At 42.9% G+C, this 71244-nt stretch overlaps 5 protein-coding genes and 1 long non-coding RNA gene across 7 annotated transcripts in view; 3 read left to right on the top strand and 3 right to left on the bottom strand.

Annotated features, from left to right (window-relative positions):
• The first annotated feature begins 2587 nt into the window (after positions 1–2587).
• LOC117462149 (profilin-2-like) lies at positions 2588–9025 on the top strand. 2 transcript variants are annotated; one of them, XM_034104238.2, is made up of 3 exons: positions 2588–2929; positions 4463–4655; positions 6540–6916. In XM_034104238.2, the coding sequence occupies exons 1-3, from the start codon at positions 2801–2803 to the stop codon at positions 6635–6637; spliced, it is 420 nt and encodes a 139-aa protein (XP_033960129.1). In that variant the 5' UTR covers positions 2588–2800; the 3' UTR covers positions 6638–6916. The 2 variants fall into 2 exon arrangements, with proteins under 2 accessions (XP_033960129.1, XP_033960128.1); XM_034104237.2 differs by having other exon boundaries at positions 2592–2929; positions 6881–9025.
• Positions 9026–11113: 2088 nt separating this feature from the next.
• LOC117462168 (uncharacterized) lies at positions 11114–16759 on the top strand. Its single transcript, XM_034104256.1, has 6 exons — positions 11114–11398; positions 11544–11693; positions 11943–12064; positions 12140–12305; positions 13402–13517; positions 13592–16759. Exons 1-6 carry the CDS (start codon positions 11143–11145, stop codon positions 16757–16759), a joined length of 3978 nt encoding a protein of 1325 aa, XP_033960147.1. The 5' UTR covers positions 11114–11142.
• Positions 16760–25308: 8549 nt separating this feature from the next.
• On the bottom strand, positions 25309–28196 carry ahsg2 (alpha-2-HS-glycoprotein 2). The gene is made up of 7 exons (XM_034105058.2): positions 27840–28196; positions 27046–27156; positions 26699–26780; positions 26443–26597; positions 26249–26344; positions 26071–26142; positions 25309–25958 (listed from the first exon to the last, which is right to left on the bottom strand). Exons 1-7 carry the CDS (start codon positions 28035–28037, stop codon positions 25515–25517), a joined length of 1158 nt encoding a protein of 385 aa, XP_033960949.1. The 5' UTR covers positions 28038–28196; the 3' UTR covers positions 25309–25514.
• A 3672-nt stretch (positions 28197–31868) lies between these two features.
• Positions 31869–41959, top strand: LOC117461703 (sentrin-specific protease 5-like). Its single transcript, XM_034103573.2, has 10 exons — positions 31869–32060; positions 33587–34562; positions 34671–34776; positions 35368–35515; positions 35616–35663; positions 39373–39450; positions 39543–39680; positions 39792–39875; positions 39977–40027; positions 41382–41959. The coding sequence occupies exons 2-10, from the start codon at positions 33755–33757 to the stop codon at positions 41496–41498; spliced, it is 1578 nt and encodes a 525-aa protein (XP_033959464.1). The 5' UTR covers positions 31869–32060; positions 33587–33754; the 3' UTR covers positions 41499–41959.
• A 23779-nt stretch (positions 41960–65738) lies between these two features.
• Positions 65739–68985, bottom strand: LOC139435643 (uncharacterized). The gene is made up of 3 exons (XM_071206376.1): positions 68464–68985; positions 67141–67309; positions 65739–66097 (listed from the first exon to the last, which is right to left on the bottom strand). The coding sequence occupies exons 1-3, from the start codon at positions 68906–68908 to the stop codon at positions 65968–65970; spliced, it is 744 nt and encodes a 247-aa protein (XP_071062477.1). The 5' UTR covers positions 68909–68985; the 3' UTR covers positions 65739–65967.
• Positions 68986–70891: 1906 nt separating this feature from the next.
• Positions 70892–71244, bottom strand: part of LOC117461885 (uncharacterized) — a 9437-nt gene continuing 9084 nt past the window's right edge. Inside the window, exon 3 of the long non-coding RNA XR_004553764.1 lies at positions 70892–70977. This is a non-coding gene — a long non-coding RNA (uncharacterized lncRNA). The remainder of the gene's footprint in view (positions 70978–71244) is intronic.

Raw genomic sequence — 71244 nt, forward strand, 5'->3', positions numbered from 1 at the left:
GGTCGGACTCGGACCCTTTCCAAGTTACCCTGTAGGTACGGTCTTTGAGGTATGAGGTGAGGAGGGAAAGTGCAGAGCCTGAAACTCCAAGTTCTTAGAGAGTGCGAAGGAGGATCTGATGGTTCACCGTGTCGAATGCAGCAGACAGGTCCAACAGGATGAGGACAGAGGAGAGGGAGGCTGCTTTAGCAGTGTGCAATTCCTCAGTGACAGCAAGGAGGGCAGTTTCTGTGGCGTGACCTGCCTTGAAACCAGACTGGTGCGGATCCAGAAGGTTGTTCTGATGGAGATAACAGGAGAGTTGTTTAAAGACAGCACGTTCAAGTGTTTTAGACAGGAACGGGAGGAGAGAGACAGGCCTGTAGTTTATAACATCAGACGGGTTGAGAGTGGGTTTCTTTAGGAAAGGGTTTACTCTCGCCTCCTTGAGACTGTTTGGAAAGTGACCAGAAGTTAGAGAAGTGTTGATTAAATGAGAGAGGAACTAGAATATCAGGAGCGATAGTCTGAAGGAGGTTTGAAGGGATAGGGTCCAGAGGACAGGTGGTAGGGCGGGCAGAGGTAATGAGGGTAAGAACCTCACTTGGAGAGAGAGGGGAAAAGGAGGTTAGTGTGCGGGTGGAAGGAGGGTCTGGTGACCCAGCGGTGAGTAAAGGTGAGTCAGAAAAAGAGCGAATATCATCAACCTTTTTTTCAAAGTGGTTAACAAAGTCGCTTGACAGAAGGAAGGAGGGGGAAGGGGCATTGGGAGGGTCCAAGAGGGTGGAGAAGATGGAAAATAGTTTTTACAGAGTTTCCTTAAACTTGCCATAACAAATCAAATACAGGCTTCTTATACTCTTACCAGTAAACAGGAGAAAAAGGTTCAAACTCAAAGAGGGTTTCTCACTCCTAAACAAATCAAAGCGTGTCTACAAAGACAGGTAAATGTAGTTTCTCTTTCTAAGGTTTCACAACAAGCAAAAGGACCGGTATATGTATAAATACAGGACAGCTATCTCAATACGCAAGTGTGTTGGGAGTAGGAGAAGTCTAGTCAGAGAGAGGGTAGAGGAACTGCACGGCTGCAGCTTAAATGCTCCTGTCTCCTCAGGTGGACAAATCAGCAGGTTGAAGGTAGCTAATCAGCTAACAGGCACCACCTGCTTGCTTGCTCGCACACACACACACACACACACACACACACACACACACACACACACACACACACACTCACACACACACACACACACACACACACACACACACACACACACACACACACACACACACACACACACACACACACACACACTCACACTCACACTCACAGACATAGGAGGAGGGAAATATATCTACACACAAATGACATAACGACCCAGGGTCGTAACACTCAGTAAAAGTACAAAAGTATTGGCATCAAAATATACTTAAAGTACCAAAAGTAAAAGTACTGCACAGTGTGCCATTTCAGAATAATATATGATATGTTTTGATTATAGTTATTGATGCATTCAAGTGTTCAAAGCTGGTAAAGGTGCAGCTAGTTTTAATGACTTTGTATACTGAAGGGTAGATTGTGACTTTACTCCAGGTGGAACTAAAGTCTGATTTAACACTTGATATTTTATATTATGAATCCATATCTGTAAATTAACTAAAGGTACAAAATAAATGTAGTGGAGAAGTACATAGTGGAAATACTCAAGTAAAGTACAAGTATCTCAAAACGTACAGTATTGTATTGAGTTAATGTACTTAGTTGCTTCCCACCTCTTCTCTTATATGCATTAACAAATGAACACCAGACCCAGGGACAGTCTTATCCTACAGGCCATAATACTGCTAAACTCCTGAGCTTGCAGTATTTTTATTATTTAAAAAAAATAATTCGTTTAAGGTCTCAAGTGTAGATATGTTCCATTGTTGGAAGAACCTGTGACACAATATTTTCATTGTGCAACTACAATGTAGCTGTGTATTTGACATCCAAACCTTTGAACCTTTGAAATACATGTTCTCTTTGTTTGAGGGCCACATGTTAAACTAAATAGATTATATTATATTAGAAGCATGTATTGTCATGTATACAAGTACAATAAGAAGAGTAAAGTTACTCACATTTTAGGACACTTTTTCTGAAGCACTTTTGAAATATGCAATCAGTTCTAACACAATTAGGGGGGAAATAGTATTAGATATATAAGAAAATGTTGAGTAAGGCTTGTGCAGATAACATTTTGAGTGACATATATCTCCAATAATCATGCTAAACTCAGATTTAGCAGTCAGTTTAATAAAACTCAGTGCATAACTCACAAGCAAGTCAAAAATACATATAAAGCATGCAAATGAGAGGATCATTTTGAATCCATCTGGCAGATGTACCTGAGGCTCATGGCACATGTTTCCTCCTCTACTATACAAACTGTCTGATGTGAGTGTGACAGTCTTTTACATTATTCCCACAACACGAACATACATGTAATGAATGAAATAACTACTGTCTAATGATTCAATCTGTAAATCTTCATGTGCCTCTTGGCTGAGCTCATAAATCCCTCTTTATTCCGCCGCCTGCTGCCATAAAAGCGCCGGGAGCTCATTGTGCGGAGGGATCTGATACAGACTACACCCAGCCGCTGCTTCACTCCCTGGCTTTCTTTGCTGCCCCAGCCTTGACGTTGTTAACGTCGTAGTGCGGGTTAGATTAGAGACTGTCCACTCGTCTCTAGGTTTCCTTCTGCTTTGTCTCTCTCCTGTGTGGCAACCGTACTTCCGAAGCAGCAGGGATATTCACATAGCATCAATTTTCTTGAACATGTCTTGGCAAAGCTACGTGGAGAACCTGATGGCCGATGGCAGCTGTCAGGATAGCGCCATTGTTGGTTATACGGACGCCAAATATGTTTGGGCAGCACATGCCGGTGGTACATTCAACAATATCACGGTAAGGGGTGAACATCGGGTAATATGAGTTAAAGTGTGGCTTCGTTTAACAGTGTTTTTGCACGTTATGCTCACACAGACGCTCGACAGACTGTGAACTGTTACCTTGCGGGGGTCTGAATGAAGCTAACGGTACCGTGCTAGCAGCTAGCTCGTTTATCGGTGGCCTGTCCGTTATTTCCTGCTAAGGAAACGCTGCAGGATTAGACCTCGTGTTGATCAGATAAGACTCCTTGTGGTTTTCATGTACCACTAAAGCGTACAACGACAAGTTGCGGTTAGAAGCTCTAACAGAATTGTCGAATCAGTGCTATATTAACCAAAGGCTTATTTTGAACCAGCAAGTAGACGGTGTCTGACTGAAGAAAACGGGCATGCTTTTGTGTGGCCGCTTTGATTAGCTAACGTTAAGCTTCACCGGCTACCTGTGGTTAAAAGGCTAACACTGGGGGAGGATTGGTTAGCATACGAATAGGCTTCCTCGTCAGTAAAATAAGAAACTCATCTGATAATTCATACATGTATGTTTTTGGTTAGCAATGACAATGTGTTTTTTCCCTTATTCATTGAGAGGGATGGGATGAGAGCTAGTCCGGCTGCGAAGACGTCACTTAACTTCCGCTGCTGCAGGGATTGGATGTGTTCATCCCCAGAAATTCTAGTTGTAATCAATATATTGGAAAGTTTTCAAATTATGTTCATAAACATTCTCTCTTAATATGCTGGAAATTTTAATGTTTTTATATATAGGGCTGATGCCAGGATAGTCGTTATATTTCGAATAGGGCTAAAAATAACAAGCAACTCTCATTATCGATTACTCTGCAGATTAATCGATTAATCACTCGTTCCAGAACATTTCTAGTCAATACGGTAACTATAATTGATAAGAAAACAGATGTGTATATAAGTGTTTTGAACCTATTCGGTTTACTATCATAATTGAATAAATAAATACCTGAAACTATTAATTGAAATTCAAAATGGTTGCTGGTAAATTGACAAGCTGCAACGATTAGTCAACTAAACGATTACTTTGACAAAGTCATCTCCAACAAACTTTATAATGGGTAAACTGTTTAGTACCTTTTTTTCAATGCACCAGATTCATCCTCTATAAACTAGAATTAACATTTTTCTAACACTAAAAACAAAGACTAAACTAGAGACAATCAAATCAGCTGATCATTTATATTAGTTGAGTGTTTAACTCTAGTTTTCATTTTAGAACTAAAACAGGCATTTTTGAGATTTGTATCAAACTAAAGTTTTTGCATGTTGTTTGTCAAACAAAACGATGGCAGAGAGTGTCCACGTATTTTTTTAAAAATCATAACTGCTTAATCTTTTTTTTTATGGGAGTTACTACTATTTATTTATCTTTAAACCCTAACGGAGTAGTTAATTTATTTTTATGTTATACTCCTGAGGAAGTATGCCAGTCATGTACCTGAAAGCGTATAAAGTAAATAATAGTATTTGTAACATGAATAAACTGACATTTCCCAATCCTGTGTTTTTGTGTATTTTTCAGTCCCAAGAAATTGATGTCCTCATCGGTAAGGACAGGGAGAGCTTTTACACCAGCGGTATGACTCTGGGTGGAAAGAAGTGTTCAGTCCTCAGAGACAGCCTCCATGATGACGGGGACTGGACAATGGACATCAGGACGAAGAGCGGGGTAGGAGAACCCACTTACAACGTCACAGTGGGAAGAGCCGGAAAAGGTAACATTGTCGTTTCAGAATTGTTAACTTTATCATCCTAACCATTTGTTGTGTTGTGTATGAGGGCTACCTCACATGAGTTTTGTGACTCACGGTTGGACATCCAGGGGTCTGTTTGATTAAATCTACAGCAACATGATCAAACCTTTGTTAATTTGAGCTTTTTAATATTTAAAGATGTCACCTCTGGAGTTTGCATTCTTATCATATTCAGAAAATGATTCTTATTTGTAAATGATCTATCCTGTAGTCGTGTTGCTATTTAATCTCCTTTTGAGCAAAGACACTTCAGTTATTTCAGATCTAACTGCTCACAACTAGCTAAAGTGAAACATAACCCAAGAGTCACAATAACATATGTCTGCTCGTCATCAAACCGTATCCAGGGTTTGCCTCATGGACTGTATATATCAATGGATGAGCATCACAAATAGTAGGAGTAGTGTTTGGGGGGGGGCAAAACTGCGGTATCAAGCCCCACACACCAGCTAGCTGCTAAGCTGACACAATGGTAGTGGTTTGGCCAGGAAGACTAAGTCTATCTCTTGTATTGTAAATGTATGATCAAATTGACACCTTTTTGTATCTCACAGACTGTTCTAGAACATTTAACTCGGAGCAGATGTCAATCACAGCTGTCAATCCTCACCTCTCACACTATTTTTATAGTGAAATATAACTAATTAAAACCAAACTTATCAAAACTTTTACAACCATTAGCTTGACAATTAATGCCTAGCGTGACAGAAATCACCTTTGTGAAAAATGTAGTTAAAGTTTTTAGTTTATCGTCCGCCTTTTTATATATACAGTCTATGGTTTGCCTACTCCAGTCCATTTGCCTTTGTGGTCCTCAGTGTCTGATATCCCTTCAGTGTTTCTCACATGATACTTTCAGTAGTCTGACTATGTTTTGGTCAGTTATCACTTTTTATGTGGGGAAACACTGATTGCAATCACAACCAAACTCTGTTTTCCTTTCTTTTTCCCATCACTGTTGCTCCTTTCTGTTGAGTGTCCATCTGTCATCCTCCTGCCTTGCATGTTATACTCAAAGAATGGTTATCAAAAGAGCACTAACATTGCCCGTATTTAAGCACACCCTCGGGAAAGATTAAGTTCCCATTGAGTCCCTGGCATGTATATTAATTAAGTCTTAATTTAGAGAAATTAGCCGATCACTTATGGGCTGTTTTCTGTGTGATACTCTCTGGTTCGTCAGTCTGAAGTTCCATCTGATTTGCTGTTAAAAGCAGACGTCAGCAAAAGCTCTCCCAACCAATTATTGCATAAAAGTGTTTTGATGGTGATATTCAACCATGTGTTATGGATGGCCAGTTCTGGCCGAGACATTTATCACTGAATATTCCATTAAAAAAAAAAAAAGTAATTATTTGGTATGTTAATTTAATTATCATAATTTGGCAGTCCAAAATGTACGAACAAGTGCTGCACAATTCATCTACATTTTATCGTCGTGCAAAATCTGAATTTGTGTTTAAATGAGTACCATTTTGAAATGAAGTATTTTGAGCCTACAATTTGGTATTGTTCGGACTTAACAAAAGACTTTTTTGAATACAGATCCTCTACAATTAATTATTATTTATTGATAATGATGCGAAAATAATCCAAATGGCAATATCGGTGAAATTATTTTCAATCATTTATTTCCAACCAAGTTGTACAGCGCTAGTATGGACAATGCATGATTACATTTGTAAAACTAGCATCTATGCTAGCAAATGGCCGTGAGCCCTGAGTGGCACACCATTAAATATCTATCTTCACGCTGCTGGTGATTATTTCTTTCTTGGAATGCCTTTCCTTTTTATCCTTTTTTCACTTTTCTTAACTGTCCCTTTTCTATCTCTTCTCTTCCAGTTTTGGTTCTTGTAATGGGCAAAGAAGGGGTCCATGGAGGCGGATTGAATAAGAAGGCTTTCTCAATGGCAAAATACTTGAGGGATTCAGGGTTTTAATGTTTTACAAGCTCACTTAGATCAAAATTTGAGGGACAAAAAAAAGAAGAGAGAAGAAATAACGCTGTTAAGATTTCTCCTGCAAGCAGTCAAATGTCATGGAAACCTTTTAATAGCAAATGAAGAGTGGTAAGATACTGTGTCACCTTTTTGTTACCCCCCCTCTTCATCCTGTAAGGGGGTGGGGGGAGGGGGAGACTCTTCAATTTTGTTCATTTCTCTTTTCTTCCTTATGTGCTCCAGTATTGGTTTTTGTCATGGGAAAGGAGGCGGTCCATGGTGGAATACTAAACAAGAAAGCACATTCAATGGCTGACTACCTGAGGAAGGCTGGATATTAAGCAACCTCTCCACCCATCCATCAGCCCACCCCCCACCCAACCAACCACCCACCGCATTGTGTTGACACTCCTTCCAGGATTAGACGGCATACAATGTAACATCCTACCCAGTGTACCCTTTTTAAAAACGGCCTTTTGTTTGCTAACTTCCCCTCTTTTTTTTATTTTATATAAACCCCCCCCAACCCCACTTAAACATTGTACCTTTTTTTTTTTTGGCACTGCAGTAATGGCATGTACATTGAAATGTTTATTAACAAAATAAAAGTGTAAAACAAATTGGGATTGGCTTTGTATAACATCACTTACGATTCCAAGCAGAAGTACACATGTAACGGCGGTTTTGCTTAACCCTTATGTTGTGTTCGGGTCTCCCATGACCCGTTTAAATTGTATAATAACTACGCGCTAGTTTTTTTTTTTTAACGGAACAAGGCTTCATAATATCCTCCACAACGGCTATATAAACACTAAAAAACTGATTTTGACAATTTTAAGCTAAGTCTGATCGTCTCAACAAAAAAAAAGGTGTATAATTGGGCGTCGGGTCTGGGAAGAACCAGCAGCATTGTTGGGGGTGACTCGGGCAAATTTGGCCCAATCAACATTCATCTTTGACTTTAGACACCCCACCCCCTTCATCCGCTGTAACAATAATTTCAAACTTTTTGGGGGAGATTGTATTCTAATATTAGTGGGATAAAGTAACGATCCACTGTCTTCTCTATAGGAAATCTGAGTGCATTGAGGTTTTACTTAAATATGTGGTGTAATGTTTTTTGGGGCCATAACATTACAACATGATTGTATGGTTATGAATGCATTATAAGTGAGTTATGATGTAGTTAAAACAATATTGGATGCTAGTGTTTTGGACTGAGATAAATCATGGGTCAAAATTGACCCGCGAACATCATGAACGGTAACAGCTTTTGAACACAACACGAGGGTTAGCAAAACAAAAAATGGCTTTTTTTTTTTTTGTTATCTAAAGTTGCATGCATACCCTCTTTAGCAAATCTCTGTTCCTGAGTAATATTCCAGCCAAAACCCATCTTCTCTTCTGCCTCCATCTTGAAAGAAATGTCCTCTGAGAAAGTCCTGTATGTGTGTACCAATTTGCTACCTGTTCCCCTCCATCACATGCTTTTGCTGTTGTACCTGAACGTGGTCTTAATGATGTGGGCTGTTTTGAGTGTAGTGTAAGAAGAAGACATATTCACCACATCCTGCAGTCTATGCGGACACCTCCATGGCGGCTCGGACATTTGTCAGCTTCTGCTATTTGTAAATTGTTCTGTGCATCACTTCCACCATGTGAAGTTCTTTTGTACCCTGCCCCCTTTGGACACATTGTCAAAAGTAAGAGGATTAACAAAGTGTTTCTGATGGAGGATTGTTGGCATCACCTGTTGACTGTAAACCATAAAGGCGACTTCAGATGTTAAACCGCTTCCTTAGACATCGACGCAACTTTCATCACCAATTGATTAGTAGCTCATGTCCATTAACCAATGAAACGGCATTTTACTACAGTATGAAGGACTACATCGAGGGTTGTTGGGCTCCTTGGAATTATTTGCCTTGTGCTTTAGTCATCAAAGGTGTATTCACAATTGTCATAGTACGGTACTTAGAAGTATATTTAAAAGAAGAAAAAGATGAAGCTGTGTTCACTAAAACCTCTTGAAAATGGTGTTGGAATAAGAACATTTGTAAGTTGTCTTGTGAACATTTTCTGAGAATAACTGTATTCTGTGCCATAAAAATGTATCTGATCTGTTGCTACGAGTTGGATTATTAACTGCTGCCCCGGAAAAAGAAGTAACTTTTAGTGGCACTTTCCTAAGGGGGATGTTTTGGCATCAGTAATCTCCAGACTTTGTGGAATATGTACAGAATTAAACAACGGAAAAATAAGTTTGCGATATTTTTGTCTTTTTTGTTGTTGTAAATTCTTTCGGCCACCAAATCTGCTACTTTGAATGCCATGAATTGACGAGACATCTTGTTTGCAGACAGATCAATAAAAGTTATTCCAACCAGAGGTAAAGCCAATATGTCCCGTCTGTTGCCTCGTAAGTACATGTTGTCTAATTCAAGAGTTTTATATCATTTATTTTTTAATTAAGGTTATCAGTTCACTTTTTTTCAATAATGATACACTACATTAGCTGTGACGCACGTCTTTTGGGGACATAGGTTAATCTTGTATTATACAATCAATACAGCTAATCACTACTGCCTTACCATTAACCTTTGAACAAATAGATTCCACTAGAATTGTATTATGGGAGATGAAGTCAGGATTAACCTCCTACTGAATACCAGAGATAACTACTCAATATTCCTTTGCAGAAAGTTAGAGGACAATCCACATGTCTATTGCATTTGACCAGATGAGAACCAGTAGTGCCAGATATTTCGATAATTATGTTTTTTAAGCTCAGCCAGTGGTGGAAAAAGTATTCAGATTCTTTAAAAGCAGTGTTACCACAACAAATACTAACTTTCAAGTCTAATAACTGCATCAACAAGGGTACTTGTGTTAAAGTATGATTAGGATGTACTTCAAGTATTAGGAGTAAAATAACTAATTGCAGAAACAAATATTTTAAAGCAAATCTTCACATTTAAGAAACTGAAACAGTGACATATATTTTAACTAAAACGTTCCTAGCAAAATTGCTGCCTGTTAGTTTAGTTGGATGCTTTAGTCTAACCCAAATAATCATATATTAAAAGCTTTTCCTAAGTATTGTGTGTCAACATTTATGAAGTAACTAGTGAATACATATTTAAAATAAACGACTTCAGTAAAAAGTCAAAAATGGTCTTTCAAACTGTTGTAGAAGTACAAAGTTGGATAAAATGGAAAAAATACTCAGGTGAAGTACAAGTACTTCAAATGTGCACACAAGGACAGCACTTTAAATGAAAATGTACTAGCCTAAGATTGGTTATAATAAGGGGAAATATGAAGGGTATATTTCAATTTTTGGGCTTTTTTTTCCATCAACTAAGATGTGTTATATCAACTTGAATTGACTAAATGTAAACATATATATTTAAGAGGTACAGTATAAGAAAAGCACAAGTTTCATGTGTGGGCTATTTTCCATAATCCTTTTTGAATTTGCTGAGGGCCAACTAGAAATGGACGACAGGCCTCCGTTGGTCCTAAGAGCAACACTAAACTACACTGCATCCTCAGATGTACACACTTCAGAGTGAGAAGCAGTGGTGGAGTGTAGCTAAGTACATTTACTCAAGTACTATTTTGAAATGCTTTACTTTATTTCCATTGTATGCTACATATGCTTCTACTCCTCTACATTTTGGAGGTACACATTTAATTTGTACTCCTCTACATTCATATTTATTATCTACTTTGTACATGATAGGATATGATGATATGCAGTACTGTACTACTAATCTAACTAAAATGGTCTCAGCATTTACAAACTACAACATTAAAATGTATGCCTTTGGTGATAAAACAGAATAATACTGTGAAAAAAGAGTCAATGTGCAGACTGAGTACTTTTACTTTGGATCATTGAAGTATATTTTGATAATAATACTTCTACTTAATTCATAAATGTTGGAGTAAAAGTTATAAATTGGAGTATTTTCAAACCATAGTATTTCTGCTAGAAGTGTATCAGTGGACACATAAAGTACAGAGTAGACAAAGACTCCATTGTATTATCTCACGCTATAATATATATTCTGAATCTGCTTGTTCTAGTCACACCAAGTCAAATCTTCAAACCCACACGATAACATGTAAGCTACTTTTTGGTTTGCTATGACAAATTATTTTGCGAGTAGTGACAGCCACAATCTCAAGGAAAAGTTAAAAAAAAAAAAATCAAGACAAATGTGATAAACAAGGCTAAAAAACATGGATGTCCAATAAACGTCAAAAGAAGAACAATTTAATGTATCTTTGTTATTCCTCCACTGCCAAAGACTACATGTCAGTAGGGTGTTCAGAGACACAAACGATCGCCCGCCCTTAATTGCTGGATTGGCAGCACCTGCTGTGGTGAGGTGTAACCAATCCCAATCAGGACGAGATGTGTTGAAAAGCTGCCTGCAGAGGAGAGAGAGCACACTGCTACAGCACTGCTAGTGTGCAGTGCATTTCCCTGTGTTCCAATGGCGCGTCGAGACAGCGGGGACGGTAGGATCTTACTATGTTTAGGAGTTTTACTGGTTGCTAGTTCATTTAGCCATTGCGCAAGACTGACAAAGCCTAAAGCCTTGGACACACTAAGAAGAAACTCTACAAGTAGCAATGGGCAAGCTAAAGGAAGTGAACAGCACCATGGAAGACTCTTAATAGGGCTACGTTCTCAGCAAGGAACCACAAAGAACCTTCTGGATGCTGATGCAGATTACCAAGATGACATGGGTATGTAGCTGTAATACTTGCAGTCCTGCAAGTGACTACAAGAGTTGTTAATCTTGTCAAGTTTTCTAAGACTAAGTCCAATGCTTTTATTTTTTACTTGTAGTTGTGTACATTTGAATAACTGTGCACACCTTACTTTTCAAAGCTTCGGGTGAAGGCTATTCAAAGCAAAACCGTGAGGCAGTGGAACGTCTTCTCAAAATGGAACCGAAGGTTGAATGTACAGTCAACTCCATGAGGCTTGAAGTCCAAGATGCTGCTTCTACCCCTGGATCTCTCTTCTTTGTGGACAGGGGTATGTTTAACGTGTGGAATGATCAGGGGCGCCGCCAGGCATTTTGGGCCCCATGAAAAGATATCACATGGGTTACTTAAAAATGTTTTTCTTAATGTTCTAAAATAGTTTGGGCCCCTGTCAGTCACAGGCCCTTAGAATCGTCCTAACTTTTCACCCCCTTACGGCGCCCCTGGGAATGATGCATATACAGCTGTTACTTGTACTGTACACAATACTTTTAAAATGTCCTGTCAAATGTATTGTCAGGAAGCGGCTTGTCTCCACTGCCTTTGTCAAAGTTGCCACAAAGCTGCGGTTACACCATCCGATCAACACGGAGAGATTTGGTCTTAGTTGCCCCTTACGATGGTTGCTTTGTCGCTGTTGAGGTGAGATACTTAATCTTGAAGCAATGCACATTTGAACCATCATGTACACATGTTACATTTGCTTTCTGGCTTTAGGAGAACTACTACGTTCTCCCATTGCGTTGGTATGGGTTACCAGTGAGGATGTCATGCCCTATGATGAAGCAGTCATCACCTGACCCTCCGAGGGTCACCTGCCATGATCGGGGCATGATCGTGAAAACGAGTTGGATAGTCCCCGGTGCTAAAATTGTAGTAAATTGTAAGTTTCCTTTTTCTTTCGATATTTTGTATCTTAATGTTGAAGATAAATATGAATGGATGCCTATATACATTTAATTGTTAGGGCCTATGTATAGTGCATCATTGCAGTCGTTTATTTAGGGGACATTTGTGTTTATGCTATTCCATGTCTGCATTGATGAAACTCTGCACATGGCACACTCCAGTTTAACTTCTCCTGGCAGTCTGTGATATACTTACTCTAACTGATTCCCTATGCATTCTATTACATCATTACCTCTGTCATGCGCAATGTCCACTAGTGGCATGTTATTTGGAATCAATTTTACATTGCATTTAGCTGACGCTTTTATCCAAAGAGACTTCCAATAAGTGCATTCGACCAACAAGATACAAACTTGAAGAAAACGGAATCATATCAGTCCATCATAGTCCAGCCGCAAGTCCTCAAAAAAAGGCTTTCGTTTTTGAGATACCCCTACCCGAGGTAGAACAAATGACGACAATGATTTTTTTTATCTTTAGGGTCTCCCATTAATGAAATTGATTGTTGTCAAATTTTATTTTGGGGGGGAAAAAATGTTTTTTTGGTTGTTCTTTAGAACTACCCCAATCCCAAATTAGACCAGGCCGAATGTGGGAAAGGTGACAAAAGCCCATAACTTGAGAATGACCACTCTTTTCCTCTTCAGATTTGCTGAGGTATGAACCAGGTGGCTGTCCTACATCGCCAAAATAGTCAGACAATTATTTAACTAAAGAAATACTGAATTATAGTCCTGTAAACTTAGCTTTAGTTTAGACGGAAATTGTACTTTTTGGTGATGGGAACATAGGACTCCATCACTTTTCTCTCATTTATCAGAAAAACAGAAATCTCTAAAAGATATACCATTACTGAATTGGCTAGGGTGCTATTGAACACTAACCAGTAGTTGTATGGAAATATCTGGTACAGTTCTATTGCAAATGAGATTTCTTTAGACATAGGCCTACCTCTTCTCTGATACAGTCAAATTCCGAATGGGGGATAAGTGGCACAATAGCTTATAAGTTAAGAATGCTCACTCTGATGGTCATGATTTTTTTTTAAAGTATAACTTATTACCTTTCAGTGGATGGTAACTGGGAGCCATTGATGAAGGCATCAGCCAGATGTGGGTTCAGTGTAATCTTGCATCCTGAAGGGGCAGTAATCTCTGTTCGCTATGCACCCTGTCTGGGCATCAAGGTATGGGAGAGTATTTATTTTTATTTGATCTCCTTCAAAAAATGTTGGATAACCAATTTATCTTATCGTTTCAGGATGGCATGTACACCCTTGAATTGGCTGGTGAGGGAGAAACTAAAATCTCCTGTCCATCATTGTCAGCTGTTTCAGAGTTTCCTGGGAAACCATATCAAGGGTCAGAGGATATCAAAGGACCCAAGTTGCCTCAACCTGCAGCTCAGGACACAAAAGCTCCCACTACTGTACAGCCATCCCAAAAATCAATCCCTTTTATAGTGCCATCTGACAACCCTCAAGAACAATTACAACAGCCTTTCTACCCCTCCTTCCCCTACTATCCTCAGCCACAACCTGAAAAGCCAACTGCACCTCGCATACCACCCCAGCCTGACACTCCTCAGGGCCAAGTACAGCAGCCCTTCCCCCACTACCCTCAGCCAGTGCCTGAAAAGCCAACTTCCGCTCCCAAACCTCCACAGCCTGACGCCCCACAGGGCCCAGTACAGCAGCCCTTCTTCCCCTTGCCCTACTACCCTCAGCCAGAGACTGAACAGCCAACTGCTGCTCCCAAACCTCCCCAGCCTGACGCCCCACAGGGCCCAGTACAGCAGCCCTTCTACCCCCAGCCAGCACCTAACCAGCCAACTGCTGCTCCCAAACCTCCACAGCCTGACGCCCCACAGGGGCCAGTACAGCAGCCCTTCTTCCCCTTCCCCCACTACCCTCAGCCAGAGACTGAACAGCCAACTGCTGCTCCCAAACCTCCCCAGCCTGACGCCCCACAGGGCCCAGTACAGCAGCCCTTCTACCCCTTCCCCAACTACCCCCAGCCAGCACCTAACCAGCCAACTGCTGCTCCCAAACCTCCCCAGCCTGACGCCCCACAGGGCCCAGTACAGCAGCCCTTCTTCCCCTTCCCCTACTACCCTCAGCCAGTGCCTGAAAAGCCAACTTCTACTCCCAAACCTCCACAGCCTGACACCCCAGAGGGCCCAGTACAGCCGCCCTTCTTCCCCTTCCCCTACGACCCTCAGCCAGCACCTAACCAGCCAACTGCTGCTCCCAAACCTCCACAGCCTGACGCCCCACAGGGCCCAGTACAGCAGCCTTTCTACCCCCAGCCAGCACCTAACCAGCCAACTGCTGCTCCCAAACCTCCACAGCCTGACGCCCCACAGGGGCCAGTACAGCAGCCCTTCTTCCCCTTCCCCAACTACCCTCAGCCAGAGACTGAACAGCCAACTGCTGCTCCCAAACCTCCCCAGCCGAACGCCCCACAGGGCCCAGTACAGCAGCCCTTCTACCCCTTTCCCAACTACCCCCAGCCAGCACCTAACCAGCCAACTGCTGCTCCCAAACCTCCCCAGCCTGACGCCCCACAGGGCCCAGTACAGCAGCCCTTCTTCCCCTTCCCCACTACCCTCAGCCAGAGACTGAACAGCCAACTGCTGCTCCCAAACCTCCCCAGCCTGACGCCCCACAGGGGCCAGTACAGCAGCCCTTCTTCCCCTTCCCCAACTACCCTCAGCCAGAGACTGAACAGCCAACTGCTGCTCCCAAACCTCCCCAGCCGAACGCCCCACAGGGCCCAGTACAGCAGCCCTTCTACCCCTTTCCCAACTACCCCCAGCCAGCACCTAACCAGCCAACTGCTGCTCCCAAACCTCCCCAGCCTGACGCCCCACAGGGCCCAGTACAGCAGCCCTTCTACCCCTTTCCCAACTACCCCCAGCCAGCACCTAACCAGCCAACTGCTGCTCCCAAACCTCCCCAGCCTGACGCCCCACAGGGCCCAGTACAGCCGCCCTTCTTCCCCTTCCCCTACTACCCTCAGCCAGCACCTAACCAGCCAACTGCAGCCCCCAAACCTCCCCAGCCTGACGCCCCACAGGGCCCAGTACAGCAGCCCTTCTACCCCTTCCCCAACTACCCCCAGCCAGCACCTAACCAGCCAACTGCTGCTCCCAAACCTCCCCAGCCTGACGCCCCACAGGGCCCAGTACAGCAGCCCTTCTTCCCCTTCCCCTACTACCCTCAGCCAGTGCCTGAAAAGCCAACTTCTACTCCCAAACCTCCACAGCCTGACACCCCAGAGGGCCCAGTACAGCCGCCCTTCTTCCCCTTCCCCTACGACCCTCAGCCAGCACCTAACCAGCCAACTGCTGCTCCCAAACCTCCACAGCCTGACGCCCCACAGGGCCCAGTACAGCAGCCTTTCTACCCCCAGCCAGCACCTAACCAGCCAACTGCTGCTCCCAAACCTCCACAGCCTGACGCCCCACAGGGGCCAGTACAGCAGCCCTTCTTCCCCTTCCCCAACTACCCTCAGCCAGAGACTGAACAGCCAACTGCTGCTCCCAAACCTCCCCAGCCGAACGCCCCACAGGGCCCAGTACAGCAGCCCTTCTACCCCTTTCCCAACTACCCCCAGCCAGCACCTAACCAGCCAACTGCTGCTCCCAAACCTCCCCAGCCTGACGCCCCACAGGGCCCAGTACAGCAGCCCTTCTTCCCCTTCCCCCACTACCCTCAGCCAGAGACTGAACAGCCAACTGCTGCTCCCAAACCTCCCCAGCCTGACGCCCCACAGGGCCCAGTACAGCAGCCATTCTACCCCTTCCCCAACTACCCCCAGCCAGCACCTAACCAGCCAACTGCTGCCCCCAAACCTCCCCAGCCTGACGCCCCACAGGGCCCAGTACAGCAGCCCTTCTACCCCTTCCCCAACTACCCCCAGCCAGCACCTAACCAGCCAACTGCTGCTCCCAAACCTCCCCAGCCTGACGCCCCACAGGGCCCAGTACAGCAGCCCTTCTTCCCCTTCCCCTACTACCCTCAGCCAGTGCCTGAAAAGCCAACTTCTACTCCCAAACCTCCACAGCCTGACACCCCAGAGGGCCCAGTACAGCCGCCCTTCTTCCCCTTCCCCTACGACCCTCAGCCAGCACCTAACCAGCCAACTGCTGCTCCCAAACCTCCACAGCCTGACACCCCACAGGGCCCAGTACAGCAGCCCTTCTACCCCTTCCCCTACGACCCTCAGCCAGCACCTAACCAGCCAACTGCAGCCCCCAAACCTCCCCAGCCTGACGCCCCACAGGGCCCAGTACAGCAGCCCTTCTACCCCTTCCCCTACGACCCTCAGCCAGAGACTGAACAGCAAACTACTGCCCCACAGCCTGAAAAGGCAATGGATGCTCCTAAACAACCACAGCTACAACCCATATATTCACAACTTGTAACTTTACCCCCTGCTACCACCTTGCAGCAACCACAACAGGTCACAGCTCACTCAACAGGCATTCCATACATGCCACCCATGTACTGTCCTCAGTTCTGCCCAGCTGGTATTTCTAATTGCTGTCCACAAATTGCTTTTCATCAACATCTCCATCAAATAGTCCCTGCTGGACTTGGCATTCCAGGTTCACCTTCATTCCATTCAGGACTGCCTTTCCTTCCTTCAATGGTATATTCTGGTTTTGGCAAGGGCTTGGGATTTGCCCCAAAGCCAACTGAAACATCAATGCAACCTACCACAACAACATCTTCACCTGTACCTCAGTCCCTTCCATCTCGACATGAAAAGCCAACTTCCGCTCCCAAACCTCCACAGCTTGACGCCCCACAGGGCCCAGTACAGCAGCCCTTTTACCCCTTCCCCTACGTCCCTCAGCCAGCACATAACCAGCCAACTGCAGCCCCCAAACCTCCCCAGCCTGACACCCCACAGGGCCCAGTACACCAGCCCTTCTTCCCCTTCCCCCACTACCCTCAGCCAGAGACTGAACAGCCAACTGCTGCTCCCAAACCTCCACAGCCTGACACCCCACAGGGCCCAGTACAGCAGCCCTTCTACCCCTTCCCCTACATCCCTCAGCCAGCACATAACCAGCCAACTGCTGCTCCCAAACCTCCACAGCTTGACGCCCCACAGGGCCCAGTACAGCAGCCCTCCTTCCCCTTCCCCCACTACCCTCAGCCAGAGCCTGAACGGCCAACTGCAGCCCCCAAACCTCCACAGCTTGACGCTCCACAGGGCCCAGTACAGCAGCCCTTCTTCCCCTTCCCCCACTACCCTCAGCCAGAGACTGAACAGCCAACTGCAGTCCCCAAACCTCCACAGCTTGATGCCCCACAGGGCCCAGTACAGCAGCCCTTCTACCCCTTCCCCTACATCCCTCAGCCAGCACATAACCAGCCAACTACAGCCCCCAAACCTCCCCAGCCTGATGCCCCACAGGGCCCAGTACAGCCGCCCTTCTTCCCCTTCCCCAACTACCCTCAGCCAGAGACTGAACAGCCAACTGCTGCTCCCAAACCTCCCCAGCCGAACGCCCCACAGGGCCCAGTACAGCAGCCCTTCTACCCCTTTCCCAACTACCCCCAGCCAGCACCTAACCAGCCAACTGCTGCTCCCAAACCTCCCCAGCCTGACGCCCCACAGGGCCCAGTACAGCAGCCCTTTTACCCCTTCCCCTACGTCCCTCAGCCAGCACATAACCAGCCAACTGCAGCCCCCAAACCTCCCCAGCCTGACACCCCACAGGGCCCAGTACACCAGCCCTTCTTCCCCTTCCCCCACTACCCTCAGCCAGAGACTGAACAGCCAACTGCTGCTCCCAAACCTCCACAGCCTGACACCCCACAGGGCCCAGTACAGCAGCCCTTCTACCCCTTCCCCTACATCCCTCAGCCAGCACATAACCAGCCAACTGCTGCTCCCAAACCTCCACAGCTTGACGCCCCACAGGGCCCAGTACAGCAGCCCTCCTTCCCCTTCCCCCACTACCCTCAGCCAGAGCCTGAACGGCCAACTGCAGCCCCCAAACCTCCACAGCTTGACGCTCCACAGGGCCCAGTACAGCAGCCCTTCTTCCCCTTCCCCCACTACCCTCAGCCAGAGACTGAACAGCCAACTGCAGTCCCCAAACCTCCACAGCTTGATGCCCCACAGGGCCCAGTACAGCAGCCCTTCTACCCCTTCCCCTACATCCCTCAGCCAGCACATAACCAGCCAACTACAGCCCCCAAACCTCCCCAGCCTGATGCCCCACAGGGCCCAGTACAGCCGCCCTTCTTCCCCTTCCCCCACTACCCTCAGCCAGAGACTGAACGGCCAACTGCTGCTCCCAAACCTCCACAGCCTGACGCCCCACAGGGCCCAGTACAGCAGCCCTTCTACCCCTTCCCCAACTACCCTCAGCCAGAGCCTGAACGGCCAACTGCTGCTCCCAAACCTCCACAGCCTGACGCCCCACAGGGCCCAGTACAGCCGCCCTTCTTCCCCTTCCCCCACTACCCTCAGCCAGAGACTGAACGGCCAACTGCTGCTCCCAAACCTCCACAGCCTGACGCCCCACAGGGCCCAGTACAGCAGCCCTTCTACCCCTTCCCCAACTACCCTCAGCCAGAGCCTGAACGGCCAACTGCTGCTCCCAAACCTCCACAGCCTGACGCCCCACAGGGCCCAGTACAGCAGCCCTTCTTCCCCTTCCCCCACTACCCTCAGCCAGAGACTGAACAGCCAACTGCAGTCCCCAAACCTCCACAGCTTGACGCCCCACAGGGCCCAGTACAGCAGCCCTCCTTCCCCTTCCCCCACTACCCTCAGCCATCACCTAACCAGCCAACTACAGCCCCCAAACCTCCACAGCCTGACGCCCCACAGGGCCCAGTACAGCAGCCCTTCTTCCCCTTCCCCCACTACCCTCAGCCAGAGACTGAACAGCCAACTGCAGTCCCCAAACCTCCACAGCTTGATGCCCCACAGGGCCCAGTACAGCAGCCCTCCTTCCCCTTCCCCCACTACCCTCAGCCATCACCTAACCAGCCAACTACAGCCCCCAAACCTCCCCAGCCTGACGCCCCACAGGGCCCACTACAGCAGCCCTTCTACCCCTTCCCCTACATCCCTCAGCCAGCACATAACCAGCCAACTACAGCCCCCAAACCTCCCCAGCCTGATGCCCCACAGGGCCCAGTACAGCAGCCCTCCTTCCCCTTCCCCCACTACCCTCAGCCAGAGACTGAACAGCCAACTGCTGCTCCCAAACCTCCACAGCCTGACGCCCCACAGGGCCCAGTACAGCAGCCCTTCTACCCCTTTCCCAACTACCCTCAGCCAGCACCTAACCAGCCAATTGCAGCCCCCAAACCTCCCCAGCCTGACGCCCCACAAGGCCCTGTACAGCAGCCCTTCTACCCCTTCCCCTACGTCCCTCAGCCAGCACCTAACCAGCCAACTGCTGCTCCCAAACCTCCACAGCCTGACGCCCCACAAGGCCCTGTACAGCAGCCCTTTCCCCACTACCCTCAGCCAGAGACTGAACAGCAAACTACTGCCCCACAGCCTGAAAAGGCAATGGATGCTCCTAAACAACCACAGCTACAACCCATATATTCACAACTTGTAACTGTACCCCCTGCTACCACCTTGCAGCAACCACAACAGGTCACAGCTCACTCAACAGGCATTCCATACATGCCACCCATGTACTGTCCTCAGTTCTGCCCAGCTGGTATTTCTAATTGCTGTCCACAAATTGCTTTTCATCAACATCTCCATCAAATAGTCCCTGCTGGACTTGGCATTCCAGGTTCACCTTCATTCCATTCAGGACTGCCTTTCCTTCCTTCAATGGTATATTCTGGTTTTGGCAAGGGCTTGGGATTTGCCCCAAAGCCAACTGAAACATCAATGCAACCTACCACAACAACATCTTCATCTATACCTCAGTCCCTTCCATCTCGACATGAAAAGCAACCAAATGTCCAACCACTAGATGGCATTCCTGCTGCAAACCATAATGATTTAATCAACCCAACAAAACCTGAAGGGTCAGTTTATCCTTATAGTGTACCAGGATCAACTTATCCTAATTTGCAATATTTACCACAAGGCCAATTTCCATTTAAAAACAATGTGCCTTCTAGACCACAGGCTCCAGGTAATGAACCAGTTAATAAAGTGCTGCAATATGAGCCATATAACATACAGGCCCAAAAGGGCCAATTATCACCCAGCGGCACGAGTTATCCATCGGGGCCTAATTTCATGTCCCATATTGGCCAATACTTACAACTGCAGCATAAAGCAAAGCGGGGAAATGTGCTTCCGGCCAAGGAACTACAGCCATCCAACAAACAATCCAGTCTATCTAAAGGTCCTGAACCTGATCGTCTTCTGGTCCCGTACTACATGCTTCAAGATGATCAAACGCGTACCGATAACAAATCAAGGGCCTCTGGCAACGCCTCACAGCCATATGTGACTGCCTCAAAGAAAGTAAATGAACAAGAGCAGACTGTGCACTCTTCTGAACCAAAGAGTTATGTGCTTCTCCAGCATGGCCCACCAGGAAGGGAGTCTGAGGATATTCCAAATGGTAAGCTATTGTTTTTCACTCTAAATGGTGAATGCGTTTAATGTTTTGTTATAGTGACTTGGACTAATGTGTGCCTCTCTTGCAGGACTGATCCGACTGCTTCAGAGATGGGCTATGAAAAAGGAAACAGAAATGAGTCCTTAAATGTGAATAAACAATTTAAATGGAATACCTAAGGCTTTTGATGTTTCCTGTTACGCTTGTGGAATTCCAAATTGTCTGTTTTTGGTCATTGTCTTGCAAAATGTGAGTAAGGAGGAAAGCAGAATATTGTACTCGTCTCCTTTTGGAGTTGCATTGACAATCACTGACACCCTTTATATTTGCAAGGTTTCAAGTAGACGGCTTGCCCCTTTAACTTGCTGCTATTCAGAATCAAAAGGTGCATTGCCCTTGAACTTATCTGTCTTATTTTTTTCTTGCCATGAACTGGTACTTCCTGAACATTGACCATTCATGTAAACAGACTTACTGTAATTGCCCCATTCGACAATATTGACCCTGAAGTAGAACACTAAACTTTTGTGCCAAGGTGTAACAGTTGGGTGTCTTTATGAAGCGTAAAATATTTTAAAGTGGAATTTTCCTCTTTTGAACGTGTGAATATATATTTTAAAAGATGTGTAACTACCATTTTTACAGTAATTCTAACCAGTGAACTACCCCTCCGAAACATATTTGTTTAAAAACCTCTCTAGACATTGGATGTAATTAACTGAATGTTGAACAGGCCAATTTCAAAATGTTTATTGGGAAATGTCAATGGGTTCACAGGGATGTCATTGGCATTAGTCAACACACTTGGCAAACAGCCATTTGTTTCACAATCACCTTTAAATATGTGGCATGACGGCTATCGGTGTGTCCTCATCGAACATGTCAATGGCCTTGGTTATACTATTGAATGCTTCTAGGAAATGTAGTGCAGCAGAAATGTTTCAGTACATTTAAAGGTGGGGTAGGTAAGTTTGAGAAACCGGCTCGCGATACACTTGTTATATTCCATGGAATGCTCTTAACATCCCGATAGCAATGAATATCTTAAAAAAACGTCATCTGTGGAAGCCGTAGTACTGTAAAAAGCACGACCAATCATTTTAGCTGGCCCGGCTAAAATAACTGGATGGCCTACCTGCCTGTCAGCCTTCCATCTGTGCACAAACTTATCTCGTGCCCTCATTGGTCATGTGCGCGTTCGTTTGTGTTGGAGGGGCTCTGTAAGGAAGTGGCAGATTTTTTCCGGCTGTGTATTTTCAAATTCTAGCGCACTCGAGCGAGAGGGTGTCACTACCCGATCCGTCCCCCTGCCCGATCGGTACTGCGCATGTGCGAAATGGTCCGCCATATTGGACAACTCCGGACGGCAACCCAAGATGGACACTTGACACAGTGGCTTTTAGCAAAGCTCAAAAAGAAAACTTAAGAGAGATGAGTTGTTATTACAACATGACTTCACTATTATTTAACAACTCTTTTTATTGGGTTCTTTTATTTGGGGTTAAGTACATTGTCAGAATAAGTGAGAAATAGATTTAACTTCTGTTAGACAGCTTTCATACTGAATACATATTTACTGTGAATGTATGCACAAATGTATGGCATATAGCTGTCGAACATAAGTTAAATTAATTCTTCACGATTTTCCAGCGTAGCTGACCGGCCGCCATCTTGCTACAGTTAACAGTTACTCTGATTCGCGTTATGGTAGCTGTTGTAAGGTGAGTGATCTGCACAAAAATACTCTTAACTCACTGAAATTTGACTGATTTACGGTTTGGTTTTTTATAAACATGATTAGCATGGCTATGATACAGGATGCTTGGACATGTTGAAATTGCAGCTTTTCTTTGTGTATGTGGTTGTATTTATTAGCTGGCTAATAACAAGAGGCTGTCAGTGAGACCTAGTATTACAAAGTTGACCCAGCAACTTTACACCAGTGGGAGAGGCAGAACTGCTCTTTCTTTTCAACACAACTTAAGTTACACATGATTTCTTCCAAGTGGTATGGCTTGTTAAAAACATCTTGCATTATGATACAGGAATTTGCTGGCTTTGTGTTTACAGAAGTACCTGACTATGCCGGACTTTTATGCAGCCTACGGATGCTCCAATCGCCGCTGTCTGCAAACAAGAACCCGTGGGATCACCACATGTTTATGTTTGCTCAGTCTAATAAACCCATAACATGGTTGTGAAAGAATACCAAAGCTGAGGCTGGACGATGATTGATTGTTGGTGTGCCATGTGTCACCGTGTGTCTTATTGGTGTTGTGTTATACTGTATTTTATTGTGTGCAGCTGGTCCTTATCTCCAAGACACATTTAAAACAAATAACCTTGAAGTCCCATCTCTCCCCACCTGCTCCTGCTTCCTACATCCCCTCCACACCACACCAAGTTGTTCTTCTTAATAATATAATACATTTATTTTGGGGGGCCGCCTTTCATAACACCCAAGGACACCTTACAGGGGCATAGGGGCAATATAGGGAACAATTTAAACAGTGGATTTTGTGATATATCAGCCGGGGTGAGACAAGACAAACCACAAATGGACTACAGAAGGACACATGGTACAGTTTATATTATTCTTGGTCTTTTTTCAATAACATATTTCAAAGGTTCTGGATTTGTTTACAAATCTAGAAACTAAATACAAAACTAGGATGATATGAAGATCTCATGTCAAAGATAATTGTGATAAATTAGACAGAACTGGCCTGTCTGTGAGCACATTTTATGTTGGTTTGGTTCTTCTGATAAAGGTGTGAATATCTAAATAATATACCAACATATGCTATTGTCATTAGTTGTGTCCCTGTTCTTAAAGCTAAGGCATTGCTAAATTAACAACTCTTGGCTTACAGAGTGGTAACATGAGACCGATTTTTATATATAAAATGTAAATGTATTTAATTTTATAATTTATTTTAAATATTAACAATATAATAAAATAAATGGAAATATATACACCGGCAAATATTTAATATAAATACCTTGTGTGTGTGTGTGTATAGCTATTGCTTTATCTGATTAATGTTATTTTCATATGAAAGTCCATGATTATAAATATGCAGTATCATAACTACATCTTTGATGTTTATAAAAAACCAAACCGTTTGAAAATTGGTTGAAAATTGAGCAAGCTATGGCTATTTAAATAGTAAACCATAATGTTATGAATGAGAGAACTCCCTGTAGCAAGATGGCGGCCAAGTGGCAACGTCGGTCTCCATTGGCCAGCAGCGCGGGTGAGTGATCGAGTGTTTATATATATCTATGGGGGGACGGATCGGGTAGTGACAGAGGACAGTTCCGTTGCAGACCTCCACTCTCAGGACACCTCCACTCTCAGGACAGGAAGTGCACGCAAAGAATTCCAAAATAAAATCACCACTATCAGTACAGTGCCACTTTCCAAACAGGAAATGCATGCAAATACAAAATAAAATCGTATTGACACTTATTATCTATATAGATATATATTTATTTATTAAATACGACATCTTGTATTTTAGTTACACCCGCTAGACAACAGTGGAAGGTTCGAGAAACAACCGTGTTTGTCGGGTGCACCGCAGCGGGGTGGAGGTTCCCAGCTGGACCCGTGGAACCCCTGGACGGTGCGTCTTGGTCACGCTTCATATCGGCCGGCCCGGGAAGGAAGAGACACGCAGAGTGGGGGAATTCCCCCACCCCAACGCAGCACACCCTCCCGGCCATCGGAGTCGAACCCGCAGTTCGGAGGAACCGACCGCCAGAGCACCGGCACTAGGCCGGGCCGGCGTGGAGGCCCTCCGACAGTGGGTCGCGTTTGCCATTCGATCAGTGAGAGGAGAGGAGAAAAATGCAACAAAAATGGTCAAAATCCGTTAATATATGGATGGGGGGGGGGGCTGGACACAGGCCGTGGGGGGCAATGTCCCCGGTAGAAACCGGGTGAAATAGCCAAAGAAATAATAAAACCGGTAAGAAGTGAATAAAAGTGTCCGAAAATAGGCACTCGTGAGGCGGGCAGAGTCCCCTGTCAACTCCCGTTACATTCCTCCATGGTGTAATTTGAGCGAAAAACTTTTACGAGAACCAGGCTGGGGGGGTCAAAAGGGCTTGACCAAGGCCGACCCAAAGTGCACGGTGGGCGGTCTCATCACCTCCGTGATGAGTCTCCATTGTGATTTGAAAACTTCCATCAAACGAGTCCTTCGGTGGGCGGGGGAAAAAACGCGTCAGAATCGTCACTTCCTGTACTGACAGTGGAGGTGTCCTGAGAGTGGAGGTCTGCACCGGAACTGTCCTGAGAGTGGAGGTCTGCAGGCAGGCTTCCATGACTCGAGCTGGTTTCTCCAAAATGACCTACCCCACCTTTAAAGCATGACTGGTGACCAAATAGAACACAAAACTTTGACTTGGGACATTTTATTCAGCATCCAATACAAGTATGTATTTGATTGTAGGCATATTTTGCAATTAATTAGTTTCACTCTACAGTATAATGGATTGTTCTTTGTTGAATTGGTGTTACATCTACCAACCACATTAGTCATACATTATTTTAGTGCCAGTGTAGCTGAAAGAAGCAAGTATAGAGTCTGTAGGACCTTAACTCTTAAAAGAATATTTTCCTTCCTGGGCACACTGGCACAACAACAATGGGGTCCACCACTGCGTGGGCAGCTGCGACAGGTACATCTATTTTCACAACAACAGGGACCTCAGCACTGTTTGAGGAATCTGAGTCCGATCCAGCGTCAGCAGCTGGCGCAGCATCGGCAGCGGGATCAGCAGCAGGTGCAGCAGCATCAACCACTGCCGGGGCTACAGGTACAACTTCGGATGACTCTGCAGATTCTGAGGACAGGAAGCCACTTAGCTCAGGGTCTTGGAGAGTAGTCAGTTTGTGGTACCTCAGACCAAGCTTGGGTGACAGGCTGCCTGTGTGTATGTGGACCATAGGTGGCATGGCAGGAGATGCAGCTGCAGTGCTGTTGGTATCTGCAGCTACAGTGCTGTTGGCATCTGCTACAGTGCTGTTGGCATCTATAATAGGCATCTGAAAAAGTGTTTCCATCAACATAAGCTTAGTACACAAAAAACTATATTTACTGTTAAGTACAGTTTTGGATATAAATAATAAATTGGAGAACTTAAATACAGTATATTACCATAGTTAAAAACATCTTGCAGTCCACTATGTGATCAATGCTCGAACCTCTGGTGGTACAAAAACCACGTGCCTGGTGGAAAAAATTAAATCTTTAACTGAATTGTGTTAATTTCAAGCTGTTTTGAGAGGCGCCTTATTAACCAGAGTTCTAAGAGTTCTATGATTTATTTACTTACAGCCATGGCGTCATTCAGGGGAACGCAGGGGTCATCAGTGCAGTTAGCTTCAACTACAACATATTCTGCCGAATAGATTGCCCCCCCAGACACCACCTTAAACAAGGTATTGAGACGTATTAACAGACTGATAAGCATATTTAACATCCATTAAATCTTAAGGGGGGGAAATAACTTAACGTGATTGGACCCACCTGTGATGACATCCTTCCAACCTCCATAACAGCGTACGTGACGTTTTCAGTCATGTTGTTGAAGGTTGCCAGAGAGGTGTGGACAAAGTCCAGTGCAGTAGTGTCGTTTAGGGGAAGGAGGGTATGACAGCCCAAGCACAAGTCCTCCGTAGATTCTATATGTCATTAAAGAAAGGTTTTTCTTTGTATGGGTTACATGTTTGAGCGTCTTCAGAATGTATGTGGGTGTCATATTGTTGACCAAGAAATGTTTTACCTTCTGTTTTACACTTGAATGCTGTGACGGTCATCACTCCGCCAACCCTCTTCAGCAGCACATCACAGTCTCCTTCTACTGCCTGGTAAGAGACAAAGAATCAGTCTACCTGGCAGAACATGCTATCATTAATTCACAGCCTTATATTGTGGGTATTGTCCACAGTGGTGACCATTGCATGTATGATATGTGTAATGTGTATTTGTAAAGCGCTTTGAGCATCTGGAAAAGCGCTATAATAAATGTAAGGAATTATTATTATTATTATTATTATATTATCATAACCATGACATTTGGTCTAATTCATTTAGCTCCAATAGGAAAGCTTCTATGTAGTAATGCCTCACCGTCATTCTTTTAGGCCTCACGGTGCAGTTCGCAAGAGGTGTGGGATCCAGGACATGACAGTCTGTCTCCAGCAGTTCAATCTCCAACTTATATGTGTTGTCTCCATCAGGCTTTGGAAGGAAAAAAACGAATATTAATTACTTTAAGGGTTCTGATATGGGTTAAAGGTATACTCACCATGAATGTTTTTACTTTATCTATATTATGCACTTTCCCATGACATTTTACAACATGTTTTTAAGCATAGTATATTTTTATAGGACATTTTCTTTCCCTTATTTGAAATATTTGTTATGTTCATAAAAAGATATACATTCATCATATCACAGTTTAATCTTCAAAATGATGTGATCCTGTAATGCAGGACATTTATGTCATGAGTTGTTTGTTATGCATTGCATTGAAAGTTCTTGCTTTAAAGTTGAATAACAGCAGATGAAAAAGAGAAACTATCTGTATGGATATCTTTGCAGCTGCTGATTTACAAAAAAATTACACCTGCTGACTCACTCTAAACCCGCTGACTTAAAAACACTCTACACTTCCTGATTAATGTGACTCTAAACATGCTAACTTACACACACTCTAAGGCCGTTTCTCAATGTCGAGTATACCTACTGCAGAGCCACTATTTCAAGTATTCTACGTCATCGAGTGACGCCGAATGCTGGGCATTTAACATCCACTCGATGACGTAGTATACTTGAAATAGTGGCTTTGGAGCAGGTTTACTCGACATTGAGAAACGGCCTAAGTTTCCAGACTTGCGCACGATCTCCACCTGCTGACTTACCTTAGTGTAAACCTTGATGTCCTCGATTCTGTTCAGTGCATACTTGTAGCCATGAGTGTGCTGGGCGTTGAGGTAATCCTGAGCCGCCAGAGCAGCCTCCTCTGCCTCAGGGGAGTCACACTGAGGTCGCTCTATGTTGGTCTGAGCCCAAACCCCTAACAGTAGGCCCAGGACCACAGTGACACCCAGGGTATTCATTTTATTCGATAGATGCAATCAAGAAGTATCAGAGCAGTGGTGCAGATAAGGGTTAGAAGGAGAGGAGAAGCTCATGTAGCCTGTACTTAAATCAGAAAACTCAGCCAAGTTAAACCCCATGATCTTTCCTCCTGACTCCTGCGTCACATGTGGATCGTCCTCTGTTTTAGGATTGGTGCCAAAACAAATGGAAGCTGCCAAAGTCTGCCCGGGACGAGCATGTCTGAGTTCAAGTCCTTCACGGTTCACTATGGCGAGATATGTAGAAATATCGCACACTATCTTGGATTTCCATTAGTAGGCTGTGCAGATTCAACACCAATGTTTCGTGAATGAAATAATAATGTGTGAAGAGATTCATGTTCAGACAGACAAACACCCGTATTGTGTAACCAGCAGACAGCAAGGACCCAATGACTTCAATGACACTTCAGTGAAGAGGATATTTGCCAACAACAGGGACATAGTTGAGGGACACTCACTGCTACACCCACATATTTGCTCTGTGTTTCACCGTTTACACAAGGGGTCTACACTCCAGGTCAGGAACAGGCTACTTATCGGAAATAATGATTAAAGTATTACCAGTAAAAAGATCCCCTTTTAGGGAGCTGAATCGGGGTCAAAGCGTACAGATAATTGGATGTAGCTGTGCAAAGGATGTACTCGTCCACATCCTGTGCATGCCTTGGACTTCGGGCTCATACATTGAAGGGATAGTTTGGATGTTTTGGAATGGGGTTGTGTGAGGTACCGATAGTTAGTGTATTACATACAAATGGCTGCTGGCACGGCCCCAGTTTGTAAAAACACACAAAAGTTAAGGCAGGTCAACCACGATTAAGCAAGAAAGACCAAGTGGAGTTATAAAGGGAGAAACTCTGAGTTGCATGCTGGTCAGGTTAAAAGGATTTGAGAAGGAAAACTTACAAAGAAAATGTAACAGTTTTGTTAGGAACATTCCAATTTCCATGAGTGTGGACAAGGGAAGAAGAAAGAGCAAGGACATAATTATGGAATGGAGGGCTCAGAGTTCACCAGATCCATTGCACTGAGAGTAGCCCCTCTTCCAAAAATAAAGACAGATGTGAGTATCTTAGAACAGAAAATGAATGGCAAATTGATGAAGAAGGAGATAAAACAAGCATGTACCTGAGAATAGTTATTACCATTATCTCAAATGCACACAGACAAGAACAAACAGAGGCTTTTATATCCCTCAGTTTAACATTTCTAAAAGGGGTTAAAGGGAATATGTGTACTAATAATCTTACAAAAAAGTACACTAAGAAATGGGGGTTTCACAAACTTCAGAAGTGAGTCATCACAAAGAACTGATAAGAAATGTTAAGTGAAGAAAAAATCAATACTAGTCTCAAATTGGATCACACAGGATGAAATGCCAGATGTAATATGGCTGTAATAGGGAAATGGAAAAGTACAAAGTGGGGGAGCTGTGGAGCTAAATAAAATGTGGAACATATCCTATTTCATTAGAACATGTATAAGGCAAGGCAAGTTTATTTATATAGCACCTTTCAACACAAGGCAATTCAAAGTGCTTTACAAAAAACGAAAGACATTAAGAAAATGGCATTTAAAATCAGTCATTAAAGAGAAAAGATAATAAAATAAATATTAAAAGAGTAAAAAATACATTAAAAAAAAAACATGGATAAAAGTTACAGTGCAGTCTAAGATGTGAATAGTTCAATTAAAAGCAGCGACAAAAAGAAAAGTCTTTAGTCTGGATTTAAAAGTAGTCAGAGTTGTAGCGGACCTGCAGTTTTCTGGGAGTTTGTTCCAGATATTTGGAGCATTATAACTAAACGCTGCTTTACCATGTTTAGTTCTGACTCTGGGGACAGAAAGCTGACCAGTCCCTGAAGACCTGAGAGATGTGGATGGTTCATAATTTAGCAGGAGGTCAGTAATGTATTTTGGGCCTAAACCATTCAAAGCTTTATAAACCAGCAGCAGTATTTTGAAATCTATTCTTTGACACACAGGAAGCCAGTGTAAAGACTTCAGAACAGGAGTGATGTGATCCACTTTCTTAGTGTTAGTGAGGACTCGAGCAGCAGCGTTCTGAATTAGCTGCAGCTTTCTAATAGAATTTTTAGTGAGACCTGTGAAGACACCATTACAGTAGTCCAGTCTACTGAAGATAAAAGCATGGACACGTTTTTCCAAATCCTGCTGTGACATTAGTCTTTTAATCCTAGATATATTCTTTAGGTGAGAGTAGGCTGATTTAGGAACTGTTTTAATGTGACTGTTGAAACTCAGGTCAGAGTCCATGACTACACCTAGATTTCTGGCTTTATCTGTTGTTTTGAACATTGCAGACTGAAGCTCAGCGCTAACTTTTATACGTTCTGCCTTGGCTCCAAAAACCATTACCTCAGTTTTATCTTTGTTTAATTGGAGAAAGTTCTGACACATCCAGTCATTGATTTGTTCAATGCACTTACTCAGTGTTTGAATTGGAGCATAGTCTCCTGGTGAAATTGTTACGTAAATGTGTGTGTCATCCGCATAGCTATGGTAACTTATTTTGTTGTTTTTCATTATCTGAGCCAGTGGAAGCATGTAGATGTTAAATAGAAGAGGCCCCAAGATGGAGCCTTGAGGTACCCCACATGTCATATTTGTCAACTCAGATGTGTATTTACCTATAGAAACAAAGTTTATTCTGTCCTTTAAGTAGGATTCAAACCAATTTAGAACTGTTTCCGAAAGTCCCACCCAGTTTTGTAGTCGGTCTAGTAATATGTTGTGGTCAACAGTGTCAAACGCAGCACTGAGATCTAATAATACTAACACTGAAGTTCTGCCACTGTCTGTGTTTAAGTGGATGTCATTAAATACCTTTACAAGAGCAGTCTCAGTGCTGTGGTTTGGACGAAAGCCTGACTGGAACACATCGAAACAACTATTTAAATGCAAACAATTACTCAACTGTTGAAAAACAACTTTTTCAATGATTTTACCTAGAAATGGGAGGTTTGATATGGGCCTGTAATTGTTCATTACTGAAGCATCTAGATTATTCTTTTTTAAGTGCGGTTTAATGACAGCAGTTTTCAGGGCCTGTGGAAAAATACCTGAGTGAAGAGATGTGTTTACTATATGAAGTAGATCTGATGCCATGCAAGGCAAAACATCTTTGAAAAATCCTGTTGGAATAATATCAAGGCAGCAGGAGGAGGATTTCAGAAGTTGTATAATGTCCTCTAGGTTTTTATCATTAATCTGATGGAATTGTGTCATGGTGTTTGAATTGATTTTAAGTGGACACAGAGACAACACATTTGCTGTACCTGATGCAGAGGCACTGACTGCTTGTCTGATTTTCTGAATTGTGTCAGTGAAAAAGGAGGCAGAATCATTGCACGCCTTGGTGGATAGAAGTTCAGAGGCTACTGACACCGGGGGGTTAGTTAGTCTGTCGACGGTAGCAAACAAGGCACGTGCATTGTTTTTGTTTTTGGTAATGATGTCAGAGAAGAAAGACTGTCGTGCGTTTTTCAATTCCAAATTAAAAAGGCCAAGTCTCTAGAAAGGTCAAGTATAGAACAAAAGATACAAGTTAAATGACAAATGAGCAAAACAGCAATCTGATGTTGTTGCTGGGAACACACCAAGAGCTACCAGAGAGGAATTATTTACTTGACTCAAGGTTGATGAGAATAATTACAAAACATGAAGTTTCACAGTGGTGTACAGTAGGTGGCGGTACGGTTGTCAAAGTAATTTTGATCCGCCAACAAAGCGAGAGAAGAAGAAAAGGAAGAATGTGATTGGTCTACGCAGGAGTGACACGTTGCCCACGCGACTGCCAGTGTGGACTAGATTGTAAACACTCATGGAAGTGCGCTCTATGTTTAAAGGGTGAAACAACTAATTTGTTTGTGTAAAATTAAAACTACTTTCATTCACAAACAAGTACATATGGTATCTCTTTACAGACATTAATTCATCCTTCTCCAGAGCTTCAGAGAGGCACACGAGACAGTAACGGTAAGGCAGCATGTTTAGCTAGCGGCTCACCATTTGTTGTTGTGTCAGTAAACCTAGCTGTGTTAGCTTCTTTAGCAAGTGTATTTCCTTTAAAAATCCTCATGTAAAGAAGAAACCACACCTGACAGGGAAAACTGAGCCTTGTGTGGTGTCAAATTCAGGAGGAAATCAAATATATATATGTTAGGCTTGTGCAATTGACAGATTACCTGAACTGCTATGCAAAGCTTTGACAACCATTGGAAATGCATCGTGTATCTCCACATCTTTGCCAGATTTCAGATCCTACTAAAGTGTGTACAAATAACTGTTGCTATAGCAACCAGGATTTTACATTTTTGTTGTTGCAATGAAGCTCCAAAGTTGCTGTAGCCAATATATAAATACTATATATATATATATCCTGTATGTGTTGGGTAGCCCCCCAATATTTTGCAGTACAATTACAGTCAGGCTTCCTACGGTCATTAAAAACCTGGAAAAATCATGGAAATTCAAAATGCAAATTCCAGGCCCTGGAAAAGTTATGGAAAAAAAGATTTTCCCCAAAGATTTGGAAAAGTGATGGAAATATAACTAAAGTTGTCTCAAATATAATTGATATCTTATCTAACTGCCGATATAGTAATACTATAACGATAAGAAATACTGTATGGTATAGTAATGAAACGTAAAATGGCATTTAACTGTCGAGGTATTTTGCTGGTGAGAGATTTTTACAATCACGCCCTCGAGTGTAGGAGCTAGTAAGCCTACTATTGGATTTGTTTTAGATAGGCACAACATGTTTCATATGCAGACCTTATTTTCCAACTTACCATGTTAAAATAAAAAAAAAATTCAGTGGTACCGCTGAGAGAGTAATTGTTTTAGTCATGGAAAATGAGGTAAAGGTCAGGGAGAAGTCATGGAAAAGTCATTGAAATTATTGGTGAAAAAGTGTATGAACCCTGTGCAGTATTTCTTACTTAAAAAAACACAATGACATAAATAGAACTTGAAAATACTAAAAGTAGGCTCGAATATTTCAAAAGTAACCTAAGTACCAGTGGTGTAAGAACATGTTCATACACCTGAGTACTGCAATATGATGTGTTGTTATATCTTTTTTATTTTCTAAAACACTGTATCAAATGCTGATCTGTACTTTCAAAAAAGAGTTTGATGATACTAGGATAAAAGCAAATGCAGATCTAACTGTTCATATTTCATGAAACATTTATGTTATTTTATTTTCCACTTACATTTTTTTAAGCATTTGATAGTATTTATACACCATGCCAGTTTACTTTTGGTAACACAATCTACTGAATCATACTGTAACCCCTGTATCAGGATGTTTGCAACATTGTTACCAATACACAGCCGTATGTACAGTAATCGGGTAATTAGTTACATTTCACCACTGCCTATGTAACTACTACATTACCCATCCATAACCTTCATGCATACCAATACACCTGATCATAAGTCAGAAAAAACCCATGTGAAACCTTCTATAATAACATGTTCATTCTGTATTGCAGCTGACATTCTACTTGAGATGCTACGGAAAGCAGAATGAAATACAAGGAGAGAGAGCTGTCATGGTGTTGGTGAGGATCTAAAGTGTCAGAAGAACCTGGATCTCAATCTGAATCAGTGTTAAAGAGACGATAATCCATGGCCTAGTCAGTACTTCAGCAGTGTTGCATATGAGCGATCTGACGGGATACCGACAACTCTCATGTGATCCTCCGTCTTTCAGTCTGACCAACCTCTCCCAGATGCAGCGAACACGCGGCCCGCGGAGCGAAGCAAAATGCCTCAGGAAAAAGGGATTCCTGTCTTTAGTCAAGGGAATTTCTCCCCTCCCTATACGAGCCAAGAAACACGTGTACTCTAAATTACAGCTTTGGATGTGGAGGAAGAGGAGGGAGAAATGCTTTTTCGGAGCAAAGAAAAGAGCTCCCAGGATCACCTCCAGCCCTTTACAGGAAAACAAAGTCCCAACCAATCACACACCAAAGCTCGAAGATCCAGACACAGCATCGGCTCTCCGGTGTGACACTGGAGCTTCAGAGGTAACGACCAGAGGGAAAGATTGCCTGCTGTCGCTTAGTGAATCTCTCAGTCCGTCAGAAACGTTAAATCCATCCAGTTCTTTGCAGAACCAGGTCAAGGACACACATGTTTCTGAGGGTAACACGAGTCAAACGTTGCTATCTCAGAAAACAGAAGCTTTGGAACAACGCAGTAAAGTTACAGACCCTTTAACACTTTCTCAAACGATGGAACCCGTGTTGGATACAGAAAGTGATGCATGTGGGTTGAACTCACATTTAAATAAAGAAAGGACATTGGTTCAGGCTCAAATGCTCGAGGCTGGCGTCCCATCTCCTCCGCATCATTTGACTTCTGTGGCTCCAGGTCAGAATCAGATTCCAAACAGACACACGAATAATGGCATCAGCAGTAAGTCTCCTCCAACTGACGTCAGACTGCTGGCAAAAGACATCCAAGGTACATTACTTTTATATTTACTTTAATCAATATTGTGTCAATATTTTTTGTTAACATTTTCAGTTTTTAGCTGCTTTTCAAGATGACTATGTTTCCATGTTTCTCTAGAATTTCTTGAGGACTTCTACAGAATATATGGTAGTTTCATCCCATTACAAAAGAGAGACGTGTTGAGACATCTGAAGAGGAAGTTCAACACGGATTTCAGCGGCAGGTAAATCTCTGTGAAGGACTCTGAATCGGACCGTCTTAAATAACTCCGAATCGTTTGGTTCTCTGCTTGTTGGATGGAAATCTATTGTTATCTTCCTGAAACCTTTATAAACCAGTTTTTATCCACATTTAACAATTCGTTTGATATATCTTTGCCCGTTAGCCTTTAGCTTATCGCTCCTCTGGTCTGTGTTCACCAGGAAAACTCTTATATTAACTTAAGTTATTCATTTAGTTGAGTTATCAAAGAAACAAGATAGACAAAGCTTAGCTATTGTCTTGCAGTCGCTCCGCCTCTCCATGTGTCTGCTGTATAAACACTGCATTTAGTGTTTTTGGGAGAGTTCTATGGATGATTCGTCTCCCGAGAAATACCTCCTGAATATTGAACCCTGAAGGAGTCCTGTTCCCAACTGGGACTAGATGACTTCAATGACCAAACTCTTTTTTGTTTTTACTTTGATTGAGAGACCCCTAGTGGCAGAAAATGACATGCTTTGTTACAAGGTATTTGGGAGTGCAGCATTCAGAATGGAGTCTATCACGACCTTCATCTCACGACCAATTATATATTGTCTTTTTCTCGGTGCAGGAAAAATATAGTCTTCCAAGAAGTGACCAAATACCAAGATGTGATGTTCCAGGAGCCCGTCCCCTGCTTCCAGGTGCTCTACAAGAAACACACGCTGACTCTGGAGGACTTGTCCACACTGGCCGATCAGAACTGGCTCAACGACCAGGTCAGCATCTCACACGCCTTAGGTTTCTCATGCTGATTCTGAGAAGAACATTTTCTGTAAAGAAGAGAAGCCTGAATGTTCAATGTTTTGTCTCTTCAAGGTCATGAACATGTATGGAGAGTTGATTATGGAATCCGCGCATCACAAGGTAAATTCTACCTACATGTTTTTTCCTTTTTTAAATATAATTGGAACACCAGCTTGGTGAAGTTTTTACCTGCCAAGGTTTTTAAAAATATTTCCAGTGTTAAAATACATATTCTTTACCAGTTATGGTATTATAAATTCTTCCAGAAAGTTGGATGAAAGGATTGATACTACTGCCATGTCTGTGCGCTAAACACTAAGCTAGTTTAGCTACCGTTAGCTTAGCAGAAGACTGTGAACAGGGGAATTATTTCTGTTCAAAAGTAACAATATCTGCCAAGCAGCACCTCCAAAGCTCACAGTTTATATAAAACGACAGTTATTGTTTTACAAGGTTATATTTGGGACTATTGCCATACAACCACTAGATATAAGGGATTTCCTGAATTGTTGTAAGGTTCCTTTAGTTAGTTAATACTTGCCCATAATTCCCAGAATTGCGCTATTTCTCTATCCAAACTTTTTTATTTATTTATTTTATTGAACCTTTATTTAACCAGATAAAAGCATTGTGATATAATCTCATTTGCAATGCTGACCTGGCCAAGAAGGCAGCAACGTTACACATAACACATAACACAAACATATAAAATACAGAGAACATAACCAAGAAAACAAAAGACAAAAAAGCAGTCACTACATTGTGCACATTAGGACAGTAAGAAAGGTGCACTACTTATTACTGCAAGAGCAGCTGGTGGTAAGGACTTCAGACAACTTCAATTTAAAACATGCTATTGAGACAAGTGCCGTCAGTTTGAGGTGTGATTGAAGGTCATTCCAAGACCAAGGACCATAATAAAAAAGACTCCTTTTCCCAGCCTCAGTCCGCACAGCAGGAACCTGGAACCGTATCCAGGCGCTGGATCTGAGGTTGTAAGAGTCACAAACTGGAGCAAATCTGGCACATATGTACAGTGGAAGCTTTCCTAAAATGGCTTTATACATTAATAAAAACCAATGCTGCATCCTACGCATAGTAAGTGAGGACCATCCAGTTAGGCTATACAGTTTGCAATGATGAGTTCTATAGGGTGCATTTGATATATAACGCAGTGCAGCATGGTAGAGTGGGTCGAGTTTGGCCAAAACAGTGGGACAGGTAAATCTATAGATGGTATCACCGTAGTCCAGCTGGGACAGGAATAAGCCAGAGACCAACCTTTTACGGGATGAAGTTGAAAAACAACATTTAAGTCTGTAAAGGAAGCCAAGAGTGAATTTCAATTTCTTAGTTAGAACTTCAACATGGTGTTTGAAGTTCAGACTACTGTCCAACCAAAAGCCCAGATATTTGTAGGTATCGACAAACTCAAAACTCAAACTGTGCAGTAAATACTTTGAAAGTGCTTTCAGACACGTTTTATTTCAAGCGTACCCACTATGTTTGAATTTCTGACTAGTATAAATACACATTCTGGAGTTGAGACTAGGAGGCGGAGTCGCTGTCTTACACGCTTCTCTGTGCTCTCTCCTGGGCAGTCATTCATAGGAATCCCGAACCCAATAAAATACCCAATATTAAAGGCGGGGTAGGTCATTTTGGAGAAACCAGCTCGAGTGCGCTAGAATTTGAAAATACACAACCGGAAGAAATCTGCCACTTCCTTACAGAACCCCTCCTCCAACACACACGAACACACACATGACCAATGAGGGCACGAGATAAGTTTGTGCACAGATGGAAGGCTGACAGGCAGGTAGGCCATCCAGTTATTTTAGCCGGGCCGGCTCAGATGATTGGTCGTGATTTTTACAGTATTACGGCTTCCACAGATGACATTTGTTTATGGATTTTTTGTCAAAGCACTTCAGATATTCATTGCTATCAGGATGTTAAGAGCATTCCATGGAATATAACAAAAAGTGTATCTCGAGCCGGTTTCTCAAACTTACCTACCCCACCTTTAACGGTGTGTGTGTCTGCCCAAGGACAATTTAAGGTAAAACCTAATAGAGGTGTCATATTAATAACCTAATAAAAGTAAATGTAACAACTACTACACTACAACAAAATAGGAAGATTAAATGTGGACTCTTAAACATAAGATCTCGAGCATCTAAAGCAATATTGGTAAATGATTTAATATCAGATTATAATATTGATATATGTTGTCCAGGGGCGTGGGAAGGGGGGTGCTGAGGGCGCTGCAGCACCCCCTAGCGGCAGGCAGGTGGTGCGGAGCTCCCCTGTCTGCACATTTATTTAAATTTTATATATATTTATTTCATTTCATTTTGCCTGAGATTATATTTTATATGATATATTATTATTCAAATGATAATTTAAAACTATATAATAAATTATTTTGATTCAGAGAAGAAAAATAAAAAAGATGTGGACAAAAAGTTTTTTGTTAGTTTTTAGTCGGCTACTTTTAACCTGACGCACAACAACACAAGTAACTGACATGGCGCGAAAACGTATCTCGGAATTTGTTCTCTCTACAAACGCTAAATCTGCTAAATCATGTGCATAATCTTTATATGTATCAATATCATGTTTGTGGTATTTTAATTATTATGTTATGGTTATAGCTGCTGCAGCCGTGCATAAGCTGTGTAATATGTAGCCAATAAATTCCACATTGTTGGTAAAATAATATTTTACATCTTTGTTGTGTGTGTGTGTGCGCGTGTGCGCTAGTGCTTTTGTGCGTGCTCTATAGTGCCCGTAATAGTGTTCACTGGAGTCCATTGTTATGCCACTGTGTGTGTGTGGTTCCCCCCCCCCCCCCCCCGTTGGTGCGTAATTAGCACATCGGATAGCACCTCAGCACCCCCACTCAAAATACCTTCCCGCGCCTCTGATGCTGTCTCACTGAAACTTGGTTGAGACATGAAGAATATGTCAGCATAAATGAGGCCACTCCACCCAGCCATATCAACACTCATATTGCTCGAGGCACGGGCCGAGGAGGTGGAGTTGCAGCAATCTTTGACTCAAGTTTACTTATCAATACTAAACCAAAATTAAATTATACCTCCTTTGAAAGCCTCGTTTTTAGTCTTACGCATCCGACCTGGAAAACTTTGCAGCCAATCTTATTTGTTACAGTGTATCGTGCACCAGGTCCTTATTCAGAATTCTTATCAGAATTCTCTGAGTTTTTATCAACTTTGGTTCTTAAAACAGACAAAGTAATTATCGTAGGTGACTTTAATATTCATGTTGACGATGATAAAAATAGCCTTACTGTTGCATTTAACTCTATATTAGATTCTGTTGGTTTCTGTCAGAGTGTAAATAAACCAACCCACTGCTATAATCACACTCTCGACCTTGTTCTGACTTATGGTATTGAAATTGAGCAACTATTAGTCGAACCGCATAATCCTGCTTTATCCGACCATTTCTTAGTAACTTTTGAAGTACTGTTACTAGGCTACAAAGCATTAGTCAAAAGCTCTGATCCTGTTGCTGCAGTCCTGTGTCCTGGATCCTGAATCATGTGTCCTGGATCCTGCATCCTGAGTCCTGGATCCTTAGTCCTGAGTCCTGGATCCTGTGTCCTGGATCCTTAGTCCTGTGTCCTGGATCCTCTATCCTGAGCACCGGATTTGAGTCCTGGGCTTCGAGTCGTGGCTGAACCTATCACTGTGGTCCTGCCTGACTCTCATCATACTAAATAAACATTGATTGATTGACATTCATTTCCACAGTCTTTAATTATTGTAATGTTGTATCTTCTTTTCATCCCAACTCTTAGGTCCATTTCCTGAACAGCTTCTTCCACAGGCAGCTCATGACTAAAGGATACGACGGTGTTAAGAGATGGACGAAGCAGGTTGGGATAAAATAACTTTAAAGTCTGCATGATAAAATTATTCTGAAACAAAAAAAAGATAAATCAGAGTGGCTTCAATCTTTCCTGCGCAGGTGGACTTGTTTTCCAAGAGCTTGCTTCTGGTGCCCATCCACCTGGAGGTTCACTGGTGTCTGGTGACGGCCGACATCGCAAACAAAAAGATCTGCCTTTACGACTCTCAGGGGAACGCACTGCAGAAGGTCGCCAGGGTAACCTCATGTTTCTTGTCTAACAATCTACTTTAAAAAACTCAGTTGCTTCTCCTGCGCTTAGTTCTTATCCAGTGAGACATTTGTTTCTTTATGTTTTGCTTATTATAGAACATCCTGAAATATTTGATGGTGGAAGCAAGGGAGAGGAAGCAAACTGATTTTGAAAGTGGTTGGGCTGTGTCTTACGATGAGGTATGTTCCTTTGATGGTGTAAGGTTATTGATAAGGATAATACAAATAATGATAACACAGAGCTCATGTGATGTCTTGTCTCCCCCTGCTGTCCTTTACAGATAATCCCACAGCAGACCAATGAAAATGACTGCGGAGTTTTTGTCTTGGAGGTACGAGCATCTTTATTTGGCAAAAAGGGATAGTGCAGATAGTTTGAGGCTTGGGGTTGTTTGAGGTTCTTATCCATAGTCGGTGTATTACCTACACTAGATGGTGGACGGCACACGGTAAGAAGCGTCAACAGGAAGCTAAGCAATGTACTGATGTGGAGGGGGAAGCAACAAAAGGTATACAAAAATCCATCAGTTTAAGTTGACACTATATTGAGAATATATCACCATTTTACTTCGTCTTCAGACAGCTATATAGCCTATTTTTCAGACCAGGAAATGACGCTATTAGGTTTATCAATGCTCTCTTCAAAGCCACTAAACTCAATTTACAAAAAGAGTATTTTTACTTTGATAAAACAAGGCATTTTGTGGTCTATCACTGCCTTTATTGGTTTGGATTGTGTGTGTTATTGTGTGATTTTTGTGTTTTTAAATGGTTAGTTTGGATTCACAAAAGTCTCACAGTACCCAAACTAACTAACCAATTAAAGCAGCTATAGACTAGCAGGTTGCATATTTTGAAAGGTTAAATAAGTGTTTTTTCCAATGAAGTCTAGTAACTTTGAAGATATTTTAGATGGATATCTAAACAGCTTCAGTTGCCTGTTAGAAAGGGATCCTCCATTGCACGGTAAAGCAGTGAAAATATTCTAAATGTAGCGTACACTCAAACTGATATCGGGGTTTTTTAATGGGTCTTTCCATTAGTTGGGTAAAATATGTTCTGCGTCGCCCCCATCCACAGCAGTTCATTGCTTGGGTTCCACACGTGGTGACATTTTCTCCTGACTATGGATAAGTATCTTATGCTACCCCTCTTCTAAACACCCTAATTATTTATTTGAGTATACTACATTACTTCAATCAGGAGAGACGGTTTTGATGTAATAATACATATTTATTGCCAGGAATACACAAATGAATGTAATGGAGTTTTTGGCGATTAGGCCCCGTTGTGCAGGAGTATCATTCGGGAGGGGAGAACCCATCCGATGAAACCCCCCGGGGTCTAGACCCTGGTGGTGGTGAATGGATAGTTGGGGTCGGTCTGAAGGGGAGGGGCTTAGCTTGATCCTGGATTCAGAGGGACAGGAGGTGGAAAGGGGCGGAGGAAATGACAACTGTCGGAGGGGGGAGAGCAGATTTAAAAGGTTTAGCAGAGCGCTATGATAGGCTTGTGGGAATAGAGCAAAGTGATTGGTTAAGCTGGGGAGTGCCACTTATTGAGAGGAGAGAGAGTAGTAACATAGAAATAGTAGATGAATGACTAAAGACAGTCTTCCTGGTTGAACTTGCGCTGAGCTTCATTTCCTTAATCGTGGTATTGAACTCATTACATTCTCCTTCACAGTACTCCAGACGCCTCGCTCTGGAAAAACCTCAGCAGTTTTCACAGAAGGACATACCAAAGATACGCAAGAGGATCTACAAAGAGCTCTGTGACTGTGCGCTCCACGAACAGGGCTGACCACGATCAGACAGTTGTGTTTACCCTTTTCACTGATAATATCGGAAAAGGGTAGGAAATAAGCAGCCCGCACTTTGAGGGCCTCAGTATCCGCTGTACTGCCTTCAGCGCTGTGAGTGTTGTAATGTTTTTATGATTGCTGTTTTTATGTGATCAATATTTATTCAGGCATGGTATTCAAGAAGAAATTCATGTTGCTGTTAGACCATGGATTGGAGTTTAAACATCTACACTGCACCAACAGAGCCTTAATGTTCGGCCTGTCTTATAAAAAAAAAGTGTGTTTTCTGATCAAGATTCTGTACACTTTATAAGTGTAATTGTGCCTCTTTCAGCCGTTAGACACAGGTGACTGAATGAAGGATATGTATTTTATTCATTTAAAAAAAACGTTTTTGTTTGTTTTAATAATGGAAATAAAAAGATCATACAGTTAAAATAAAGCACAATTTCGAAAAATGTCACAATGTATTTTATTATTTGTGCAGTCTGTGTGCACTGCATGCGTGAACGCAGGGTACATATATATTCATCAATACACAAAGAACAATATATATCTAAATAGAGACAGGTATTTGTTTTATATCCAGTGATTATATAACTGCATGCGTACGTCTCCCTGTCATAATTCATACACTGATAAGAAAGCAGTGCTCAAGAGGAAAAAATGGAAGTTTAGGTTTTCAGTATGAGAACCAGATTAAATTAATAAATAATATATTTTAATTAATATATTGTGCAATATGTAATATTCATTACCAGATAAATCTTTTCACAACAGACCTGTTTCTATTACTGACCTTATCACACTAGATACAATAAAAAGCTGATTTACACATAGTATATTTGTTCAAATTATTCCCACTCTTAAATAGAGCTGAGATCAAACATATTCATGAGTTTTAAAGGACTAGCCCATCTGCAGGTCTCCCTTGAAAAATAGATCAATGATCTCAATGGGACCTACCTGGTTAATTAAAGGTTTGAAATGAAAAAATATATATTTTCACTGTTACCTTCAGTGCTATTTATTTATAATAACAATTTTTCTTTTTACCATATTAATAACACTACAGGTATGTATGAGTAAACTTATATATCTTTGGTATTTTGGTGTGAAGAGTCCCTTTAACTATTTAAAAAAAAAAGTTAACATGAAAAATGCGAAATTATCCCTTTTTTGTGCTGTGTGCAGATTCCTGATAACCCCTGTTTTTTTTATACTAATTTTTTTTAAAGGGGCCCTACGATTCAAATGTTTAGTTTAATATTAGTCTTTAGTGCCTCTACTGGGACATGTCTCCATGTTTTAATGTTCAAAAAGCACTTTATTTTTCTCATCCTGCCTGTGCTTCAGCACCTCTTTTCACCCTCTGTCTGAAACCAGAGCCCAGTTTGCTCCGCCCCTTAGCCTATACCGTACGATGTGTTGCAGCACTGGCCAATAGAAGCGTAAGTGTAACCTAGTGATGTCATTATGTTACAGAAGTAAACAAAGTAGTCCAATGGAGGCGTTTCTGGTAGAGGGGGAGAGAGAGTGTGGGAGAGAAATTCCCTCTGGAGGGAACACAGGGATTTTAGCCTTTGCAGACAATTTACATGCACACAAACGTATAACACACGACAGGAAAGGGAACACCCCAAAAAGCATGATAGGGCCTCTTTGAGGCCCAATCCCAAACCGCCCCCTACACCCTACCCCTCCCTTTGCGCGTTCGCACGGAGGGTCCGCCATATTAAGTACTGTTCCAAAACAGCGAGTCTGCAGCGGTGCTGACTTGAGACCGGTGTAGGTACCATATCTGCTCGGGGTACCATATCTGCTCGGTGTATTTCCATCGCATCCGTCATATCCGTCATATTGTACGGTAACTCACCGCAACTCACCTCCCTCTGCTCCCAGCGCTCTGCTGCCACACACCGGCCGTCTGCGGAACTGCAGCCAGAGGAACTCGGGACAACTTGTTATGTGTGGGGTCCTATGGTGGGGTCCCAAAACTGACACGGGAAATAGATTTAAAAGAAAGAAATAATAATTGTAGTGGAAACTTCTGTGTAGCAATGTAGTGGGAGTCACCGACTCAGGAAAGAGACACGGTAGAGCAGGAGCTTTGATGTCAAACACTGGAGGTTTATTTGGAGTTACGGCCGGAGGATTCACATCACAAGTCACAGCAGTCACGGTGAGACTGCACGGGAGAGTTGCCACGTCAATTCTGGAGAACCTCTCTCTTGTTAGCCCATTTAACTGGTTTCACAGAGAGTAATCAACATATCTTGATAAGATAGTTTAACCAGTTGGGCACACTGAGTCACTTGCGTCCGTCACTTATGGCCTCGAAGATGTCATACCTTGGAGTCCACAAACAACAAAGAAGGAAGTGTCCCAGTGCACCCACAACAACAGACCATCTGTGACCTAGTGTTGACCGGTCACAGAATGGGAACAATAACATTATGGCTGAAGCAGCCTATGTCCCTAAAGGAGATAAACAAACGTCAGGGTTGGTCCTGTACGTCATATCTAGGAGTCTAGGTCAATAATTTCCCTAACAGTTCCTCTCTTTTATCATTTATTATAACCTAAAAACATTAGTCTAATAATAATTTGGTCAATACTTAAATCAATAGGTGTCTCCGGATTTGAGTGTGGTCTCACCTTACATGAATTACATCACAAAGTAGAATAAGATTGAAACATTCAATCACAATGATTGAGACAGCCAATCATAATAGGAAAAATCATCTCTCATCAGTGTTTGATCATCTTTCTTCAAAGGCACAATAATGAACACACATAATAACACAGATGCATAAATAGCAAAAATACTTATTTTAAACTAATATATTTGATCATTTATCATTAGTTAATTTCATTCATCAAACTATAAAATCAAAACCACCTTGCCGCTTTAAAGATTTACTCCAAGGCAATCACTAGTCAAAAGCATTAAAAAACGTAGGATCGTAAGAGATCCAGCTGAAAATTCACAGTTAGGGTATACAATTTACAATGGTGATTTGATCAATCTGTAATCTGCAAAATTGCAGTGTCCTCAATTTCAGGATTACTTTTACGTCTACTTAAATACACTTTAGTTAAGAGTAAGGCACTTAGTCAAACCAATACATTCATTTCAGTCAAGTACATTGTTCAAAATCTGAAAAGGAAAAGTCAGGCAAATATTCAAAGACTTTTGTAAAAACCTGGAAAGGAAGGATTAAATGTTCTTAAAACTTGAATTATTACATTTGTGAATGCTACCACTGATCTGTACCAAATTAAGTCTATCAATTATTTCTATTAGCCATACTTACCTGAGCATCTACTTATGGTACTTGGAAAGGATTCTTCTGTGTTTATCTAATGTTGAATGTATAATCAGAGCGCATTTTCGCGAGCGGAGCACATTTTCTGATTCGCCTCACGGAGCGTTGAAAGTGAGGGGCAGGGCTGCCTCTCTTCCGTCGGCGTGGATAGGAGGTTTACCTGTGCTGTTGTGGGGAGGTTTTTCCCGGGAAGTCGCGGAGAGACGGAGCGGCTGCACGTTGTTGCTTGGGCCCCCTTTTTCCACCTGCCCAGTTGTGCTGTGGCGGGGACCTGCTTCCACTTGTCGTGTGCTGCTGTCCTGGCGAGATTTTGCCCCGGGGGGCGTAACGGAGAGACCGGAGCGGCTTCGCGTTCGGGCTGCGGCCTGCACACCTGCTGTAGTTGAGGCCTGTATCCAACTGCTCCACCTGTCGTGCTCTACGGTGCCGAGGACGTTTTACCACGGGGATATCGCGGAGAGACCGGAGCGCCTCTATGCCTCGAGCTGGTCCTGCTTCGCCTATCCTGCTGTACTGAGGAGGTTCTGCACCGGGGATATCGCGAGAAGAACGGAGCGCCTCCACATTTCGGGCCTGCTTGCACGCCTATCCGGATGCTCTGCTGGTCTGGGAAAATGGCCCATATCGTGATTCTACTGTGCCTGTTAACTGTTTTGGACTATGAGAAGATCTCTAGTCATTCTGAGAAGACTACTGGATTCAGGTCTGTTCTGCCACCCGCAGTGGGCATCCCCTGCAAAGGTTCGGATGTGTTGCTCAACAGAGGCGGATTTAGGATTGTAGGAGATCCGGGGCTTAGCCCAGGAGTTGTTGGGGGGGGGGGGTGCAGGGGTAAAGTGCTATTTTTTTTTTTTTACAAGTGGGGGGTGGACCAAACATCCTTTAGGGGGGTCGTCGCCTCCTCTAGGGGGGTCCGGGGGCATGCTCCCCCCGGGAAGATTTTTTTTTTAAATATTGAAGTTAAAAGCATCAAGCTGGTGCACTTTGAGAGCAACATTAACCCTACTTTAATAATACCTTACAGGGGACATATCATGCTATATTTGAACAATATATTGTAGGGCCATACCTATATAAAGTATATAAATAGTTTTTCTTTCAAAATACCAAACGGATCCTGCATTTTAGCCATGCCTCATTTCGCTCTATTTGCTCTTTCCAGCCCTGTTTTTGCAGGGGGCTGATTCTGTGAGCTGCACCACACCCCCCTGCAGGAGAGGGGCGCATGCTCTGAGATCAGCTGCTGGGCTGCAGCGGGGAGAAGAGGGGGAGAAAAAGAGATCTCCGTCCTCCGTGTTGTATTCTTATATTATTATTATATAGAGTCGTTATTCATTTGCTTTAAAGCTCAATAAATAACAAAGAAGACCTTTGACCGGCACTTTTCTAATTTTGTCCGGAAGATTTCAACTTAACGGACATGTTGACCGGCGAAATAAAAATCTAACTGAAACTCTGCCGCACGGTCCCCTCGTTCCTTGGAAGAGCCGGAGAGGAGGGTGTTTGTCATCTGCTGGTGGACTACCGGACAGAATTACAGCGAGGGAGCAAACGCTTGCCTCGGGGAGGGAGAGAAAGAGCCAGAGCAGAGTATAAACAGAAGGGCAACCATGTCTTCTTCGCTGCTTTTGTGGCAGACTACAGCGCCATTTCCAGGCCTGGCATATGTACTACAGCGTCTCCAGCGCAATGGCCGGCCATAGCCCAACCCCACATTCCCCTGATAGGTGGAGAATTGACCAATAAGCGGAGCACCACTTCTGTAACGTAGAAAATAATTCAAGATCAGTCTGTATCAGATCCGTTGCAACCCCGTTTTTAGAGATTTGGGTACGGAGGAAAAGAGAGAGGGTTGTGTTTTCTGACACTTGGTGAGTTCCCTGGAACACCCGGGACTAGGGGTGTAACGGTTCACAGAAGTCACGGTTTGGTTCATACCTCGGTTTGGGGGTCACGGTTCGGTACGGTTCGGTACAACAAGAAAAAGCAAAAAAAAGTCCCAAATGCATAATTCCAGGTTTGTTGTTATTTACTTTTGAACAGTAGTGCAAGTTTCAGTTTAAAAATAAGGAACTCTGACATTTTGAATAATTAACTGTATTAAACAGTTAAAAACAAACCACAAACAGTACCACACACACTCAGATGGCCATAGTATCTATAATGGCTGATGTCAAACAAAAGGTTTCATCAAGCTGTAAAACTAAAACGAATGTCTTGAAAATATTACATCATAAATAATAAGAAAGTGTTTCAAGTCGTTGAAAAAATATGCCAAAAGCTTCCGTTATTTATTTTGGTCTTTATTTATTGGGCTTTCATGTCTCTTGGCTTCTTAAAAACAGCGGGCATCAGCTGTTGAACTGCTGTTGTCTTTTGCCGGGCTCCGGTGATTGGCAAATCTGGGTGATGCCTTCTGATGTGATTTAGCATGTTTGGCGTGTGTTCCTATTAGCATACTGCACCGCTATCGAACAACGCCGACACACCGTCCTCTTCCGATCCACTGCGCATTGCTTATCGTTTTATAGATCTATTCTCATCCACCATCTTTGTTTGTGTCTTAAAGAGTGTAAGAGTCACGTTTCTGAATCGGGCACTCTGAGTGGATGCAGTCACAGCCAATCGGATTCAGAGTGTTGCCTGTCAGTTCCGTTGCTATGGTTCTGTTGTTATGTGTACTGAAACGAGAGCCGGTATAATTCCACGCGCGAAAACAAAATAAAAATTGGAATATGTTATTTTAGTGTCTTAAAAGTAGACTGAGGTATGAAGGGTTAACGTTACATCTTAGGATCATTTTTAGTCATGTTCTGTATACATACTAACATATAAGGGTATTGACTTAGTGTGGTTTATCTTTTTGTCGCTGCTTTTAATTTAAACTGAGCTGTTGTGTTCATCAGTAAAGTGGAACTTCTGTGTGAACTATTCATATCTTAAACTGCACTGTAACTTTTTATTCATGTATTTTTTCTTTTAATGTTTCTTTTATTATCTTTTACTGTTTTTAAATGCCTTTGTCTGAATGTCTTTCATTTTTGTAAAGCACCTTGAATTGCCTTGTCTTGAAAGGTGCTATATAAATAAACTTGCCTTGCCTTGGTTACTCCATGTTTACTAGCTATAACATTAACGTTACATCACTCTTTTTCACTTCTTACTCAGTCAGCCAGAGTGCAGATATCACCATTAGATTCACAAACCTGAAACATCATCCATTTCTTCACTGCTGGTGATGACATTGTTGTCAGCTGCTGATACTGCTGCTGCTGCTGCAGCTTGTGGTGCCTGCTTCGATGAAAATAACTTTCTAATATCCATAACTTTATAGGCTATTAGCTTAAAACTTGTCAGGCACTAGGAAGGATCACTTCTTCTTCAGGGCAGGGAAGGCTACGCAGTACGCAGGCTAATGTCCGGCAGCGGCTGCCTCTCTGGTGGACTCCGGTACTGCACATTAAAGTGAAACATCCGGGGCTTTTCAGAAAACATCCGGGGCTTGAGCCCAAGTAGCCACCCCCTAGCGCCGCCTCTGCTCAAACAATTACCGGTTGCCTTGTCACAGTCAATCTGCTCGACAAAATATGTTTGTCTTTTTTATTTTCCTGCGTTGATGGTTCTTCAGGACTGCTTCTTAAGCTCTAATCACACTCTCGCAGACTTTTCCGGTGTTTCTAAATTAGATGACGGTGTATGTGTGTCATTTAAGAGGAAAAGATGCCTGTTTTTTTTGTTGTTATTACTGTCAGGAAATGTACAACCTAACCCTGGTCCGCCCAGTAGTAATAGTCAGATCGCTACTCCTGCTGATTTTAAAGCTAGGTCTGGGTTGGGTTTCATCCACTTGAATGTGCGCAGTCTGTTAGGTAAACTAGATTTTGTCCGTATCTGGGCAAAATCGACTGACGCTGACATCATTGTCTTATCTGAAACATGGCTAAATAAGTCTATTTTGGCCTCTGACATTGCCTTAAATGGTTTTAATGTGTATCGTACCGACCGGCCTAATAAAGGTGGTGGCGTTGCAATTTATGTTAAGAATACGTTCAGTGTAACCACATTAGTTTCCAAATCGTTCAGTAAGCAATTTGAATTTTTAGCCTTAAATATAGAAGTGGCAAAGGGTCAACAGGTCATGGTGGTGGGCTGTTACAGACCCCCCTCAGCTGTCAAAGACTCCTTGTCTTCACTAGCAAATCTTTTATCACAACTAGACTACACGGAAATAGTGCTACTATTTTAACTGGGACTGGTTAACTGCAGTGTCAGAGGATTTTAAAAACCTTTGTATCTCATTGAATGTTACTCAGATTGTGGACAGTCCTACTCGCCCAAATATTAAGTCCCCTAATAAATCCTCCCTAATTGATCTAATTTTAACTAATGTTCCCCATAAATATTCATCTGTGGGAGTATTTGCAAATGATCTGAGCGATCACTGTGTTGTAGCCACAATTAGGGACACTAAGGTCCAAAAGGTTAAACCTCGCATTATCATCAAGAGAGACATAAAACATTTTGTGGAGCAGGGTTTTGTGCATGATCTGTTTGATTTTGATTGGGGTAAAATCGATCTGTGTGCTGATGTGGAAACCGCATGGTCTTATTTTTATCTTGGTTTTATGGAGATCATTGATAGACATGCACCCCTGCGTACATTTAGAGTAAAGGGACGAGACAATCCTTGGTTTTCTGCTGAGCTGTCTAGTCTCCTTCATGAGAGAAACAAGGCCTGGGCAAAGGCTAGGCAATCAGCCTCAGAGATAGAGTGGCTGCGTTTTAGGCAGCTAAGGAATAGCTTCACTTCAAATGTCAAAAGTGCAAAGTCGAAGTACTATTTGTCAGTTACCACAGAAAACCTAAATAATCCTAGGAAATGTTGGAAAGCAATAAAATCGATATCAACCGGTGAGATCCGTAATGAGCTACCTCCGTGCCTTACCACAGCATCTGGCCCTATATCGGACAGGGCCACTATGCTAAATTGCTTTAATGAGCATTTTGTGTCCTGCGGTTCTATGTTTGATTCTGTGACTAACTCTGCTTCTGTGAACACCACAGTCTGTGACTCTGAACAACGTGGTCTGGAAAACCCTTTCAGTTTTACTCCTTTTACTGTCAATGTTGTTCATGAAGCCTTATCTAAGCTAGATCTTAGGAAACCGGCTGGCCCGGACAACTTAGACAAGGCCGGATTAACCATATGGGCAACCTGGGCAAGTGCCCAGGGGCCCTTGAGCAAAGAGGGCCCTCAGTGACAACAATTTAAAATAATATTCTTTTTTTTAACTTTTTTTTCCGGGCACTCATCATACATTGTTTTAAATTACACTCACTCTTCACCATAAATAACACAGCTTTTCTATAGGGTCAAATTAATATATTTTCTAAACCGTCTCTGTACTGTCGGTCTCACTATGTATGCGCTCAACGTTATTACTACGCGGCAGCGGTGTATAGCCGAATCACAGCCCCACCCTCACTCATGTCACATTTTGTCACGTGAGCTGAACAAATTGATGATGCCGGTAGCAGCCAAACGCCCAGCTGCGAAAAGAAAGAAAAAGAAGAGAGAGTGGCGGCTGCATTAAAAAATGTCCCAACAATAAATAGCTTTTTCAAAAAAGCAAAAAGTGACGAAATAGGCCAGCAACAACCACAAGGAACAATGGCGGCAGTCACGGAGGATGTTGTTGAGCTAGCGAGCAATGTTAGCCTCTAGCCTTGGATTTTGATGACCTAATTTTCAAAGAGAAAGGCAAGGAAGAAACACTTCTCTCACACACACTCATTCTCTCTCTCTCTCACACCCACACACTCTCTCTCCCTCACACACACACACACACACACACACACACACACACACACACACACACACACACACACACCACACACACACACACACACACACACACAATATCTTCCATCACATATTCTGATCACTTAGTTGAGCAACCACACAATTTCACTACATATTTTACTTTTGTAACTCTCAATGTTTGTGACTAATAAAACTCCTCGTGTACTTGAACAGCCAGGCAGTCATATTTTGGCATTAAGTGGGGTGCTGCTCTGAGGTTTTGAGTGATATTACCTAGGTCTTCTTGAGCCATACACTGTCTTGAGATCTTATCCATTGTATCTTTGTCTTGTGATTTTTTACTGAAAGGGCAAAAGGCTAGACCAGGGGTCTTCAACTAAAATTCAACGAGGTCCAGTTAGAGAAAATCTCCCCATGCAAAGGTCCGGAACATCAAAATGTCTAACTTGCTTCATGAATTAGTGTGATATATATTGAAGTACCAGTAGCTTTATCAACGTCTGCATGTAATCAACAACTGACTGCCAATCAAATAAAGAAAGTACAATTCATAAACAACAATATTTATTGTCAATTAACATTGAACTATACAGATATACAGTAAATACTGTGGATCTATGTAATGTTCCTCTCGAGCTGCATTTAAAAATAAAATAGAGAAAATAAATAAAATAGCTGTTGAAAATATGTGCATCTTAAAGTGCTTAATTTTAGATAAATAAAATAAAGTGTAGCAGCAGCTTGAGTTTCCCTTTTTCTTTGTTAACCGTTTCACATCATGACCTAACTGTTTCAGCCGATTATAGAACAATATCAGTCTTTACACATCACAACAATTGAACAGTTTAAAAGTTTCTCTTTCTTTCCCTCTTATATTTCAGTCCCTCACTCGCTTTTTTAATTCAGTGAGAGAATTGAGCTCGAGCTTGTCCTGCCAGGAGTTTAGATCTGGGCTGCGATGGTGTCAGGGCCATTCTCATACACACATGCAGGTGCTCATCGGTTAGCCTGTGCTGGAACGATATCTAGTTTTAATTTTGATCCTGGTGGACGGATCATATTGGGCTCTGAGACTGCTTATTTTGTGTGACCTCAGTTCTGACTTTAGAGGGAATGTTTGGTCAAACACTTTGTGTTTTGTCTCAGTGGCGTTTTGGCACTTTTAATGAGCGCCACGGTCTCTGAACAAATGATACACACTGGTTCTGTGCTCCCAGTGGGCAGGATGAGCATGGATGAGTCCACTCAGGGTTCAAAGCTCTGTTCTCACCGTCCACTGTCCTCTTCTTGGAGAGTGCCATGTGTAATTATTTGTCTCTCCCTGTCTGCCGCTAACACGCCTGTTCACTCTCCTCTCTGTCTTCTCTCCCTGTATCGCTAATTATTCTCTTCACTCACTTTCCTCTCCGCTTCTCTCTTAGAGATGGGCGAGTCCTGATTCATTCGGATCATCAACCCGGATCCTAGAAATGAGCTGGTCGTGACGAGTCTCCCCTCTCCATTAACCCGAGTCCTTTGAGTCCTACACCTTGTGTGACGTACAAATTAAAACTATAAATTGCGTCACTCGCTACTCTCTTTATAACATGTAAAATAACATTACAACGTACCCCAGTCCATCTGCCTACCCTTTAGCAAGTAGGATAGCTTCCAGAAGTTATCGTTTGGCTCAGGGAAGGGGACGCGGATCAGTGAAACTTCCTGCAGACTCGTGGGGACTCACGGCCGGGAACACATTTTACTTAGGGGGTGTGGCCAAAAGTGGGGGGTCAGGATTTGCGAATCTCTGAGTCTGCTGTTGACTCGTGCATCACGACGAGTCTGCTGGATCTCTGGATCTGCTGCTTTACGGTTACGGATCTGAGTCCGCACGAGTCTGCTGTGTTTTGCACAGTGAGTCAGGATTTGCGAATCTCTGACGGCCCGTACACACTACAGGCGTCAAAAAAGGCTTCCAACGCCTCGCCCATTCATTTGAATGGGGTGACGTAGGATATTTTCAAAATTCGCCGAACTGCATTGTGGGTAGCATGGCAAGGCGTTGCAAGCCTCGCGAGCGTCTATCGGCGTCAAAAGTTCAACAATGTTCAACTTTTGAGGCTCGAGGCTTGCTCGAAGCTGGCGTTAGCCAATCAAATCCCGTTTTTGAATTCCCGTCATTACAAGCACTAGCCAATCAAACCGCGTGTATGCAGGTCTCGACTATTTTCCTTATGTCAGAAAATGGAGGACAAATTAATCATTTCCGTGGCAAATGTCCCAGTCTTGTATGACTGTACTCTGTTCACCTACCGGGACCTAAACCGGAGGAACCAGGCATGGCGGGAGGTGGCAGAGACAGTTGGTGAAACTGGTAGGTTTTCAACTGTTTGGAGAGTTTATATCCAGTTTACTTCGTTTTAGCATTGAACAGACAGCTAGTAATGTAGCATAATAACATATTGTGGTGACCACCTTCGATCGCCTCCGACTCCCATATCTCTCGGCACTACAATATCATATTAATAAAAAAATATTATAATAAGTATAAGCATAATATATAACATAACATATAATACATGCACAGCTATCAAGCATAGGCAGTATATTTAGCCAGCTAGTAATGTAGCATAACATATAATATATATTAATATATAATATAAGTATAAGCATAATATAACATAATACATGCAGAGGGTGTCGTTTTTCTCATACTGAACAATCTTTGTTGTTGTATTTGCTGTAAAGTGTCTCTACTGTAGGCTAATTTTATTATATGTACAGCACTTTGACTCGACCAAAAATCGTTTATAAATGTGCTATATAAATAAAACTTGATTTGATTCACAGCTATCAAGCATAGACAGTATATTTAGCCAGCATGGAATGTAGCATAAAAATAGCATTCATTAATGGAGGAATAATTTAGTAAATTAAAGAAATTCACTTTATTATTTATTATTTCATTTCATTTCATTAGAGAACGTCTGCAAGAAAAGATGAAAGAAGTCTGCTGTGACCAATTGCCCAGCCAACCCCACCAGAGTCCGCCTCGGGGTACACCAGCTCATTTTTGAGGTGGACCAGGACAACAATGTAGAATTTTTTCACACATACTGATCCACATTACATTTTTTTACACTCAAATTCACCAAATAAAACATTATTTCAAGTATGTTATGGCAATACTGTGTCTTCACTTGTTCATGTGGTTTGTCAGTTGCAACATACCAGAAGCTTCATGTATGTCGGTATATATAATGTGTTTTCTTCTGTAATTGTTCAGTGAAAACCTATTGAAATTATGAGTGGTTTATCAGTAAAAACAGGGCTGAAAGAAAAAGGTTGTTAGTCATATCATAATATAATAATATCAATTCAAGAAACATGTTTATTAGCAATGTTTGATTTTAAAATGGCTCATTTGGAATATTTGCTCTTTAAAGAAAATGGGTAGCTCTTAAAAGAGCTTTTGGTTTGGAGGAGCCATGGTGACCCTACACCACGTTCTGCTGCCATGGTACTACACCCTCCTCATTCAAATAGGAGCAGAAGGTCTCCCGCAGTTGGATGGATCGGCGTGTGGCGTTGTTTGAGCCCATCATAGGTGCATCGCGCAGGGTTGGAGCTTCATCACTCGACTCTGCGACGACAGGTGTGCGTGATGACCTTCCTATTGTCTTCCTGCGGAGGAAGTTGCGCAACACACAGGTGGCCTTCACACACAACTCTGTTACCCCCGGGCTGGTGGTGATGACACGCCGGAACATTCTCCACTGAGATGAGAGGATGCCAAACGCACATTCAACCACCAACCTGGCCCGGCTGAGGCGGTAGTTGAACAGCCTCCTGTGAGGTGACGTCCAGGGAACGGACGCAGCAGGTTGTCCAGCAGCGGAAAAGCCTCATCCCCAACGAAGACACGGGGGAGAAGGCCGAGCCGCTCTGCTCCTGGGGTGAGGGTGTCAGGTGGTAGCTGCAGACTGCCATCTCGGAGGCCCTCTCCAAAAGAGGAATTCCGCAGGCTCCCACCGTCGCTGCTCCTTCCAAAGCCTCCGACATCCACTACCCTGAAGAGGTACTGGGCATCCACGACAGCCAGCAGTACCAAGGAGTGGGTGGACTTGTAGTTGAAGTAGAGGGACCCAGAATTTGCTGGAGCCTGGATCACCACGTGCTTCCCATCAATGGCACCAACGCAATTTGGAAAGTTCCAGCGCTCCTGGAACCCAGCAGCGATGGCTCTCCAGTCCTCCGTCTGTGGTACCGGCACGGTCTCCTCGACCAGGGCGGTCCAGATGTCACCCGCAACCTCCTTCACGATGACAGCCACTGCTGCATGCCCGACCCGATAGCTGAACGCTATGGTCCTGTACGAGCCACCGGTTGCCAGGTACCTGAGAAAAAAGTAATATACAAGATTAAAAAAATAAAATAAGTTATACGCCACGCAGACACACACACCAACATACCACGGACACACAATTACACCACAGGCAGACAATTACACCACAGGCAGACACACACACACACCGCAGACACACACACATACACACCAACATACCACACACACAATTACACCACAGGCAGACACACACACCACAGACACACAATTACACCACAGGCAGACACACACACACACCGCAGACACACACCAACATACCACAGACACACAATTACACCACAGGCAGACACACACACATCACAGACACACACCAACATACCACAGACACACAATTACACCACCGGCAGACAATTACACCACAGGCAGACACACACACAATTACACCACAGGCAGACACACACATCACAGACAGACCACAGACACACACAATTACACCACAGGCAGACACACACACACACACACACACACACACACACACACACACACACACACACACACGAGCAATACTGCGTTTACCTAGCTATCTTAATTAATGTCATTCATCTGAACTAAATCACAGACTTCATTCATCCATTGCATGCATTCTCTCTCTTTATATACAGAGTCATATTAAAGAAGTAGAAATACACAAAACGTACCGTAGGCAGATGGCGAGTCGCAGATGTGCTGAAACAGTACACCATCCAGGCGGATCTCTTGGACAAGAACGTGGTATTCCCCCCGTTGAAGACGTTTTCTGAGTATCGGATGTACCCAACAGCGACGCACTATACGTGGCCTCCTGCGAAACATTGAATAAACCAACGCTACCGTTGCTACAAAACCGGCATCCATTTTGGCAATAGTGAAGAAGAGCCGGGCTTTTTTTTGCTTTGTATGCCGGGGGCGGGCGGGAGATTCCTGATTGGTTGTTGGTCGCCTTGGGCGCGAGAAAGCGCCAAGCCTCGGACACGCCCAGCTTCAAGCTTTTTTGACGCCTGTAGTGTGTACGGGCCGTGACGGCCCGTCTACACTACAGCGTCGAAAGCTCCAAGCAGCTCCAAGCTGCCCATTCACTTTCAATGGGGTGACGTCACGTAGCCGTGCTTTTTCGCCGAACTGAATTGTGGGTAGCCGAGCGAGGCGTCTCAGGCGACCCAGGCGACCAGAAGTTGAACATTGTTCAACTTCTGGTCGCCTGGACGCCGGAGTAGCCAGCGCCAGCCAATCAAATCCCGTTTCCCAAAATCTGACAGCTGAAGCGCTAGCCAATCAAACCGCGTCTAAGCTGGGAGAGATATCCCGCCGTTCATTTCTATATTTTCAAAAAAAGTCGGAGGAGAAACTAACTATCGCCGTAGCGAATCACCCGGTTTTGTATGACCAGACCCTCTTCACCTCCCGGGATACAAACCGGAGGAACCAGGCATGGAGGGAGGTGGCAGAGACAGTGGGGGAAACTGGTAGGTTTTCGCCTGTTTGGGGAGTTTATATATATATTGCTCGCATAAAATCCCCGGGGTTTTTTGCTTTGTATGTCGGGGGCGGGAGATTCATGTGATTGGTTGTTGGCCGTGTTGCTTGAATAAAATCCCCAAGCTCCAGACACGCCCAGCTCCAAGCTATTTTTGGAGCTGTAGTGTGGACGCTCCGTGCCGTGAGTCTGCTGTTGACTCGTGCATCACGACGAGTCTGCTGGATTTCTGGATATGCTGCTACGGTAGAACCGGCCCTGCCTTTCAGTACCTCTTCTTTCAATGAAAACACATGTGACGCTACATTTATAATATATCTATATATGATATGTGCTACTGCTGCATCCACCCTAACTTCTTGCAGATGCTATTATTGTTTAGTCTCTTCGTGTCTCCTCAAACTCCCAAACCATGGCTGTGAGTGCCAGCAGCTCCTCAAAGGACGCTCGTTGATTGGTCGGACACGGGCTGCTTCCCTTTATATACAGTCTATGGCTGCTTCACAACGTTCACAACACAAACACATTACTTGAATCCTGACAAGATTCAGATTATCCACTGATTCTGCTAGATTCCAGCTGCAAAGTAAACTCTGGCCGCCAGTGGCGTGCACAGACATTTATAGGGGCAGGTGCTCAAGAGAAAAAAAAGGGCACCTTCTGAGTCGTCGTGGCGGTCGCCCGCGCGCGAAGTGTGCGTGCACCGAAATTGTGCGCGAAAATGTGCCGGATAATGGCGGATTTTGTTCGTTTCTTTTCGGTTTTTGGTTACTCCTTCCATCTCTCCCTCATTTTGGTCATCATCAGAGAGCACTGTTTCTGAACATGGTGCTGCTCTGGACTCTGACATGTCTGCCTCATCTGTATCTGGCTCAGAGATATTTTCTATGGATTTGTCTCCCTCATCTTATGGACTATTGCAGGACAGCAGGGGGCTGCTTCCCTGAGCCTGCTGTAGCTGCCAAGAATACAAACAATATAGAATATGATGTTTATTTCAATTATTTGGGTAAGGCAATGCAATGCATGACAACATTAAGACTCACCAGACTTTAACTGTCATGGCCAAAATGCAACACCCTACCACTAGTTTTTTTTTTTTTGTCATTTGGCAAGTAGCTTCATGTCTGATTTAGTATCACCAAAGCACTTAGTGTGGTTAAAATAAATTGTGGGCCTCTCAATAAAATTATATTATTATTATTTATTATTATTATTATTATTATTATTATTATTATTACTATTATTATCACAGTTCAAATCTGAGCATGAAATGGCTCTAGACAGACAGTGTGTCCCTTAACATGACTCTGGTATTGACTCTGGCCTTTCTTCTTCATCTTCATCATTGATGTTGGGTAAGGGTTCATCAGGCACATCTGCATCCTCATCTTCCTTGCTGGTAGGCTCAGGCTGCTTTACCCAGGACAGCAGAGAGCTGCTTCCCCGGGCTGCTTGCTGTAGCTCTCTTTGTTTTTCTTTTCTTATCCTGTCTCTTCTTGGCATTATTCTACAAGTGGTAAATGCAAATGAGCTAAATCAATGTACTGCTCTGCTGTGCATGATAATTAAGGGTTAATCTCCGAGAAACATTTAACAGCAGCATTAATGTAAACCTATAAGGTTGCTACTACTTATATTGTACTTTCTGAGGCATTTTTACTTTACTTGAGTATTTCCCATTTTCAATACATTTACTTTTACTCCACTACAATTATTTGAAAACTTTAGTTAGTTACTATGTAGATTGTGATTAAGATTATTACAACACATACATTTAATCACTTCAGCCCTAGCATAATAACGCATTGTGAGCGTAGATCTGCTATTTTCAAAAGTGCACAACGAGACTAAATGGATGGATGCAAGAAAAGAAGTGAAGTTATAGTTTAGGCTGCGGCCCCACGAGGACGAAAACGGCTAAACGCATAGGATTAACGCAAACGCAATCGCAAACGGCTTCCGTCCACATGCAATAATTATCCGGATAGTGTCTGCCCACACGAGACCGCTCCGTTTAGCTCCAACCGCTGGAGAAGCTGCAGTACATATGCAGGAGCCTCTACGTGGCGCTGTAACTTCCTCCACAAAAGCAGCGAAGAAGCATGGTTGTCATGGTTTCCCTTCTGTTTATTCTCCGCGGTGGGGGCCGAGGGAACCGGGCAGAGTTTTTCGCCAGTCAGCGTGTATTAAAGTTGAAATCTTCCGGACACAATTATAAAAGTGCCGGTCAAAGGTCTTCTTTGTTATTTATTGAGCTTTAAAACAAATGAATAACGACTCTATATAATATAATGATAAAATACACGGAGCCTCTCTTTTTCCTCCCTCTCTTCGGACAGCGCCAGTGTCTGTCTCATGCAGCAGCTGATCCAGTAATGAGTGACACGGCCGACAGTAAAAATAAACATATTTATAGCTAGTTTAGGGCGTTTGAGAGGTAATTAAAATAGCTAAGGGTGATGATCTGACTTGAAGTGTGTGTTTTGCTGCAGCGGGAGGAGCTGCAGGTGAGCAGAGCTGCGTGTCTCCGTCCTGTCAGATTAGACTTCACTCGCGAGAGAAAGATAAATAATCTGAATTCAGGGTGCAGTTTACTTTGACGTGGGGGTGAGCAGCAGAGGTGGGGAGAGGCGGGGCTATTGCCTCATCATTATTGCTGTAGATGTTGCACAAACAACTGTAGCATGGTCAATAGCGTCCGGAGCACGATAGCAACTCTGCGATCCGCCATTGTTGTTGTTGTTGGTGGCGAAACACTTCAGCACTGGCGCGGGGTAAGCGGAGGTGAGTAGAAGAGGTGCGGAGAGGCGGGGCTATTGCGCAATCACTATCAGTGATCTGAAAATGTCCGTATAGGGCGCACACACGGAGCCGTTTGACCCCCCAGAGAGTGGCGTATGCATTTCTATCCACCTTGGGACCCGTTGTCGTTTCCTCAGTCGTTTAGTGCCATATTCGGTCGTCCTCGTGTGGCCGAACGGTCTATATGACACTAAACAGTAACGCAAACGACCGAATTCGTCCTCGTGGGGCCGCAGCCTTAGTTTGGCATCTGATTTAGGGGACTAAACAATACACTCGTTGTATTTGTTACCTGGTGGTTACTTACTTGGTCGTCACTAGGGCACTTTTAATCGTGCTGCTGCACCACACACCCGCCGTGGCCTGTCTGCTGACTGACTCTGCGCGCTGCGCGTTCACGTTGAGAGCAGGGAACTTGGAAGGGAGGGGCTGCAGCCAGGGCACGTACGGGAGTGCCGCGGGCACGTGTGGGGATGTCTGACAAAATTACAACGCGCATTTGGGGCATTGCTGTATACATTAGAAGCTTTTAATCCAGAATTGATCGATGTTACCATGAGCCACATACAGTACACTGTAACAAAATAAAATAAAAAAACTGTAAAAAATGAACTTTCAAAAGGGCACATTGCTGTCCAGAGGGCAAAACGGGCAGGTGCCCAAGCACTACCTAGAGTCTATGTGTGCACGTCTCTGCTGGCCGCTCCAGTTGGATTTCAAAGTGTGGAAGTGGTGTGCAGAATCCTTGCTACTTCTAGTGGAGCGCTTTGGTCCACGACATGAGAGATAAGAAAATCAAAGATTTCACTATTTAACTGATATGATTTGTAAATATTCATAACCATTCTTGATCAAACATTTGTAGAAAAGTGAGTCACTATTTCATGTTTAAAATTGCAAACATAATAAAAATACTTTATATAAACTTTATTTACTCTATCAAAATCATATTGGAGTTTTCTTACTGCAAAAAACCGTAAGAAAAAAGCCTTAAAACATGTTAATAAAGGTTTGAAAAACGCCTTCAAAACGTTTCAATAAAGCTTTGAAAAAATGCCTTCAAAAAAAGTGTTAATAAAGGTTTGAGAAAACGCCTTCAAATGTGTTTATAAAGGTTTGAAAAGAAACAGATATTACCAAGTGGCAGCGGTTGCCTAGCAACTGTTGCAAAGCTGCGGTCGTTGTGTGGGTGGGCGGGGCTTAGCGATCGCTCGCTGCTTCAATCTATGGCGTCACGTTCTAGATCACTTTGGCCCTTGAAGTTTAGAATGACGTAGACATATCTTCCTGCAGATAGAAGCAGCTTCTGCTGTCAGACAGTCACGTTGAGACCAGTTCCTTCAAGGTTAGTACAGTAGTCCACACAGCATTGCAAACAATCCTCATTATTCTTTGAATATCAGGATATCTACAAATAATTCAGATTGTTTTTTAAATTGCTAAATATTTAAAAATAATCACCATAAATTGTTCAGTTGCTAGATATTTAAAAAGTAATCAATAACAGTGTTGTTTAAATTGCTGGTTAGTGGGTTAATACAGTTGTAATGGCCATGAACAGCCAACAGACAGAGGCAATGCCAGAGCTCAGAGTGACTCTGTTTCCTATTGTTGAGCCCTTTGTTCAAGGGGTGACAGGAGATCAGTGGCTTCTGTTAAGGTCAGGCAAACCTGATGATGCCACCTTAATCGTGGTGGCAGACCTTGTTGTCGAGGTTGTAACGTCCCTAACTAAGGCCATTTTGGCTGCTTGTACGGGCATGAAGACGTCTGTCTCTGAGGAGAGCATCAGGTCCAGCCTGGGGGACGCGCTCTCCCAGAGTATCGCCCAAGCTCTGGACCTTGCGAACCAGGTGGAGGACGACAGCGTGGAGCTTTGTGCAGCTGTCATTAGCAAAGAGGTGGCAGAGAGCGTGAACTCTGCCCTCTCTACCCCGATGCACACTGCTGAGCGCGTCATTCGCCCCCGCAGGCTCAACATTATGGTGGGCCACATCTGCACAATGCTGAAGGCCTTTGCCGGAAAAATGAGAATTAGGAGAAGCCAACGTAGAACACGTCAAAGAAAATTAAGTCCCGCCCCCCTGGAGAAACCATTGGTGGATAACGAGGAGCCCAGAGCTGAGTCGCCGGTCTCAGTGGTGTCCTTACTAATAGGAGTCCAGGAGCAGAGTTCCTCAGGGGACTCAGTGATTGACATCCGCAAACAAAAATCCGTGGAAGAACTCATTGACCAGGAGCTGAGAAAAATCACCGATCCTGTCCTGGACGATTTGCCTGACCAGGTTTATGCTCTGCTGCAAGAGGAGTGCTCTCTGGAGATCGCCAACACCGCGATGGGCATCACAGCCCTTCTGACCCAGCAGGAGGAGAATCAGGAGAGGACGCATGCTAGCAAGTCCACCAGTCAACACAAACAGGAGACCAAATGCAAGCAGGGCGTAAAGCTGAGGGTGAAGAAATGCTTGGCAAAGCGTGTTGCCAAAGCTTGGATTCATCGCATGGTGGTAAAGCTTAAAAAGAAATTCCACCCAGAGCCCAAAGCTGAAACTACGAAGTCCATGATGTCACTGATGAGCGGCGTAAGTGCTCTTCTCATGACTGAGGGAGGGGAAAAGGGAGGGAAAGAAATTAGTGTCTTTAAAAGGTTCAAGGACTTCTCCAGTGTCAAGCATTTAGTATTTATTGAGGCACTCAGCGACATGTTGTACAGACACATTGCTAGTGGTATGTCGCACAGTGACTTCCCAGAGCCTGTCAGGCACTCGTCCGTCAGGACGTTGCTCGTTCCTCAGGTGCATGCCAACATGTACGCGGAGATCCGCAAACAGGCGTGGCGTTTCGTGTCGCTGATGAGCTGGTTTGTGAACACTCAGGTCGCCACCCAGAGTCAAAGGGTCCAACAGGCCATAATGGGGCCTGAGGCTCCGTTCCAGTCAGAGGCCTTGGAGAGGGGCGAGGCTTTGGAGCGAGCCGCGCTTTGTGAGGAGAGAACTGCCAGTCCTTTGGAGGAGGACGCAAACAGGCAGTGGGATTTGAATAGAGTCTGCATTCAGATTTTTGTGGAGAAGCTGGTCACGCTGGCCTTCAAGAAATCTAAAGTGGGGCGCACTATGGTGGACGACAGGGACATCATTAAGAGCCTCTTTGATAGAGTGTGGGCTGAGGTGCAGCACAGGGACTTTTACACCACCCCAACAACCTTCAATGACCTTGACAAGATTGTTTACCAGCGCTTGTGCAAGATTGCGGGCTCTCAAGATATGGTCCTGGCCCGTTTGATTTTAAAGGACCCAGGACTTGGAGCTTATATAGTCGGGTCCGTCGATGATCGCCTGCTCAACCCACCTCAGAAACATAGAACCATCTGCAGATTCTTTAGGTCTGTTGGAAAAGCCTTCTCCAACATCTGGAGGGGCGGTCAGTAAGTGAACTGTGCCGCAGGGTTCCTCCAGGTTGTCCCGCATTTTAGCATTTAACTGCAAATGAAAAACCTGTAGCGTGCAATATTTAGGGGGATATTAAGGGTAGATCTCCACGGGTCTTTGTCCTTCGAAATCCACACGGGTTTCCTCCGAGTGAAAAATGTGCTTCGGTTTTCCCAACTGATTCCTGAAATCAAGTAAAAAAAACTCTAAGAGTGGACAGCCACTTTGAAGGAACAAATGTCCAGGGGTATTTTTCCGTTCAAAATAGAGGCGGGGTTACTCCAATTTCCCCACATTGATTACATTAAATAAAACTCTTAGATTTCTTAAAATGAACAAGTCAGTGGAACAGATATTTGTTTCTTACAGGAAGCAATGCACTCATCTTTAAGTCAATAAAATCATTTAAAATGTATACTTTGAGTCAAGTTTTCGTTTATTTAGCTTTCCTGCTGTCGTCGGGTCGTTGACCCGATCGCAGAAGCTTTGATGTGATACGAAGGGGGGATTATCTCATCGCCACACACATTACATGGATGGTTCCCTGTTATGTTCTTTGCAATACAAAAGTATGAGCGCTACTTTAATTGAATTATGGGTATTTTAAAGTCAAAGTATTTGTGCTATCCAGCTGATTTAAAACACACACACACACACACGCACACACACACACACACACACACACACACACACACACACACACACACACACACACACACACACACACACACACACACACACTGATTTTACATCAACAGCTTCATGAAAATCGCAATTTCTTGTTCAATCCAAATGTGATGGTGGTTTGTAATTCCACTCGGACTCCTAAAATGCGTCTCAGTCCAAACAGTCTTTGTGCCAGATGGTTTGTGACAAACAAGCAACTTAGAACACATCAGTGGCAACTAGAAAAGATCAGACACGTTTGTAAAAATACCTGGCAGGTGATTGGACGATCCATCTGTCAGGCAAACTTACCAAAGCAGGTCGGTAAAAAGTCATATTTTTCATTGAGAAACACATTCAGTTGACGAGAAATGGAAGATGCATTTCTCCCCCAACAACGGAAGGAGACTGGATTTGTTTCAAGTTTAATTTTAAAAGAATATAAATAACAGTGAATGTAAATGTATGGATGACTACAATCCTCATCCTAAAACATTCAGTCATCATTCTATTGCAATGAGCTGGGGAACTTGGAGCAGGAGGACTGAGCTGCTGTTCTCTGTATCTGTTGAATCTACTGGAGTGCACATGATGTAAGGTTACCATGCAGCTGAGGAGTGCACTGTATCTACTCGTGACCTTTGACTATTTACCCAGGACATTACATGGAAGTGATCGCCTAATATGTATAGTCGCATTCTCACTTTGGTTTTCATTTGCACACAAATTAATGCAGATCACACCTACAATTTAAAAACAGTTGAATACACCTCAGATTGTAACTCGATTCATTCTCTATCAATGAGTGTAAACCAGAGAGACACAGTATTTCAGGTGATAGAGCCACAACAGGGACACTTGTAAACAAAATGCATCCTTCTAAACCAAAGCAAAGTGATGCTGCTGTGTGCTCGCTCACTCATTCTCCTCATCTAATCATTCACACTGATGTCGTAACTGATGTCTACATTCTACTCATTCAGGTTGCTGGTGCTGCACACTCATAACTACTTATAACAAATAAGGCAAAGCCAAAATGCTCCTCTTTATGTTTAAAGTACCGCGGCTCTGATCACAGATATCCCCACGTGTGGCCTACTAGGGGCACAGCCATGTCTTCCCCATCCTTCAGGCTTAAGAAAAGCACATCACTAAAAGTCTCTATTGCTTGCACCACTCCAGCACACAGCGACATGTAACAGTTTAGCAGTCCATCTGTGCATCATGTCTCTGTGGCCTTCCCTCGGTACATCAGAAGTCCATGGATTTGGTTCGAGATCTAGAACAGGTTCTTAGCCATGGCAGTGACATTGAGCAGAAGACTAAATATCTCTTTCTCCCCCCCTAAAGTCTCTCGCTCTAGTTATGGCAGTATTTAACATACGTCCATATGTTCACTGTAAAAAAAAAAATTGTAAAGAAACGGTTATTTTCTGGCGACGGGGACGCCAGAAAATGTCCGTTAAAAAAATGAAAAAAACTGTAAAATAAAATATGGAGATAACATGTAAAAAAACATTAACTTACCTTACCACAAGTAGCCTCTATTACTGTAATTTTACATTAAATCAATTGTTAGAATAGTCATAAACCTCTAGAAAACAGAATAATTATCTTTTAAAAATGATAAAGAAAAGCTAAAATACAGAAAATTACTTTTATTATTACAAAAAAGTACCGTATATCTAAGACCATTTTACAAGCAAAACACAAAGAAAAGAACGTCATTTTACTTTGCAAAAGCGTTAGTTTACATTAATTATCTAATTTTTTGCCAAAAGAATCTGTAATTTCACAAGAAATCTTCTTATAATTCCATGAAATCTTTTTCTTTTAACAGATATTAATTGTTAGAATAGAGTCATTTACCTCTAAAACAACAGAATAAATATGTGTTTAAATGATAATAAAAAGCTTAAAGACAGAAGATTACTGTTCTTTAAAAATATTATTGTAAATCAAAGATCATTTACATGTAAAATACAAAGAAAACATGTAATTATATTTTCGCAAATGCTTAAGTTTACATTAACTGTCAGATGTTTTACAGAAAAAAATCTGTATTCAAATACATTAATAAACTGTCAAAATAAATGCATTTACTTTCTCTAAATGTAGGTTCACTGTACTTTTACATTGTGTCAATCTTGTATTTAAAAATATAAATTGGAAAAAAGAACTCCTGAAGTATGATGATATTTGTCTGATATGATATGATGCAGCAAAGACATGTATGCAATATCATTAAAACGTTATGCCTTTGGCAACATGTTGAAAATATTTGACAATATAAATAAATGACACCACCACCATTCTTTTTTATAATTTCTTATTATTTGCAATGCCGTAACATAATTAAGAACACAATATATACACGTTATTACAATACTTTCTATATATATAACCCATACATATACACACACACACACACATACATCCATACACATAAACACAATAATAATAAAGCAGAATAGACCGGCAAAGAAACCTTAAACATTAGCCAACAATTTGTGCCAAAGATAACATTATATACACTAAACTCTCTTAACAATTATGTATGTGACTATGTGTGTGCGATTTTACTCTCTCCATTCAAAGTCAGCGATGTTGGTGATCAATGAAAGCACCTTCGGATTGACTGACTGCTGTTTCTTGGAAGCGTTCCTCTCCCTTTTAGTCCCCTTGTCCGGATTGATTTTGAAAAGGCACCTGTTAAGACAGAAGTACACTTAAATGTAGTGCTACAAACAATAGTTTTTATAATTACAAATTCTGTGGATGATACGGCCATTAATTGTCTTCACACTTATACAGCTTGAAGTCAAAGGGCAATACTACTCTTAAATTGACTGTTATGATCATATCTGTACATTTAAAGCATTGGTTTGAAAAGAGTTCTGTTCTATAAAGTTGTCACTTGGCATCACTATCACACTGGACAGTATCGCAGCAGGTCTGTAAACAGGAGCAAATACTTGAGGTCATTTGAGTGTGGTAGTTACGAGTGCCATCTTGAGAGGTTTGTGTAACTGGGGCAGATGAGGTGCGTGTCAGCAGCAGAGTGAGCGGTGTAAAAGCATCTTAGTTAACCAAAATAAGTATTAATGTGTTTGTTCACTGCAATAATACCGGGTTTTGGTGCAAGAAATAGTTGCTTCTTCCTTGTCAGATTCCGTTGTCATCAGGTGCTGACACTCACGCAAAGCCTCTATAGACCACACACATACACTAAGCCTGCTCCATGGCTGTATTACTGTGCTGTTGATATGAATAAGTTAAGGAAATCAACCGCTACCAAGAATCTTGTGTGTTCTTACCGACACCCCAAAGTGCAAGTTACTCCGAGTGAAACCTTCCCCCATACAGTCCTAGCTGAATCCCTATTCAATAGGACTCCTTGAAAACGATTCCTTTTTCCAAATAACTTAATTGGTTTTCTTTTGTTGTCGACAAAGGGCCCTCTTTCTGTCATTTTCATTGAGCTGAAGTAAACATACCACCGATTGGCTAAGAGTGAGTTTGGGCTTTTAGGGAGGAGCTAAAGCACACCACTGCAAAGGAAAGGGGTACGCTGAATTTACATCGCAAGACAGAACTAGAGCATAATGCAAAACAGAATGCAGCGCAATAATCTTTTTATCTCGATTATCTTGTATTGTCAGGAGCACTTATCGTGTGTCAGGAATGTGCACAATCCTCTACTCTGTGGCTTAAGATGGAATGAGTTAGAATAATTACGATTCAAGTCTTACCTCTGCAAGAACTCCAGGGTACCTCCCAGTTCTGTGGAATAGCTGATGTTGAGGCAGTAATATGCTGCAAACATCAGTGTCAGGGCGTCAACAACATTTGGGACACTGCCATTGACGATGGTCTGGTCGACGGCGACCATGAAGTGTCCAGCTGTCAGGGGAGAACTCCCTGTAGAAAAATTGCAAAAAAATTATAAATGCAAAAAATATTTGGTGCAGATTGTTCATATTTGTTTGTACTGGTGATCATATGGCCAATTGCATTTATAGAATTGTGAGCTCCTGCAGCTTTCTTTTCTTTCTTAAGTGTTTCTTAATGTTAACAGTAGAAGATGGCACATCTTAAAGGGATAGTTTGGGTGTTTAAAGTGGGGTTGTATAAGGTACTTAGCCATAGTCAGTGTATTACCGAGAGTAGATGATTTCGGTATGCCCCGAGTTTGGAGATGCAGACAGGAGCAACCGCATGGAAGCAAAGCGATGTTCTGCTCTGCACAGGGTCAGCAGCAGAACATATTGTAGCCACCTTAAAGAAAGGCCCTCCTAAAAATATCGCACGCTATATTTTGAATATTTTCGTGTGTTTACTTTGCCATAAGACAGCCCTTTTTAGGGAACTGAAGCTGTTGTATGCATCTATACTCTCGCCAAAGCAACCTTTGGAAAGTTTGTTTTTGTTATTGTGATTCACCAAAGTCACACAATAGCACAAACAAACTAAGCGATTGAGGCAGCAGCAGACAAGCAACTCCAGTGTTCTGTGAGGTTAAATTATTGTTTTTTTGTCTGGTGGCTTTGATGAGAACATAGATGGCGACATCGGTTCTCTGTAAGAAACAGACAGTATAGCTGTGTCATGGCAAGGTAAACCAGCAAAATGTTCTAAATATATCATGCACTTAACTAATTTTTTTTGTGAGCCTTTCTTTTATGCGTCTTAAATATGTTTTGCTGCCGACCCCATCCACCTCAGTACATTGATTTGCTTCTGTGCGGTAATTCCTGTCTGCATCTCCAAACTGGGGGAATGCCGACCATCATCTACTGTGGCCGTAATACACTGACTATGGATAAGTACCTCATACAACCCCACTTCAAAACATCCGGTCTGGGTGTCTGTATTTAGGCTATCCACTTCATTGTAGACTTATTGTAGGAGCTTTAAACTTCCAACATTTGAAAATAAATAATAATAATTCACACCCTCACCAAAACGTATGCCATTTGTATTAACACAGCCAAATGATGGGAACATTTAAAATATTCCAAGCCAATGTAGCCATGCACAAGGATTAAAAGGCGGGGGAATAATAAGAATCATACCACACACAACGATGCATGGTGAGCTTGGCAGGTCATCAACTTCCGATGGCAGACAAGTTTCATCAACTTTCAGGAACATCTTGGCCTGGTCTTCATTGAAATGCCTCAAAAGAAGCATCAGACATCCGGGAAGATCAGCATCTAGATGCCTTGCTTTGGCTATTTCCATGTCTGATAGGATGTCCTCTATTTTGCTCTTCTTCTCACGGGACATGAGGTATGACACAACTCTTCTACATTTGCTTGACATAGCTTCTTTGTCAACATCCATACCTGTGAGTTCTTTGAAGTGAGCCATCATGCCGCACATCTCAAACAGATATGGCCAGTCTCTTAGCAGAACCGGGGTTTCCATTCCCTTTATGATATCACTTCTTTGAGTGTAGAATGTTGCCACCATTTTCTCCTCAATCCTTTTGGTGTCCTTGCTCCTCGTTATGTGCATGTTCTTTAATTCTAATTTGAACTGTTCTTGAGTCTCCCCAGTTTCACCTGGTGGTGGTCGCTGTGGCTGCCAATTAATACACCCATAGGTATCGAGTCTCATTGTCTTGGGAGGTTGGTCTTCACCCTCACTTGCGCTTGTTGCCTTTCTTTTTTTTAAGAAAAGGGAGGTTGTTCCCCTTTTTAAATTGTCCACTCTGCTCTGCAGCTGCTTGGTTAGAGAGTCATAACCGCTACCTACAACTATGTCTTCAATGTAGTCTCGAAATGACATTGGATACATTAAAACCATCTCCCTGGCAATTTCACTTAGGTGTTTTTTTCCTGGCATAGGGCAGATGGTTAGGATCTCCCCTGCGATCAGGCGAATCACCTCACGCCTCTCACATCCTGTTGGTCGCTCGTTGTTTACAAGCTTTCTTGTTATCTCTGATGGCATTTTACTCCAGGGGATCTCAAAATTGAAGTGCCAGTTATTGTTCAATGGAGTTCGTCTATGCAGAGTTGAGGTAGACGGGGCACTTGAGGTAGACGGGGCGCTTGAAGTAGACAGTGGAGAGTTGGAATAGTCTGCAGAGTATTCGCCTGCAAAGGGAACCAAATGATATACAAATGGTGATTAAATACATTTTTGCATTTATTATTGGCCCTAAACATAATATTTCTACAACGCACAGAACATTCTTGATAGATTTTGGCTATACTAGATGTGACTCTCGTCATGCATCTCATAAACCTCTATTGTTTTAAAAAATCTCTATAAACCTGGTCACAGAGCTCAATCAAATAGTTTATCTTACAACTGGTTTGATGCCTACACCTGGCCTATGGGTAAAATGAAAATATTTCAGAGGAGATAAAGTTAAAGCAGGCATCGACCAGGTACCAGGTTTTTAATAGGTGGGGAAGCAGTAGGGCTTGGCGATATATCTACTGTTTAAACCAGTGGTCGCCAACCAGTCGATCGCGAGTGTGATTATGGAGCCTTCATTGTAACAGTAATTCAGATGCAATTAGCCTATAAAAGGCCTCAAATTGGAAGCCCGTCTTTTTCACTCAATTCTGCAATAGGTAGATCTCACCTTTCACCTAGGCCAGGGGTCGGTGATCTTGGGCTTAAAAAGGTTGGTGACCACTGGTTTAAGGTATATCGATATAAGATGAAACAATACCATATATATCGATATAGTTTGATGTTCTGTTGCATAACCTGTTTTCTCTGTAAAGCTGTGCTAGTGTGTTTGCCTCTCTTCTCTGACACTCTGCGCGACCTCCCCCTCCCTTATTTTGGTTGGAGTGCAGCAAAGCAGGAGTTAGTCCTGGACTGAGGGACTGACTAGAATGATAACGTTGCTAAGTGATGAAGTTACTCCATTGGTCGAAGTGAGTTATAACTTTAGACCATCAGCCGACAGTGATTCTGCTGGTTATGTCGCCTCCGCGATCAATCAGCTGATCAACTTCCTCAATACACACGCAGATGTTTTTTTTCCTGTAGGACTATGACATTTATTTTTTCCTGTATACCATTTTTATAAGTCATTTATATTTTCTCATACATACTTGCGGGTGAATAGTCTCTGCGTGGATTTTCACTTCTCATTATTGTTCTTGGTGTGGCCATAGGTGTTTCTGTCTCAGCTCTGGGAGGCGGGTCAGGAATCCCACTGGCATCGTTTTCAGCTGGATAAAAGACACAAAATAGGAATTAGGCCTGCTATCATGTTTTCTCATTACAAAGCTTGTTTTGCAAGACCACAATATTACAATTCGGATGATCTCAAATGTAGTGAGGATGTTGTGCTTTTATTTTCAACATTAAAAGAAACATCGTTTTTACAACTCACAAATAAGTATACTTACATAAAGCTTTAACACTGGCAATCAGTTTTCTAGCGTCGATTGGCCTCATGACGTTTTTGAGATCTGCCTCGATGAGATATTTCAGGTCTTCCAGGGTGTCCACTCCCATTTGTTGAAGAGCCTCCAACACCAGCTCGTTTGTACTTGAGTTTGGCAGCACAGAGCTAATGAAGCCAGCTACAAGATCACCCTCTGCATCATCCATAACTCAAAACAGAATAAAAAAATAAAAAATAAGCCTGCAATACGGAGAGAGAACACCAAGAGGGGAGCATGTAACAACTACCAATAGTAATCCAACAACAGCTCTCTGTTTTGCTATGAACAGTAATAGAGTGCCACAGTTATCTAATGACAGTAAACGTAAATAGCAGTAACAATAATTAGTAATAGTAAATAGTAGAAACAGTAAATAGTAGAAATAGTAAATCAACTGTCATGCTCCATAGCAATCTCAAAGTAATCCAATGACAG

Source organism: Pseudochaenichthys georgianus, chromosome 17 (assembly GCF_902827115.2).
Source record: "Pseudochaenichthys georgianus chromosome 17, fPseGeo1.2, whole genome shotgun sequence".
Taxonomy (NCBI): Eukaryota; Metazoa; Chordata; class Actinopteri; order Perciformes; family Channichthyidae; genus Pseudochaenichthys; species Pseudochaenichthys georgianus.

Coding starts and splice junctions, on each gene's coding strand:
- LOC117461703 (XM_034103573.2), top strand. CDS start 33,755: ATGAGCGATCTGACGGGATACCGACAACTCTCATGTGATCCTCCGTCT. Junction 35,516..35,615: donor AGAACTGGCTCAACGACCAG/GTCAGCATCTCA, acceptor TGTCTCTTCAAG/GTCATGAACATGTATGGAGA. Junction 40,028..41,381: donor GCGGAGTTTTTGTCTTGGAG/GTACGAGCATCT, acceptor TCTCCTTCACAG/TACTCCAGACGCCTCGCTCT.
- LOC117462149 (XM_034104238.2), top strand. CDS start 2,801: ATGTCTTGGCAAAGCTACGTGGAGAACCTGATGGCCGATGGCAGCTGT. Junction 2,930..4,462: donor GTACATTCAACAATATCACG/GTAAGGGGTGAA, acceptor TGTATTTTTCAG/TCCCAAGAAATTGATGTCCT. Junction 4,656..6,539: donor AGTGGGAAGAGCCGGAAAAG/GTAACATTGTCG, acceptor CTTCTCTTCCAG/TTTTGGTTCTTGTAATGGGC.
- ahsg2 (XM_034105058.2), bottom strand. CDS start 28,037: ATGAATACCCTGGGTGTCACTGTGGTCCTGGGCCTACTGTTAGGGGTT. Junction 27,157..27,839: donor ACATCAAGGTTTACACTAAG/GTAAGTCAGCAG, acceptor TTCCTTCCAAAG/CCTGATGGAGACAACACATA. Junction 26,345..26,442: donor TTGGAAGGATGTCATCACAG/GTGGGTCCAATC, acceptor ACCTTGTTTAAG/GTGGTGTCTGGGGGGGCAAT.
- LOC139435643 (XM_071206376.1), bottom strand. CDS start 68,908: ATGCACATAACGAGGAGCAAGGACACCAAAAGGATTGAGGAGAAAATG. Junction 67,310..68,463: donor ACCATGCATCGTTGTGTGTG/GTATGATTCTTA, acceptor ATTTTTCTACAG/GGAGTTCTCCCCTGACAGCT. Junction 66,098..67,140: donor ACCCTGGAGTTCTTGCAGAG/GTAAGACTTGAA, acceptor CTGTCTTAACAG/GTGCCTTTTCAAAATCAATC.
- LOC117462168 (XM_034104256.1), top strand. CDS start 11,143: ATGGCGCGTCGAGACAGCGGGGACGGTAGGATCTTACTATGTTTAGGA. Junction 11,399..11,543: donor AGATTACCAAGATGACATGG/GTATGTAGCTGT, acceptor TACTTTTCAAAG/CTTCGGGTGAAGGCTATTCA. Junction 12,065..12,139: donor GTTGCTTTGTCGCTGTTGAG/GTGAGATACTTA, acceptor TTCTGGCTTTAG/GAGAACTACTACGTTCTCCC.